Below are 71,505 nucleotides of genomic sequence, written 5' to 3'. Positions count from 1 at the left end.
AGAAATCATTCTTAAATGATATTTTTAAATAAAATGTGAGTGTCCATATTTTTGGAAAAAATAAATACTTTCTAAAAAAGCAAAAAAAAATGAAACAATGAATTTTTACCCAATACTCAATTCTTAATAAAAATTCAAGAAATCACATCGAACAAATTAATTTCTGAAAAATTATTAAATAAATCAAAACTTATTGGGCCCTATCGCGAACGAGATTTCCCGGGAAATATTTCCCACGTTCGAAAAATTCGTATCGTGAATGATGTTCGAAATTCCCCTCGGAATTTATTGCTATCGTGAACAATATTTGCATGGGAAATTTGATGTGATTTCTCTGGAATTTTTCCGCATTTATTTTGGCGGAGAAATTAAGGCGAGACGGAGCAATGTAAGTGCATTTGAAACTTTTTTGATAAATAAAAACAATTTTTTAATTTTATTATAGGACGAACTCAACAAATCAAAACCAATTAGAACTTCTGGTTAGTTTTATCGAAAAGAATACGGATATAGCGACTGGATTTACCACCTACAGAGAAAAAGAAGATTTGGCAAAGTTTTGGAAGAAAACGGAGACTGAGCTCAATAGCCTTGGTCCACCAATCAAATCCGTATCCGATTGGAAAAAAGTAATATTTTTTTTACAAAATTTACAAAAATTTTACTCACAGTTCTTGTGGTAGCTCCAAGGGGTTGGAATTATCCCTTAATTCGCGTCTTATAGACCTGATTTCACTTTTTTTTGTTTCTTCCTCCTCCACCGCCATTAATACAAATCCTATGCTATGCATTTTAAAGATTTAAAATTCGATCTAACCAAAACAAAAATTATTTCAAACAACAAGAAATGTAACTGTCAAAACAGTGTTTTTAGATGGAGGGACTTTTTATTCTTCAAGAGTCAAAGAGGACAATTTTATGCTATTTTATGCCAATTTTGAGGAAACAAAAGTACCATATAATTCTTCCTTGACATGAAAAAAAAGAATGCATTTTAAATATTCCGGAACGAATAAAGAAAAACCGCAAAATGATTTATCCGGAATATTCTGCTGAATAAAGAAACGTAAAATGATGGTTCCAAATATTCTTAATGAATAAAGAAACAAAGTTGATGTTTTAAAAGATTTTACAAATTCATAATAGGGGAAATTTGTTTGGGATATTGTTTTATTGTACAGGGAATTTTAGGGAATTTCAACTAACAATTAAATTTTTTTTAATTAAGATCCTATGATAACACTGCACACAATTCGAAATTGAGTTCCGAAAAAAAAATTGTTTTTTCGATGTTGGTAGTTATTTCCCTGGGAAAAATTTATTCCGAGGGAAATTCACGATAACTCGAAATGTTTCTTGGGAATGAAACTTTCCGTGGGAAATAAAATTCCCCGGGAGATTCCCGATAAGGCCCATTAACTATTTCTCGTCACATAACAGTCTACCAGGGGTGGAATCGTCTAAGGTGATAGTAGACTATCATTTTTTTATAGTCAAATTGACCATAGTTTTCATTGGTCGCATTCACAAAGCTAGTGGCTACGTAGTCAAAATTCAACTAGCTTTGTGAATGCTACACTACAAAACTAGTCAATCTGGAACTGTCATATTATTGACAAATACTATACAAAATAAGAAACATTTTTGATTTGATAACTTTAACTTATCTTTTGTGTTTTTAAATTCAATAAAATCACATTTAAGACACAATTTGAATGATTTATATTTGTATTTAAATATTGAACGATTTATTTCATTTTGAATTCGTGTTACTTTACCGAGCAGCTGATTGTGAAACGTCAAAATCATTCTCCACTAACTTTGTAGACAAATTTTTTACACTACGTCGGAGGGGAAATTTCAACTACTTTTGTAGTTAGGTTTAGCCAATCAGAATCCCTTGACTACGTAGCCACTAGCTTTGTGAATGCGACCATTCTGTCTGTGTAAGATGATTCAACTCAATTCAATTTGATTGAACAATTTAAGATTCAATTTATCAAAATTCATTGTTGCCTTCGCTGTATTCGGAATCAACATATTTGTTTAAAAATGACTATCACATTTTTGGCGTGACAGCTTTTTTGGTATCAATTTTACTATCACCTTACGTAGATCAAATTCGATAATTATGATTAACATTTATCAACATCATCTTAGCCGATTTCACTCAGATACAGATATTTTAAACAATCAAAATTTCATTTTTTGTATAGGACAAAATTAATAAAGTACGCAATCAATAAAAGATTGGAATTGAACTTATTAAGTACTTCGTATGCTCTCCTTTAGCCTCGATAACAGCTTTTAGACGCCTTGGCATGTTTTCCACGAAATTTGTTAAATGTTGGGGATCTATATTTTCCTAGGATGTACGCATGGTGTCAAATAAGTTGTCGCGATTCGTAACTTCCCCCTTTTCGAGGTTGGAGTCCAAAATAGACCACAAATTCTCGATTGGATTCAAATCTGGTGATTGTGCCGGCCAATCGAGCCGTTTGATCTTGGAAGAACGGAAGAAATCCTGTGTTTTCCTAGCCGTACGCTTAGGGTCGTTGTCTTGTTGGTAGACGAATTCATCTTCCAGATCCACCATCAGCAACGACTCCTCCTGCTGTCATTGTTTTCTCCATTCGCACCAATTTTCCCGTTCTTGACCATGCGAAACACCCCCAGGCCACAATTCTCCCTTCTCCATGCTTAACTGTTTTTTGAACATTTTTGTCGTTAAGCTTTTCGCCGGGCTTACACCAAACACGTGAGCTCTGCTTATGTCAAAAAGATCAAATTTGCTCCCGTCACTCAAAATAAACTTCTTCCAAAACAAAATCGGCTTACTGATGTGTTTTTTGTAAACTCTAATCGTTTAACTTTGTTCGCTTTTCGAATTAAAGGGCGTCGTTGAGCAAAACTATTTTTGAGGCCTGCTTATTTTAACCACCTTCGAATTGTTTTTTGTGAAACATTTACTCCAGTCTTTTCTTGAATAAAACGACTCGGAATAATTGGATTTTTTTTCTCCCTTATAATTTTGCGATCATCATAAGATATTCTTTCTCTTTCTACCGCGACCAAGTTTATCATTTATCGAACCGAGTATTTGAACATTTTGTTTGAATCTTTCTTACAGAGGCTTAACTAATTAAATATTTTTTTAGCAGTTTCCCTATTAGAAATTCCTTTTTTGTCTAAAACAAGATTTCCAACTTGAATTGCAATTTTCGGCATTTCGATTTATTTCACCCACGCTCTTTTCACAATGTTGATGACTGTGCCAACATGTTTTTCAACATAACGGCAAATTTATAAGGTACTTTTTGAGGCAATTGAATTGTTGTTATTGTTGGAATTATAACAAAATTGAAGTGCGTAGAGTATTTAAAGCGGTTGAAGAATGTAGAAAAATTCAATAAAAATTTTCCCACACATTTTTTGGCTTCGCACATACATATATGCGAAAATAGCATACCTAATCATGAAAATTCAAAATTTGCGTACTTTATTTTGTCCTGTACTGTATATGAAGTTGATTTCATAAATCTTTCAACCTCGATGTATGAACGGAACATTACATTTTGAATTTACTTTACTCAAATCGAAGTTGTTGTACCTTCAAGAAAAATTTTCCTCTCAGGTAAAGGCCACCAATTTGTGAAAAACAGGGAATCTAAAAAATTGCTCAACAAAGTTCCTTGTCTTGTAAAATCATCAAACAATTGTAAATGTTTTACATGAAAACCATTGAAAATTATTCAATACTATACAAAATGTGTCTTTGTACAATTTGAAATTAATTTTAATCGCTTTATCTGGCACATAGATTAAATTAGCTACAATTATCTGCAAAATAAAAATTCTTAAAAAAAAAAATGTTTCAAAAATGGCTTCTTAAGTCACTTATTAAAAAAATGTACCGTTGTGTCTTTTTTTTTTGTAATTGAAAATCCATTCTTCGTCGCTGAAGTAATTTTTTCACTTCTTCATTTTTTGTGAAAATGGCAGAAAAACGAAAAGAAACCGAAATTGCTACCATTAATTTTAAAACTACATTTAAATAATAAATCTTTATGTGAAATTGGTGAAACCGTCGGCTAAACATACTCAACAGTCTAAGAAATACTTAACAAATATAGGTATGAAGGCGGGATCCTAAACAAACCTGGAAGAGGACGACGAACGAGTAATTTTAAGAAAAGTCAACGTAAACCCCAAAACAAGTGTACCAAACTTGGCGGCCGAAAGGCGACACTTATTGGAATCCCAGTTTTAACCGAAACTGTTTATCGCGTTCTTCGGAAAAATGATTTTAACGTCAGAGTTGCTCGGCAAAAACCTCTAATTTCTAAAATTAATAAGCGAAAATGTATTGAGTTCTGCAGACTGACGCATATTTATTTTAAGAAATTTTCAATTGTGCATGATTGTGTCAATAAATTCAAAGTTCCCAGTCCCATTTGCTCCCATTGGGCAGGTTCAGCCAACATAAGGGACTTCATTTGCAGTCAACTTCATTCTTTGAACGTGCATTTTGACCAAGGCAACTAGTTAGTTTTTCAAACGTCATGAATTTCAAATTCAGAACTTTACTTCGCAAATCTCTACCTTAAGTTCATAGTACAAAAGTACCAACAAAATTTCTGTCTTCAAAACACTCCTCAGGTAAGCTACAAGTCCACTACGATTTGTATTTTGTATTGTAAACAAATATTAGTTATTTCTTTTCCAAATTGACAAGGAACCCTTTTACAAAAAGCATTAAATGAAGTTATGCAGAAAATAAATAAAGTTCAGCTTTCAATTGAATGAAAAAACATAATCAACTGTCATTTTGATAGAAGTAGACTTGACTTGATAGTTAGGGATATTTTTCTTGACTAACTTTCCAGTCAACTTTCCATTAAAGTTGCCTTAATTGGAAGGTAATTTTTGGCAGCTGGCCAATCAGATACTAGAAACTTGCCTAACTTTCAAGGCCCTTATGTTTTCTGAAACTGCCAAATGAAATAAATCGTTCAGTATTTAAATACAAATAACATACATAAACCATTCAAACTGTGTCTTCAATAAGTTAGTTATCAAATCAAAAAAGTTTCTTAGTCTACATGTTTGCATTTGTCACTAATATGATAGTTACGAATTGAGTAACTTGTAGTGCAATTTTGAATTCACAAAGCTAGTTAAATTTTGACTACGTAGCCACTAGATTTGCCTTCGTATGAAACGAGATGTCAACTTATTGGTTTAAAGCCCCTCGATAAAAGGAGATCGTACTATTTAACTATGTTTGCTCATGATGTCATATCTGGTCATATTGACTGTTCAACTGTGCTTTCTTCTTTTGGTTTTTATGCACCTCAACGCTGCCTTAGACCTAGAGAAAATGAATTCTTCAGCATCCCTAGACATTACACCAACTATGGCCAGAATAACCCCATAACCAATTCTTGTTTTTATTTTAATCAAAATTTTCATTTAATCGACTTTAACATTAATAGAGAGTTTTGTAAAGCCACAATATTAAATTCATTATAAGTTTTATATTTTAGCTGTTATTGAACTTAATTTGTTATCTATGTATATATATGTATTATTTTATCAATCTAAGAAAGTTTTGATGTACTTGATAGATTTAAATAAATAAATAAATAAATAAATAAAAGATTTATGAATGCGCCCAATGATTGAAAAACTCTACGCTAACACTTGTCACTAAAAAAAATAATGAAGAAGTCTATCCAACACCTGCTAAAATGAAACGAGATTTGTGTTCACTCCTTTATAAAGTTTCACCAGTTTTTGTTTAACAAAAATTTGGATACTTCGAAAGAGGCGATGTCGATCTTTGGATCGATGATATAAACTTAAAAGTTTAAAAAGTTTATTCGATTTTTACAAGTTTTTCTATATGTTAAATAAAATTATTTATTTAAATAAATAACATTTTGTCTTTCTTGACTTAAGTCTTTAGATAAAACTTCATTTTAACAAGTAACGAAAAATACAGATGGCTCCAAGGAGATAAGTCATCAGACAATGTTATTAAGGACGTCCATATTATTTGGATTTTCAAAAAAACCATATCTGACTTAACCGCTTTTTACCTGTCACCAGATATATCAAAAGGAAATTTTATATTCTTCACATTTGTGGCTTCTTGAAAAAACAAAAAAAGGTAAGCTCTCTGCTACTTTTATTTGAAAAAGCCTCATACTTCCAGTCATTGGACGCAAAGTGCTGAACGAAAGGAAATTCGCAAAAGATTTAACTACGAACTCTTTTCGCAGTACGAAGATTTGAATTTCATCCAATAACATAAATACCTACTCGACTTTGAGCTAGGAGCATCTTCAACAAGGAAGATTGAACATCATAGTTTTAAGACCAAACAAAATGTAGCTATCAAAAGTAAAAAATCGGAATCAGTTCTCAGTTAGAAATCCTTCGTGATTTGGGAGTTTTATTACAAAGAAAACAAATTAAAAAATATAAAAAGATGAAAACGTTTGTTTTTAATAATTTTATTATCGAAAAGATAATGCACAGTTGTATTTTTCCTTAATGAAAACATTTTAAATTTTGTCTTTATCGATAAACTAAACAAAAGGAAAAAATCAAACAAATCATTCAAAATCTAAAAATCTACAAAAAAATCTGTTGTAAAAGAAAAATCAAACAATAAAAATCTTTTCCTCTTTCAACAGACTTCTTGAGACAAAAAGGTAAGCACTGCAGAACTATGACACAGTCAAACTTCATACTTCAATATTCTGCATTCAATCGGATTGTTTTGAACTTTTGTTTCGATCTTTTTTTTCTTGGAACTATTCTTACACTCGTGTAGAAAATAAAAATAAGTAGAAATTAAAATAATGTATGCGAAATGGTGTTAAATGCTAAGCAACTCATTCAGACCGTCCAGATCAGAGTCAGACTTATTGAGCAACAGAAGATGGTAGATTGAGGAGCGTATTCTGACCAGAGGGCAAGTATGCAACTCCTCGGGATCTGGATAGTTGATAAGCGATATCTTCAGCAGCTTCAATTCTACGAAGTTCAACAAGACCATCACCGGCTTCTCCAAATGCCTTGGCTAAAAGACCAGCAGCTGCGGCATCACCCTCGGCCGAGATAATGGAAGCCAATTTTTGTTGTTCTGCCTTTTCGACGACGAAGCGAGCTTTTTCGGCTTCTTGTTGGGCAACTTGTTTCATTTCGACGGCCAATGTGAACTCCCGACCGAATGTCAAATGTGTGATGGAGATGTCGTCCAGGATGAAACCGAATTGTTTGGCACGAGTGGTCAATTCCTCGGACACACGCTGTGATACCATCTAGAAAATAATGTCTTTTAGCTTATAAATCTCAAGATTAGTTGAATGTTTTTTAACCTTAAGAAGCTAAAGGTCATTTCAACAAAAACATACAAATCAATAAACTTACCTCACGCTGTGTAATAAGCTCTCCAGCATCGAATTGAGCGACAACTGATTTGAGTACTTCAGGAGCAATGGAGGGCAGAACTCTCTCATCGTAATCCTGACCGAGAATTGTGTAAATCTTTGGCAACTGGTCGGGAATTGCCCTATACAGAATACGCAGTGTGATGCTGACATTCTGCAAATCCTTACTTCCAGTCACAACAGGTACATTACGGGGTTGCGAACGAATGTCATAGATGATTGGACGTTGAACCCATGGAATAAAGAAATGTGTACCCTCGCCAACAACCTCTTGTTTCACTCCAGTAAACCGATCGAATATCACTGCCCTGTGACCTCCGTCGACGTTATATAATGCAGAATTGACAACTCCGCCGACGACTGCAACTCCCAAGCCCAATTGGCCGATGCGATTGAAGAATTGTGCAGCCATTATTGTGATCTAAAATTAAATTCGAATTGAATTATTTCATCAATTTACATAAAGAATCAAGTTTTTTGCGTGAATTTGATTGCAATTTCATCACTTTGAGGTTAGGTTAAATAATGTTTGCTTATTTTTGATTAAGTTTGGAGATGAATTTTTGTAAAGTAATGTTTATTAGCAAATCGTTTTAGTTTTTAATGAATTTTAAATATTCTTAAAAATTTTAAATAACTTATACTAACTTGTTTTTATGATTTAAAATCGAACGAAGTGGAACAACACCGCAAAATGGAGTGTACTTTGTGAGAAAACGAGGAGAGAAAAATTTCAGATGTCAAAAAGTATGAAATCAGAAATGTCAAAGTTTGGTGCTGTTTGATTTGATATTGAATCGTGTTTTTGTAAAATGTGCATTACACTAGGTTTACATACTAGAGTGCAAACATTTTAGTTTTAGTGCTCTTCTAATTTAATGAAGCTCAAATTTCTTTAAATCACCTGGGTTAAAGGTAGCATAGAATTAACATAAGGAATGAGAATTCGAAGTGATAAAGAATGAATTCAGAAAGATATGTTATTAAGGCTTGGTTTTTAATTTTTAAAGCACTAATACACTCAGATCATCAGGTGATCGACACGCTTGAGTTCTTGTATTAATTGAATTTTATAACTTCTAACTTTTTCCTTGTTTGTCGAATGTTTTATTCAAAAGATCGAAAAACTAAGACTTTTTGGCCAATTCATATACTAAAGCTGCAACAATCCCAACCGTTCTTGAGCGAGGCATACGATTTGAATTCATCTTGTCTTAACAATTTAAATTATTTTCCTTGGTTAACAATTTTGTTTGGTTTTGCAACTGTATCATTTTTTAAATAAATTTTAACATATTTCATATCAGAATCTTGTAAGAAATCAAAACCCTGTTGTTTTCCAACTCAATTAAACGTAGACTTATTTACAAAAAAAACTCTATTTAATGTTTTTTTTTTTTAATTCTTTTAGCATATATTATTATATGTATGTAACTGCCTTTATATTCAATATCATTTTTATCCCTAAAACCTAAAATTCCCCCTTTTAGTAACGACCTCTAATAATCTGTCAAAATTTAGGTCCTAACAAATACTCCGAGCAGTATAACGAATTTTGACAGTTCAATAGTATACACTATGAAACAAAAATAGAAAATTTTATGAAAGCTTAAATTTAGCTCGAACTGCGTACCATTCTTCAAATGCCATACAATTCAATGATTTTATCTCGCTTTTCAACCAAGTTAATTGAAATTTTCCAAACAGATCCATTTCTTAAACAGAATTGTTGAACAGACCTTTTTCCATTAGTAAAATAAATGAACTTATTAGTTATATGTACTTTGGACCTTTGTTTATAAAACAAATAGAACTATTTTGACGAAATTAGACGGGAGCTGTACGAAGTGGCTGCGGTGACATTAGCTCGGGCAGTTTTTTTTACTTCACATTTTGTATTTGTAAATTCCAACGCCGTATATTTGAAGTTTAATTTAATGCTAGACTAAGATAAAGTTTTGAAACGTCAGAATAAGTCGAATATGAACACTAACTTGATTTATGGAAGGAATCCCCTTTTTTTCATTTCCGGATTTAAATTATTCTCTCGAAATTACCTTCTTGGCAAATTTATACCATAGTATCATAACTTTCAGTAAAATTACTGCACCAATTTTGTTTAAACCACCCTATGTGTGCACTATAACGCCATCTTCATTTTCAACATCTCTAACTAATGGTTCATGTAATTACTGACATAATTTTCTAAAAGCTGTAAAGCTGTCTTGTCATTCTTATTGGAAAAGCACACTGCTGAAACGTGACGTTTGTAGCATCGCCTGCCTGCCTGCATAAATCGATGTCATTTTGAAGTTTCTCAATCATCTTTTTTCATTTTGGTTTTTGGAAAAGTATCTCATTCAACTCGTTCTCGGCTTACGTGCTTAAAAGGACGTCGACAAATTCAATTCACGTGCACGTCTCGCGACTCACGATTGCCACCAAACATCGAAGAAGCCAACCAACCAAAGAGTCCAAGACCAACAGAGCGATAGCGACGCAGTTGTTTTCTCATTCTCGTTGTGTTTATTCGATTCACCATCACCATACGCCGAGACTGACTGTGACTCGACTCGGCGCAGTATTTAAAACCAAGTACGAACGTAAACAATTCATCATTTAGTTCGTCGACTCCAAACGAATAGGACACTCTTTAAAACTGATTATACAAAATTAATTTTGTGAAGAAAAATTATTTTTGCGAGAAATTAACTTTAATTCAAAATAAAAATTTAAATTCCCAAGATGAGTTCCCTCGTAGTAAGATGCACCAAAACTCACTGTGAACTTCTAACACAAATTGCTAAACAAGGTAAAATAACAAGAAACAAAAGTTGCAATAATTATTCTTTAGTGAAAATTTGTGATGAAATTGCTTTGATTTTATTTGTTGCTGTGTGTTTTGACAATTTCTTTTTCTAACCTTAAAATTTTCGTTCATCTTTCTCAAAAAAAAAATAGCAACTTGTTATTCAACCAAATCCGTCGGACCACAGAACACAGAAAAACCAAAAGTTAGTGCTCGATTAACCGAATTCCAAAAGAAAATGCGTGAGAAAACTCCAATTGGCAAATTGGATGAAATTGTCGGCAAACATCCACACCAAGAAAAGGAACCACTTAAGCCATGGCCAAACAACACTAATCCCTACACTGGCGAAGTTGGTGGACCTGCTGGACCAGAACCTACCCGCTATGGTGATTGGGAGAGAAAAGGAAGAGTTTCGGATTTCTAGTCTCACATTTTGTTTTAAGTTCCTGTTATTAGTGTCTTTATTATAAGTACCTACCAATTAGCTAGCATAAGAAATTATTAAGAGATGCTTTATCATAGATTTGCGAAAATGTAAAATAACTTATTTTTTGTTTTGTTTGTTTAAGACTGCTTTCGCAATCTAACATAGTTTTGTAAATTCGAGGTAGAATATAATAAAAATTAATTGTAATGTAAAAAAAGTTAATGATTTTGCTTTTCTTTTGCTGTTTGGAAAATGATGACCCATTCCATTGGTTGTCAAGTTTCGTTGTTTGGTGAATAATGTGGTGCCCGCTTCCTCAAGGTTAAATTATTGATAAGTCACTAAGTCAGTAGTTGTTAAAATTATATGACCAGATGTTCTTCAAAGTGAGGACCTACCGTTTATCTTAAATTAGACAAATTCAAAAACAATTTAAATGTCTAAAAAGGTATGTAAACATATGTACTCACTCCTCCACTCATTGCTTTAAAAAATTGACCCAAATCAAAATTAAACTAATTAGGTCGAATCTTTCACAAAAAAATACTCTTTGATATAGAAACTCGTCTACAAAAGGGGAGACGTCGAACATACGGATTTAATTGTCTTCTGTATTGGTTGCCCTAACATCGATTTGGACAAAAATTCTCCCACAATGTAATTTAAAGAATAAACAATTTATACCTGCATCCATTAAAAATGTTTGGCCTTGTTTTTTACATGAGATTTTAATTAGATTGCACTTAACGTAACAATATAAGAAAATGCAAAATAACTGCGCCAAAGACTGTTTTTTTAACGAGACTGCTGGAAATTGTAGGCTCTTTTTACATTTTAAACTACAATTGGCAGTAATGGTATATGTCAAAAAATAGGTACCTTCCTATTTTATTTTGTGCATTTATAGATGTTCACACACATTTTTGAACAGAGGATCCTTTAAAACGAAAACAGATTTTCGAAAAAATATCCTATATCATGATTTCGAAATGTTTGATATTTAAAAAAAAATTGAATTGACAATTTTCTTACAAAAAATACCAAAACTAAATTGATTTAACGTCTTGAATACGAATCTCGTTACAGAACTGTTTAAACTTCCATTATTCTTTAAATGCTTATTGCAAAAAAAATAATATTTTCTAAAAATGTTAAAAAAAACTAGCTACTTATATTTTTTTTTTAAATAAAAAGTTTTTGAGGAAGCAAATTATATTTGGGTAAGTTTGAAAATTTACAGAAATGTCCATGACGGAATTGTCTGTGGAAAAAAAATTTGTTTGTCAATTTAAATTTCATACAAAATATTTTCTTTTCGGGGCCAATGGAACACGATTAAAAATTGATTTTTGTTTATTTAGGCTATATTCAGCCCTATCATGAATTCCATCGTAATCGAATATTTTTACGAATCCCGAAAAACTGTATGAACATAATGAAATCCGTTCGTAATGCAAAATTGTATGAGATTTTCCACTACGAACGGATTTCATGAACATGATACAAGTTTTCGGGATTCGTAAAATTTTCCGATTACGATGGAATTCATGATAGGGCTGATTACATGTCAGTAGAACTAGTGTCAGTGTATTTGCACTTCGGAGGAAGAAAATGAGCGCTGATCCAAAACAGGCGGGATAACAAATAAAAAGCAAAATTGGATCGGAAGAACTAGCTCCTTTATTCAAGGAGTGTGTTAAAAAAACATGGCCTATAATTTGTTTAGGATTTATTTAAATAATATACATAAGTTTGTCTTCCAATTTTGTTTTGAAAATCATAAGAACGTTTTTTTTTATGTTTTTTATAAATATATTTTTGGTATGCTGTTATTTAGAGCTTATTAATATACGTTTTACATTTTATTTTCGTAAAAAAATGTTGACCCGTTTTCAAAATATCAAGTTTTGAAAAAAAAAAATATTTTTTTTAAAACAAACAAAAAAACGATTAAATGTTTGATAATGAGATAATATTAAGACAGCATGAAAATTCGCGAAGAAATAATTGAATTCGGTTCATTAGTTCTTTAGAAAATTTGAAAACAAAATAATGGTTGTTTGGGGTTACCCTTCTGGTGCAATACAAACATATTATTAATTGTTGAAAGAAGTCAAGTTAATAGTCACAATTTTTTGGATGAAATTTTATAAAAGTCTATCGGTTTCTTTTTAAGAAAATTCGAATTTTTTTAACCAACAAGTTTGTTTTGGGACTACTGTTATTTTTAGTCTTAAAGAAGAAGAAGAATTTTCAAGTTTGAACTCAATTAACCTAATGGTTTAGGCTGTAGGGGCGAAGGTAGATAGACAGAAAGACGAATGGAATCGAAGGAGACAGCTTTTTCGAATTCTCTACCATCATAATGTCATCTTTAATTAAAATCTAGAGTTCGAATTTTTTAACGAATGCAATACTTGCTATATAGTTCTTTTACATATATCACAAGTAGAAAATGAGCGCCGCGATTCATGAGTTCCATATTTGAAGAAGAATCATTTCTAAAATTCGGAAATTGTATTCTTGTTGTTACCAGCAGTGCTCAATTTGTAGAATTAAAATCAAAAATTAAATCCTTTTAGTTTTTACAATGAAACACGAAAAAAGATAAAATAAATTGACACATTTCAATAAAAATCAAATTGATTTATTTTTTCAAGGGAAAACCTGACAACTTTAAAGCATTTTATAGGAAAATAAAATAAATGTTAAACAAAATTGAGAAAAAACAAATACATACATTTTTCGATGACAAATCTCAACATAAATATTTTAAATTGTGTTTAAATAATTTCTTTTTTTTTCAACAAATGTTCTTGAGTTTATTGTGTATTTAAGTTTTGCAGTATTTTTAACAAACATACATATTTAATTAAAAAAAAACATTTGACAAAGATAAAGTTTTCTATAAAAAAAACAACAAAAAGCAAAGAAAACATTTCTATCAAATATTTTTTTTTCTTGACTATTGATTAAAAGAAACGAATCTATTGTATACTTTTTTCTATTAAAACTATGTTATTTACTTTATTAATATTATAAAGAGGAAAAATTTCTATTTTTGTATGTGACGAATAAAATCAAACGTACTGAAGCGATTTTAAAAAATCCTTTTTTCATTAGAAAGCTACATTATCACTAAGTAACATAGGCTATATTTAGTACTAGATTACTACAGAAATTTTTAGAAATTCCTATTAAAAGCAACCGAAGGTTTAAAAGAATTAGCCATTAAATGTCTTTCAACACATACTCTGCGCAGAGTATTAATGACAGGACAAAAAAATGTTTTCTAATTTATTTAGTCATGGTCGTTTTAATTATCATGCTTATAACTTAAATATCTGTACCTATTTATATCTACCCGTGCAAAGCCGGGACGGGCCGCTAGTGAGTAATATTTTAATTAGAAAACTAAAAGAGGAGGCTATGATGCGACCCGCACTGATAACTTCACTTGATAAAAACATTTTGTGTAAGAAAAAAGTTTAAAGTTCCCAAAATAAGGTTAAAGCCGCAAAACGAGTTTTTATCAATTACAAAGTCATTACCTCAAATCTATTCTCCATATACAGGGTCCAGCAAAAAAATTTCCCGTATTTTTAGACGTTTATATTTAAAGCTATTTAAAGGTAATGTTTAAAACTAAGTAATTATTTTATTTAATGTAAAATGGTATTTAATTTAAAAAATTCAATAAAAATTGTCTGTTAAATTGTTTATTTATTTGTCTTTGCCTTTTAAAATATGGGATATCGTTTTGCCGGACGCTGTATTTGAGTTGAAAATCAGTTGTTTGCCAATTTTGTGTGATAATTTAACTTTTGTAAAAAAAATGTCACTTCGATTGTTTTTGAACTATACCAGATGTCCAAAACGTTATTTTTTGATTCATACAAATATTTTGGAGGTAATATTGCCATATGCTCTTCAAATATTCAATGTGACAAATATTACAAAAATGTTTTATTTATATATTATTTATTCGAGAGATAATTGGGGTCAACCAAATTTCTTACTTTTTTTATTAATTGCTAGTTCTTGAGATATGACCGAAGAAAAAAGGTGACCCAACCATACGGACTTACGAACACGTCCACACATAGTACATTATAGAGACCTTTAAACATCAATTCAAAAAATTGGATCGTCTACTTCCTATGGGAAATTAAAACACTTATAGAAATTAACTTAAAGTTTTGACTACAAATATTTTATGTGTTATAATTAATTTATAATTTTTTATAAATCTAAAAATACTAATAAAATTCAACACAGTGGGTACTTCATTTTTCTTATATCTCATGTTAAATAATGCAATATGTTTTTCTACCATCAAATTGTATGCAATCTTGACACGTTTCTTCCGCACTTTTTATTTTTAATTCTTTAAACTTCCCTATTGTTATTATAAATTATTTCTAAAGAGAGGCTAGAATTTATCATAGTTTTCAATTCAAAATTGTTTCGAAAATTTTACCTGAGGAAAAATAAATGAAGCCTTTTGTTTGGTTTCCTTTTTCTTCTGAAATTTAAGGTATAAAATACAATAGAAAAACATCATCTTTCTAAGGAGATTTCAATGCATTGCAAATTGGCGAATGTGTAGCATTGCAGCTTGGGTCTAGGGGAAGTGACATTAGGCTAATTTATATCTACCTCAGCTGCTGTCCTCTTTCATTGAAGTCTAGATATTCCCTAAGAATTAGCATACAAATCAATTTAGACTTGGAGTTGGTTTCTGTAAAATTCACTTATTTAATACAATGAAAAAATATATGTATTATTAGTAAAATTTGTGAATAAAATTCTTTATTACTTTAAATAATCACTTAATATAAAGCAAACTTATTTTTTAGACAAAATGTTAATTATTTATATATTGCGTATTGATAAAATATCTTACATACATCTTATCAAACAAAATGAGTTAATCAATTGACTAATTATATTGTAATAGACATCATAATGATGATGATGAAGATGAAGACAAGCAAGTGTATTTAAAGCATAATAATGATTACATCGAACCCATTAAATTGCTTTGAATGTATATGAACTTTCAATCATTGAATGGATGACCTATCAGATATCAAACTATCTTACAATCAGTGTTGCTCGAAGGAGGAGGATGTTATGTTTTTAATCATATTCTCACTTAATTGCCACAATTGCTCTGCCAAACTTTTACTCTGTGCCAATTTACTTGGTTCACAAAAGAAACAATTATTGAAATATAATCCAGTAAGGCCGGTGAGTTCAGTGGCCGTTGCACAGTAGACCGATGTTGCTGCGGCTTGTTGCTACAAAAAGATAAAATTCCATACAAAACAAACACAAGTGTATCTTAAACATACCACTGATTTAGTAAATGGCCGGGCAATTGCAAAGAGCAAACGATAGAACCACCAATTTCGGCTGATTTTGGTTGAAACCATATTCCCTGGATGCAAAGAAAATACAGATATTCCTCGATTTTTCCATTTCTATGTGTGCAGAAACAGAGAATCAGTTCGTATAATCTTGGAAGACAAGACAACATATTGAAAAGATTGAATAAATACATACCTCAGCGAGATGCATGGAAAAGAGCACGTTACACAATTTGGCATTGTTGTATGCCATCATGCTCCAAAACTTTGCCGGAGGCGGTGATAGATGTTGTTCGGTCAAATGATCTGCGGGTAGGGTAGAGAATCTGGAAATGAAACAGAAAAGGGGAAGTTTTAAAAATTGTATGTTTATTTTGTGTGTGGTGCAGGAAATCAGTTATAAAAGGAAGAGAAAAGGTGTACGTGACTAAGCTCAGACAATCAGCTTCACCCGATGTCCAATAACGACGACGGCGACGATGTAGCCGGTTGTTGATGGTGTCAGTCTGGCTGACTGCTAACGCACTGATTCTGGGTGAGGCCTTGTGTTTGACCGTCGATTATTGCAAATTCTTACTTCCTTAGTAAATATTGCAATTTGTGTATTTATTAAAAAAATTACAATAATATTGTTCTAAGACTTTATTAATTATTCAGTATTGATATAAGTTTTAATTTAAATGCAACGGTTTCTCTTTTTATTTTAATAATTCAAGGCATTGCATACAGCTCAGGTTACTATCAATAGTTAGAAAAATAATAATTTTAATTACTGAGGATATGCTTTGTTCTTTGGCTAAATGTACCCATATCAAATAGTTTAATAAATGGTAAAAATTCTGAAATAGGTACCTGAACAATTAAAAAAATGGTTGATTGCTTGGAGAGATGTTTGAATCTGAAGCAAAGAAATCTGAAGAAACCGGAAGATATTATTTAAAATGACTCTTGGTGTCAATATAACACAAAAAACTAAGGAAAATTGTATCATGTTTTCAGCAAAACTTTGGCCCTCAAATAAGTATAATAAAAAATACACCTTAAAATGGATTAATTATGGTTTATTATTATATCATGCAACACAAATCGAACGTTGAAATAAGAAAATATTCATTTGTAATACTTCCCAATTTTTGTGGGGGATTTGATTTTGATTGATTTGATGAATTCTTCGCAAAAAGCAGCCCCAAAACCTGACAGTCCCACGCAATTAACATCACGTTCCAGGTAATAGAGTTATATGATCTAGTTCTAAATAAATAGTAAAGTATACACGCAGATGCTTCAACACGATTTGCTCATCTGGTTAGGACCATTTCTGCAATTTCGATTTTTTTTTTAGCCCAAATAAGTTTAGTCGTCGATTTAATTTCAAATTAGATAGAGTAGCCCAACTGAAAACTTTGCTGATGTTCGAGAGGAAACTGTCGATGTCTGGAACGTTTTAGACGGTTCCATATTAAGAATCTGGGTTATAACATCCCAAAACCATTTTTATAAAAAAAATAACTTAAACTTGAAACAAAAATTTGATTTTTGTATGGAATGATAAAAGATAAGTTTTTGATAAATCAACATTATTTTGACCAAACTGTCAAAACCGCGATTGAAGGGAAAATAAATTAAAATAATCTTAAAACCCTTCCCAATCAATCAAATATTTAGCTAACTTACCACTCACATTTTGTTATTCTATTTTTTTTTAGATAATAAGCAAAACGCATTTCAGTAATTATTTTTAGAATGTGTATCAGATTTATTACAATTTACTTTTTTGTGATGTACAGTGGCTCTCAGTTTAATAATGCTGTGTTTTTAAATAAATATCTTAAATTTTTAAGAGAAAACATGTGAAAAGTTACCAACAAGTTATTATTTTTATGCAACATAAATAGTCACCAAATATTATTTCAAACTTAAATCCTGAAGTAAAAAACTGTAAAACCCAAATCAAATTTGCTCTCAGCTTAAATGTTGCGCTCAACTTAAATAATATATACACTAGGGCGTTTCAAAAAAAAAAAAAAAAATTCTCGGGACCAGGCTCAAAAGTTTCGTTTACATGCCAAAATAGGCATCTGAAAAAATGAGCCCTTAATATTAATATTTAGGTAGTCCGCATCGCACTTTTCGATTTCCCTTATCTTAAGTATTTTGTAGAGAATTGAACGCTCTACAATGTCACTTTTTAATAACTCTGATAACTTTTCTGGCCATGTGAAAAATTTCAACTGTTTTTGAGCGCAATTTATTTAAAACTGTTTGATTAATAAAATTTCAGCAATCTTTGAGGGCAAAATATAAGAGTTTTTTTTTTAACTCTGAAAGCATAGAAATAACCTTTTAGTTTGAAACTAGTAATTTTATAAATTTAAGAGTATTGTAAAGAAAACGCCTTAATTAAGGGAAAATTAAACTTTGATCTTGAATAACTTTTGACTGAGTTGATTTATCAAAAAGTGTTTTTAGACCTTTTTTGTAGAGTGTTCAATTCTCTACAAAATGCATAAGGGGTATTACAATGCAGTTTATCGTTCGTTAGTTATAAAAATTAAAAGAAAAAGAGGCTGGGATGCGACCCACACTGATAACTTCCCATCCCGTCTGTCGATTTGTCTTGCTTAAAAGTTTGTCTATATGTACTAGTATCAATTTTTACCAAATTTGCGTACTATTTTATGTAGATATAATTTTTTATGAAAAAAAATTACTGAATATCGAAAACAATATTTTCTGTGAAATAAAATAAGTTTGAAGAAAATATTTCAAATTTTTGAAAAGATATTTGAGTCGAAAATCAATTTTTACCAACTTTTGTTTAATGTTTTTTTAGGTTTTTAATTTTTTGTACAAAAAACTGTCAATTAGATTTTTTTCAAAATGTTACTGAATGTTGACAACAATATTTTTTAAAGATAAAAGTAAATTAAAGCCAATATCTCAAAGTTTTAAAAATATATTTGAGTCCAAAATCAATTTTTACCAACTTTTATTCATTTTTGTTTAGGTTTTTATTTTTTGTAAAAAAAACTGTCAATTCGATTTTTCTCAAGATTTTTAAAAATGTTAAAAACAATATTTCTTATAAGTTTAAATAAGTTTGAAGCCTAAATTTCAAGTTTTTGAAAAGATATTCAATTTTTACTAACTTTGAGTAATGTTTTTTTAGATTTTTATTTTTTATACCAAAAACTGTCAATTCGATTTTTCTCAAAATTTTATGAGATGCCAAAAACAATATTCTTCATTGCACACAATTGTTTTGGAGATGAAATCATATTTTAGTAGTAAAATTTTGGAGGTGACAAATTTTTTTTTCAGTTTTTTTGATTTATAAAAAAAAAAACGTTAAACGGATTTTTTTTCAAAAAATATACTTCTTTGATATCACGTAACAATATATTATATAAAATTTAATTCAAGTTTTTAGCGTTTTTGGTTCGTAAGATATTTAAGGTTAACCAAAATGTTCACCTTTTTCAAACTGCTATGGTAAAAAAACCACCCACGCAATTTTCTTGAGAGCCCTTTTTGCATCTTTCCGCCTTATTATCAAAATTTATTTGAAGTCGATATCTCTTCTGGTTCTGGAACTATGGAGGACGAAAAAAACGTCGCGAACGTACGGACGTACAAACGTACGTACACACGCACGCACAGACATCTTTCTAAAAATCTTTTATTTCGACTCTAGGGACCTTGAAACGTCGAGAAATGTCAAAATTTTCAATTTGACAAATCGAACCCATTACAATAACTTTCTATGGGAAGTTAAAAAAACATTTTTCCTGTGTTATTCTCATGGGAAATCGAAAAGTGCGATGCGGACTACAAATACATATTAATATTAAGGGCTCATAATTTCAAAGGCATGTAAACGAAACTTTTGCGCCTGGTTCCAAGAAAAAATATTTTTTTTGAAACGCCCTAATATACACATAGTCTTAAAAGTCTCCTTACAGCAGCTTTCTTTTTGTTAATTCTGAGATAAAATATTTATTTTAAAAATATATTAAAAACAAGTTTTTGAAAATCATAATTTTTTAAAATTTGGTAAAAAGGTAAAGGTGGAAACTAACTTTTTTTCAATGTTACCACTTTGGTTTTTACATTTATTTCTAGTCCTTTTTTTTCAAAAAAAAACACTAAAATTAGACTGCTGTACCGGGATTTTTTTTGACTATACGTATGTAGCATATCGTTGTTTTTGTTTTATAAAGCATAAAATTGAATTGATTATTATTACATATATTCAGATGATTTGTAAGAAAAGTAAAAGAATGTCCGACCTTAAGAGCGCCTTAATTAGCTAAAAAGCAGACAAATATTTATATAAAAGAAACAATTCAAGACTATCAGCTGCGGGCTCCTTAATATCAATGGAAGAACATTCCATGGAGATACAGATAGAATATGTACATTATATGTAATATGGATGAATCGGAAAATACCATGTAGTTTATTGGAACCTGCCCAGTATTCAAAATGTACAGGAGAAAATTTGAAATTCAAGATTATCAGCTGCGGGCTCCTTAATATCAATGGAAGAGCATTCCAAGTCGATACAGATGGAATATGTACATTATGAATCGGAAAATACCATGTACTTTATTGGAACCAGTATTCAAAATGTACAGGAGAAAATTTCTTGGCAGTGGTATGATTTCTCATTCTCAACATTCTTAATGGCTACTGCTACTCAAACTTATATTACTTTTTAAAAGCGTCAATTAAATATCGCAATCTTATTATAAATGAGTTTTCATAACATATGTACATAAGTAACTTAATCTACTTACTAAGCTTATATATTTTTTAAATTTCCTTTTTAACCTGACAGGCAACTTAAAGTTATTAATTTTAAACCAGCAATACTCATTTTTGGTACATTTTTTTTTGAAAACAAAATTATGTATCTATCTATCCATCAGCTCTCAAAAGTCTTACGCAATATGCTCGAGACCATATTAACAAGGATGAAAAGTTTTGGGATACGGTAATTTTCACAAAGGAAAGTAAATTTAACCTAAATGGAACACAGATCTCTGGCCTTTTGGGCAATGTATGTGGTATTGTTAAGCATGGCTGTTTTGAGTTCTATGTCTTCGTCAGGTGTTAGTAGCTTTGTTTTTATCATGGAAACAAAAATATGGATTTAAATATTTTATAATGGAATTTAATACAAACTACGGAAAAGTTAAACATAAGGCACAGTTTCCGATTTAACAAGACAACGATCCCAAACACAAATCTGCAACCGTTCAGTCTGATTTAGAACAGTCCTCCATGCCTGAATTTTATTGAAACTGAGTCAAAAATACTTGAGCGTGAAATCAGGAAACATCAAATCAATACCAAAGAAGGTCTAAAAAAGCGATTTTAAAGTGGGAAAAATAAATCCCGTTAAGATAAAGAAGCTGGTTGTATCATTGCCAAAAAGGATATCCAAATCAATATTAATAACTTATTTCAACCAAAGTTAAATGCTTTAAACTGTCTTGTTATTTCTTATTAAAATTTGCATCAAGTAAGCTGAAGCGTTAATTTTAAATCTATAAAATGTCATTATATTTTCAATGGTAAATTTGGAATAATTCTTTTTCATAAGATTATATTCAAAATTACCTGAAAAATGATGAAACAAATAGTTTTCTTTGCCATGGTAACTATTTTTCAATAAAATATAAATTTAAAAAATTGAGTGCATCATTTAAGGTGAGAGCCACTGTATATACTAAGTTTGTTGTTATAACGCTTTCTATCAATGTTCAAGGTCATATAAAAATACATTACTTTAAAATAGGTTTTCAATACATAACTACTTTTTTTTTAAAATAAACAATAATATAGATTCCCAATGTAACATAAATACAAAAATGTTTTACTTGTAATTTTGTTACGGTTACCCATTTTCACCAAGCCACAAACGCAAATCTATAAAATAACCTTCTAATCTATCAGCAAACTCATAGTACGTACATATACTTAATTTAAAGATGCCATAAATGTATATCTACTCTGGGACTGGTTTTTGTTTTTACTTGACCTGTCTCAACCGCAGCGCAGCTCCGCATCACGCAACCGATTGTATTTTATTTGTTCTTAATTCGCAGCAAAATATCACGTATCACTTTAAACATCTTTTCTAAACAAGAAAAAAAAAGAAAATCAAAAACCAAACAAAACATATTGCGTCAAATAACTGAGCTGGACAAAGTCCACAATAATAATCTTTGAACTCCTCCAATCACAACATTGTTTGTGGTAATGTACGACGACCAACTCGAAGCCGTATTGTCAGTACAGTGCAAAGATAAAGTGAGCCTATTTTGTAAACAATGATATTTGATTGCTTGAAGACTTAATGCAACGGATTTGGAATTCTATATTTAGTCATTAAAGATTAGATTTGAATTGAGATTGATTTATGTCAACATTATTAATATGGGAATGAGTGATCGTTGTTTCTTAACATGGGGGCTTGTGCGTACCAATAGAGATTTGAATTGGAATGGGTTTAATTAAGTACATTTAGAACTAACCCTAGAGTATCTAGAATCAAGATAATATTTTCTTTTTTTATATATTTATTATTATTAAAGATAATATGTATACTTAAAACGTGCTCATTTCAGATGTCTTTTATGTGAAAGGCTATGATGGTATTGTTTAATGATGATGACATTTATGCAAGGTACTTTATTTGCAGTAAACTGCATTCTTTGAACGTACATTTTGAACAAGGCATCTAGTTAGTTTATTGAGTGTCATAAATGGCACATAGGGTATTAGGATACCTCGGTTTTCCTCTTGGTAAATTCAGATTTCCGTCAAAAATTGATTTTTTTTATGACACATGGAACACGATTGGAATTGTTTTGTTTGTTATTGTATTAGTGAACCGATGTGTTAAAGAGTGCAGTGCAGCTGTCAAATTTTCGTCTAGAATTTTTTTTATATATAATATATATAATTGTATTATATAATTGTATTATCTAAAGATTTGATCTTAAATAAAGGGTGTCCCAAAATTAACGCATGTTTGAATTTGCCGCCATTTGTGCAGTAAAGTGTTGGCAACCCTGAAAAAAAGCAATTTGACAGCTTACAGTATAGGGTTATTAAAAATGGAGCGTTACACGATAGAACAACGTGTCTTCATTATTAAAGAATATTTTAAAAATAGTGAAAGCTTGGCGGCTGCAGTTCGAAAATTTCATACAAAATATGGTCGGAATAGTGTTTTAACTTCGTCAACTGTGAAGAGATTAATTAAAAAATTCAATGAGACTGGATCCGTTGGAGACGCGAAACACACTGGTCGTCCAAAAACAAGCCGTTCAAAGTGAATGTCGAAGCAGTGCGTGTGAGTGTTGCTGACAATCCAGGAACCTCAATTCGACGTCGTGGACAAGAATTGCAAATTTCAAGAACCTCTCTACAGCGTATACTCACCAAAGATCTGTGTCTTCATGCTTACAAAATTCAATTAACACGACCATGGGCAGAGAAGAGAGTTCGTTGAATGGATTATTGAACATCAACAAATGGACCCTGATTTTTCGAGGTAAATCATCCTAAGCGATGAAGCACATTTTCATCTTGATGGCTTTGTCAATCGCCAAAATTGCCGCATTTGGGGTTCGGAGAACCCACATGTGATTGTCGAAAAACAAATGCATCCACAACGCGTGACTGTATGGTGTATATTTTGGGCTGGAGGCATAATTGGGCTGTTCAAGCAGTGACTGTTACTGGTGCTCGACATAGCGACATGATTACACAGTTCTTTCTGCCAAAATTGGATGATATTGATGTGTCCAATATGTGGTTTCAACAAGACGGTGATACATGTCATACAGCCCGTGAAACAATTCAATTACTGCATGAGAAATTTCCAGGTCGTGTACTCTCTCGTTTCGGTGATCAAAATTGGCCTCCTAGATCGTGTGATTTAACACCTTTTTTTTATGGGGTTATTTGAAATCACAAGTCTATTTCAAGAAGCCCACAACCACCCGTGCATTAAAGGAGGAGATTCAACGCTGCATCAACGAAATTCAGCCACATTTATGCAGAATGGTCATGGAAAATTTCAACAAAAGAGCGCGCATGTGCATGCAAAGCCGTGGAGGCCATTTGTCCGATGTGTTATTCCATACATAACCCTATCCTATGTACTTTACGAGTCAATAAAAATATAACTATCAAAAGACTAAAAACGGCGTTTTCTATTTAATACAAATCTTGCGTTAATTTTGGGACACCCTTTAGGTACTTTTTGCAATGTCTAAGCCTTTTCTTATGTGTCCATGCAATCAAGGGCATAACATGAAAAGTAATGTAATTGAGTACATTAAATATCTTTTTACAGATGCAACTCCTATAAAGACTTTTCCACAAATATTTCAAGCAAATTCCGGCAGTGTTGATTGTCATCTTCATGTCCAAAAGTCACTAAAAAATATATTCTAAAAAAGTAGGTTCCTTAGTTATCGTGGACAAATGCCTGGTATTCTGGAAGCTATTTACCATTCACCATATTAAATATGGCATACTTATTCAAAAACCAAAAAATCCAAAAAGCCGGTATCCCTTTAAAATTAAAAAAAAATGTAATCATAGACGTTGTTTAAAGTACGCCCTAAATAATCATTTCCGATAAGATAATAAAATAGGTATTCAAAGCCAAACCTAGAGAAATACTCCCCGAAGCAATGTAAACTATGGACATATGGTATCAACGAACATAGTGTTTTTTTATTTGACCTATTTTCAAACACATGGTTGATTGTTTACAATTGGAGAAGGTATACATTTTTGTTTACATTCGACGTTGGCCCTTTCAAAAATTTCATAATAATCTATCCCAAATAGAATAAAAAGTACTTCAATCACGTTCACGTGAATATGAACGTCGCGTCGCACGCACAACGCACATGCTTCAAATCATGTACAACATTAGATTACAGACGATCGCATTAGCTGCAGGGAAACGACCGTTTTATTTGTTGTGTAACCTTGGTTTGGAAAAAAAGAAAACAAAAAAGTGAAACTTCATAAGCAAAGGTTTTGTTCGTAGACTGATCTAAAGGGCAATTGTACAAATATGACAATAATTATTGTCTATCCTATATAACTTAACTTACACAACTTAAACATAATTTTGTAAGGGTGGAGTGAACATTTTTTTCTTTGAAATTCTAAAAAATACCCCCCGCAAAAGTTGCTATATGCAGTTATAAAACCAATTTTAAGAATTTTTATTTTTTTTTATTTTCACCACTAGGGGTCGCGCAAAGCAAAGAAAAAAAAATGTATTTAAAAAAAAAAAGTTTTTTTTTTTTTTTTATTTAGTGTATGGGGTTTCCTACAACTTTGAAATGTATAAACGAGTTTAAGAATGCCCTATTTTTATAAAACAGACCTTTGTTATTCTATTTTCTTTTTAGTAATTTTCTATTTATTAGGTACCTATATTTTAATTCATAATAGAATTTGATGGGTTTTGGTATAATGTTCTTCATAATCAATGTTTCTGAAATGTTTCCTTCGTTATTATTATTAATTTTATTTCTGCACTTCAGCAGTATTACAAAATTTAATTTGAAAAAGAATCCTAGTTTCCTTGCACCGTTGCTTGAAATAAAATTTAAAACCAAGAACTTAGTTGCCCGGCATTAGATGTCATTTTAATAATTCAAAATAAACCTAACTGCTTTTCACTCGTGACTCGTGTATTACAAAAGAAAGTTTGATTTACAAATACTTAAGTGTTCCTTTTAATTATTTTCTACAAACATTATTGTTTTAAAAAAAGGAAGTTGTTGAGATGTACGTCGTACGATTGCCTTGAAAATCGAAAAACAATATTTTACTGGAATTTTTTTCTAGAAATTAAAGTCAGAATAGATACTATTACTCGCTCACAGAGAAAAGTTTGCCAAATATTTGGAACAGGGAAAATGTTATCGAGCGTCTGTTGCCAACTAACGAAGATGTTTGTCGTCACATTTTCTTCCTTGAAGAACAAGAAATATCCTTGATGAAGAGAATATCACTCACAGCTTCGAAAATCATGCAAATCTACGTTAAGTCTTCAATTCCAACGGTCGGTAAGTTCAGTGTTGAGAAAAAAATTAAAAAAATAAACGAGAAAAGGACTGCACTTCTTAAAACACCAAAAAAACAGAAGGTCAGGTGCATTTGAGCTGCAGTTAAGCGATTTTAAGAACGATGGTAAAAAACTCTTTGACATATCAGCTTGTAAGTGCATTGACGGAGCAGCACGCTCCTGTTCAAAAGAAAAAAAAGTTCCAGTAAAAGAGCGTTCCTTTCTTGAAGATCAAAGGACTCAAATAAAAATGGCCATTGGCACAGTCGATGTTATTGAAACCAGTAAGCTTCAAAAATCTCTTGCAAGAAAGTTGACGAGTTCTTTAGCTTCAAGCTCTTCCAGCAAGCCGACGCAATTCATCACTGAAACAGAGGATACCGAAATCTACTCTTCAGATGCCGAATCTGTTGTGATTTCAATGCCACTAAAAAAAAAAAACACGGTTATGCAATGACGCTCTTTTCAACACCAACCGAAAATGTCTCTCTAATGTTGCGAAGGTAGAAGACAGATTCAGAATGCCTGATAGAGCAACAGCAACAATGGTAACAGCAGTTTTAAGAGACTACCGTGTTATCCAAGATATGGATCAATCAAATATTGCTGAAAAAAGCAAAGTAAGGAGGGAAAGGTCAAAATCAAGGAAGCAATTGATTAACGCATCTATCCGTGAACCCTTAGGAATCTATTTTGATGGTCGCAAGGACTCAACAAAAACGCCTCGTGGTAATGTTATTGAAGATCATATCGTATTGATTGCAGAACCAGAATCCAAGTACCTTGGTCATATTTCACCAGAAAATGGAAAAGCCGAAACTGTTACAAATGCCATAATCCAGTTTCTTGAACAAACTGGTATCTCAATGCACAATATTAAACTTATTGGGTGCGACGGAACCAATGTAAATACCGGGCTAAGAGGTGGAATTATTCGGCAAATTGAGATAAAAATTGAACTCCCCCTGCAATGGTCTATTTGTATGCTCCACGCAAATGAACTGCCTCTTAGACATCTATTTGAGAAGCTTTATGGAAAAACATCTGGACCAAAAGCTTACTCTGGTGATATTGGAAAAGATCTAAAGAACTGCCAAAATGTATGTGTTGCTCAATATCAGGCAGTTCAGAATAACTTACCTGATCTCCCATTGTCTTGCCTGAACTCGGATCAAAAATATTTTTATGAAATATGTAAAGCTATCAGCAACGGTGTCCGTGAAGGATCAATTTTTGATAAAAATCCTGGAACGATGGTGCATTCAAGATGGCTTAGGACAGCTAACCGCATTCTTCGAACTTATGTGTCAAAAGAATCTCCAGAAGAGCCATTGAAGCAGATAGTCGAATATATTGCAAAAATTTATTCTGTTATGTGGTTTGAGATAAAATCTTAGCCTTTCTTCCTATATGATGCCAAGCACTTTTTTAAGGCAAATAAGTTTGCAAGGTATTTGCCAAATGATTTAAAAAAAGTAGTACATGCTGTCTTCGCTCGGAAAGGATATTTTGGGCACAGTGAAAACATTTTAATAGCTATGTTGTTTGATGATCGCCAAAATATTCGAGAGCTAGCTCTTCGCCGTATACTTAAAGCAAGAGAAGCATCCAATTGCAATAATGATGAAGAAGTTGTCCGACAATTTCAGCTTCCAAAGTTACGTTTTGAAGCAGATGAATACTACGAGTTGATAGATTGGTGGCAAATTGAAAGAAACCGTTTAACTGAACCTCCTTCACTAGTGGGTTTTACTGAAGAAGACCTTTGGGACATTGTGCAACAAAATGAAACCAGTAAGTCAAATCTATTAAAACAGCTTTCATGCCACAGCCAAGCAGTTGAAAGAGCGGTTAAGTTGGTGACTGAGGCTTCCCAGACTGTTTGTGGGTTTAAAAACAGAGATGGACTTATTAAAAACACTTTGATGTCTCGAAAAGAACTGCCATATTTAGAAACAAAAAAAAAATAGAAAAAATAAAAGTTAAAAAAACAAAATATATATAAATACTATCATGTTTTTTTTTATATAATAAGATGAAAACGACTTTTTTTTAAATTAAAACAATAAAAAAAGTACCCAGTAGTACGTGAATATTTAAAGGGATTGCCCGACCCCTTGCGGCAATTTTTAAAACAAAAATAAAAAATAAAACTAAAACTAAAATCTAATAAAACTACCCAACAAAACTTTTGCAAAACTTGCGCGAGGTATGTTTTTGTTAGACTTTATGTTCTTTTTTAGTTTTAAATTGCGATGCGCGACCCCTAGCGTTTGTTTTCAAAACTAAAAATAATTTTTTTTGTTCATAAAATGATCAACCAAATTTTTTGCTGGGGGTATGTTTTTCAAATATTTTGTCAATTTTTGTTCGATTAAAATTGCGATGCGCGACCCCTAGCAGTCATTTTGGAAGCTAAAAACAAAAATTAAAGTTATTAAAATAACCCTATACAACTTTTGCAGAGTGTATTTTTTTCATATTCTTATTTTTTTTATATAAGATCACTCCACCCTGTATGTTTTAAAAAAAAACGATGGTTGATTTTAGAACGTGAAAAGCGCAGTAAGAAATGTTTTAATAAAATATATATGTATACATAAGTACATGAACAAATCATACATTTTCTTTTTCAAAAAGTTTATTCAAATAAAATTAAAAAAAAATTGATATGGTTCCCTTAAGACCTTAAAAATATGACCTAGTATATTATTGCCAAGTTGTCCCTGAGTTGCTACTATTCAAAACATTAAAAACGTTTGCTTCTATAATGCATTTTTTTAGTTGGACGGACTCAATTTAGTATCGATTGACTTATCATTGAATATAATACCTTGACAAATTCATCATCTTTGCGGAAGAAACCTACATCAAGTCATTCAAATTTTGTCAGCATACTACTTCAATCATTGAAGTGCAAAAATCAAAGGTCAGCTATAATCTATTACCGTATTGAGTTTAGACTATCGTTTACGGGACACTCTGTATTTGTAATCAATAAAGAGACTCGGATGCGACCCACACTGATACCTTCCCATCTTGTCTGTCGATTTGTCTTGCTTAAAAGGTTTGTAGGTTTTCGGGTTTTGTTAAAAAAGTTGTTAGTTGAATTGTTCATATACAGAAATAGATTAGTTTGAAAATCTAGTTTTGTTAAATAGATTTTTAGTCGAAAATTTTTTTTACCAATTTCTTAAATTTTTACAAATTGGATGAATAAAATTAATTTGAGATATATCAAGAACCGAACATCAATTTTTACAAAATGTGCGTACTATTTTTTGTAGATTTTATATTTTTTTGAAAAAACGGACTCTTGGATTTAAAAAAAAAAATTGCGAACGTCGAAAACAATATTTTCTGTGAAATAAAACAAGGTTGAAGACAATATTTTTAATTTTTAAAAGCTTTAAATTTTTACCAAGTTTTAGTATTGTTTTTCTGTTAGGTTTTTATTTTTTGTAATTAAATAGATTTACCTAAAAATTTTGCTGAGTGTTGACAACAATATGTTTTAAAAGATAAAAGAAGTTTAAAGTCGATATCTCAAAGTTTTGAAAAGATATTTGAGTCGAAATCAATTTTTACCAACTTTTATTTATTTTATTGTTTTGGTTTTTATTTTTTGTAAAAAAACTGCCAATTCGATTTTTCTAAATTTGTTTGAAAATTTTGAAACAATATTTCTTTTAAGATAAAATTAGTTGAAAGTCATAATCTCAATTTTATGAAAAGATATTTGAGTCGAAATTCTATTTTTACCAACTTTGAGTAATGTTTTTTTTTTAGGTTTTTATTTTTTATAAAAAAACTGTCAATTCGATTTTTCTCAAAATTTTACCAAATGTTAAAAACGTTATTTTTCGTTGCACAAAATTGTTTTGGATATAAAATCATTTTGTATTCTCAAAATGTTCGAGATGACAATTTTTTTTTTAATTTATAAAAAAACCGTTATTTGCATTTTTTCAAAAAAATATATTAGTGTGGTATCACGTTACAATATATTATATAAAATGTAATTGAAGTCTCTAGTGTTTTTGGTTCGTAAGATATTTAGGGTTAACCAAAATTGTCACCTTTTTTTTAAACTGCTATGGTAAAAAAAACCGCCCATGCAATTTTCTTGATAGCCCTTTCTGCATCCTTCTGTCTTATTATCTGTATAACACAATTTATTTGAAGTTGATATCTCTTCTGGTTCTTGAGCTATGGAAGTTGAAAAAAAAACGTCGCGAACGTACAGACGACATCTTTCTAAAAATCTTTTATTTCGACTCTAGGGACCTTGAAACGTCGAGAAATGTCAAAATTTTCAATTTGACAAATCGGACCTATAACAATAACTTCCTATGGGAAGTTGATACAATTTATTAGCTCATATGATAAACAAATTAGATGAGATTTAAATCCGGCCGCTAACCCTTTTCGACCTAGAGCGAAGAACTTAAGATGTCCAAAAATTAGGAAAACCGCGAAGGTTTCACGCTTTTTTAGTTTTTAAGCAAATAAATTAGATACAGGTTTTCAAAATACAGTTGTTCAAAAATAAGCTAGCATACTATTTTTTTTTTACAAAAAATTGACGAAATAAGACTATAATAACAAAAATAGACAATTTTTCATAAGGCGTACCATGACTCTGGAGTGGGAATGTTGGACCAAAAGAAAAAAAAATAGTATAAGCTGGGGATTATATTTCCCAACTTTTAGGCAGAAGTGGGGGAGGGGGATTAAGTTGACATACAACATCAAAGAATGGAAAACAGCGACAGAACCTGAATTATTGTGATATAATTTTCTCAAAGCCAGAAATCCAATAACTTTTGCAGTAAAATTTAAAAATAAATTTAAGTTTATGAGAAAATTGGATACAATTTTATCTATTAAACTTTTTTTAAGCAATTAGTTTCGTAAACATATTTTTATCCTAGATGTTTATAACGTTGGATTTTTAAATAATCCAGGATTTAGACCTTAAATTATAAATGAATGAAACATGGCAAACAAAGTTAGTTTTTCTCAAATGCAAATTAATTTCAGAAAGTTTAAAACATCTATGTGTTTTAATCTGTACCGTACCGTCATTACCAAACGATACACAATTGAATACGTATAGTTACATAAATTAATACTAATAAATGTAGGTCGCACTCATTAGTTCAACCAGTAAAATTTAAGTATTCACATAAATCCCCTCACAAGACGTAGCACTTATTTTGAGTGATTTGAATATGTCTAAAAGTGTTGTTGAAATGAGTGCAAGTGCGCTGCGACCTTACGAAGTATTCTTTGTTCATATTTTACTTGAAAAATACAGTTGAAAATAACCAAATAATTTAAGTACATTCACATTTATTTCCAAGTAATGTACCTACATATTAAAAAGATCATGATCAGGAGTAAATATGTTATAATTTACGTCTATATTTTGTACCTTAGAGATTATATAAAAACTTAAGTACAACAAATTTAAGATTTTTAGTCTTTGTCAATAAATTATAGAAGAAACGAATGCAAAACTGTTTTTTCATGGTCTACACCGTACAATAAAACACGACAATGGAATGTACATATATTATAATGTTATAATGTGACATAGTAAAAAAATAATAACTAAAATTGGTCACAATCAGAAATCAGCAAATTGGCAACTATGATGGCTGTGGGTTATCTACGAGACTATGCACGATTATTTTAAATTAATTTGTATAGGTCAGGACGATAGGTCTATAAGATCAATTGTATATGTATGTACATAGTTATGATAATTTAAAAAATGCATACAAAAATTATAACACTGCCATACTTACAGAAAGTATTTGATAGTTGACAGACAAAAGGGTTGAAGCTTAAATAAACGACAATTGGACATTGGGGTCGTTGGGATGACAAATTAACATTTTTCTTTTGGTCTATGAGAGATCAAAATCAAACTACTTAACTTATGGGATTGAATGGGTTAATGATATAATGACTTTGTTTGTGGGTAATTATTTAAGTATTTATTATTACCTTTTTGATTTTGTTGGTTTATAGAAATATACAGATTTTACTATATTGTACTAAAAAATGCTTTCCACACTAAACCATTTTGAGTTTAAATTAATTTCAATAAAAACTGTAAAATCTTACTCAAATAATAGAAATCCTTATGAAATCATTTTTCAAATATTTTAAATTTAATTGGAATAGAGTGATTTAAAAGAAACTGATTTAAATTAACCAATTTTATCAACATCACTATCATTGGCTTTTTTTTTAGTTGCGCATCAAATGATTTCGGACGTCCATCTTTACAAAGTGAGCATATTCTGATACTTTATCGTATATAATAATATTCACTAAAGAGAATTTCCTGAACCGGTTCTTCTTTATATGCGAGCTTGGTGACTAGCCGATTGAAATCTGCCTGATTGGCGATCAATCTCGTGCAGGATAGGGTATCCTGCTTAGGTGATTTTTAACAAACCACATTGAGAGAGTAGCATACCTTAATTGAAATAGCTTGTACAAAATAAAAAAAATTTTCAGCTGTTCAGTAGACGAACGTTTAGTTTTCGAGATGCAAAATTATTGTAAAAAATATTTTAATAATTCGGAATACTACAACAACTTTATTGCGGCGCTAACACAAGGCTGAAATTACATATGTTTCATGGGTGCTTATTGGGAAAATTTTTGTTTCAACATCTAACAACTATGCGTCACAGAGAGCTAAAAATAGCAAATTCGACATATCGACACATTTTCGAAAATTATACTAAATTATTAAAGCACTTTTTCTTCATCCCTGACAACTTTCCTCGCACACAGGAATAGTTAAGAGTTGAAAGTCACTAGGCCCTAGTTCTTAACGGACTGTTGTGCCACTTAATTTATTTTTTATTTTTTTAGAAGTTTGTTTGTAATACGTGAAGTTATAAACAAACAAAAAAAGTCACTTATCATGATATAACATAAAAACGACTTTAGGATTACGATTTTATTTTACGATTACGATTTTAAACTTTTGATTTGTTGTTAACGATACGTTTTATTTTGGAGCTTACAATAATTTGGGAGAAAGGCCTCGGTTTATGCAGCAGCATTTGATCTTGAACGCAACTATAGGGTTTCGAATCTATACATAATAACCCGCAGAACTATGATCCTGTAAAGCAACAGCAAGTAAGGGCTAGATATAATAAAATCCTTGACAAACTAAAGTGCTCATTTTATTTCATTGTTATTGGCTATTATTATTTATCTCAAATTATTTAAGGAATTAAAATTGCAACAGTCAGAATTTATATTATGATACTTTAATTGTTTTACCAACCTTACTAATTTCAAAGTCTATTTAAAAAGAATAAATAAAACCGCTTGTCTCAGCAGTTACGACACGAGTACGATAACTTTGGCGACAAGATATAATAACGGTTTTTGTTAGAGGGGCTTAATACAAGCATTTTTTACTATGGGCGGGGGGTCTATCTCCCCCCGTTTAGGCGGTAGGGGCAATTTAAAAAATATGTACATTAAATGGAAAAAAAAATTATTGAAAAATAACGGTAATACTTACAATTAAACTTTATACCTTTTTTTAAAGCCAACATTTTTGTCTATTAGCTTGTTTTTAAATCAAGTCAAAACTATGCATAGTTTTTGAAAAAAAAAAACAGTTTTAAAGTCAAAATTTGTGCAAAAAAAAGTAAAAAAAAGTAAAGTGTAATTTTTCAATACTTCAAGATAATTTACCACTGTTTTTATTTCAGAATTTATTGCTCTTATTTGTTTTTGATCAAATTGTAATTTTTCAATACTTCAAGATAATTTACCACTGTTTTTATTTCAGAATTTATTGCTCTTATTTGTTTTTGATCAAAAACTGAAAACCAGATGATCTTATGTCTTTCAGTTTTTGAGAAAATTGAAAATAACCACAACTTCTATTTTAATTTAATTATTTTTTTCTTGACTGGTCTTATTTTGATAGCAAAAATGGTAGGTGCGAGTTTGGTGGTATGCAACAGTGGGATCTGCAACCCCCTGCTTCGATACACTATAGGATTTGGGGTGGGTGCAAGTAGAAGTGCGTGCAAGGTAAGAAGGGAGCAGGGTTCGGTGGGTGCAAGATGATTGATTGATGGAAAAGAAAGTGTGGGTCTGCAACTAAAGCACTTCGACCATCTCGACGTTCGCAGTGAACACCTAAAAGATGTGTTACCGCCAAAACAATCTTGGTTCTTGACCATCAATGACGAACTTAACGAACTCCACAGTGACACTAGTACGGACGATGAACTGACGAGACTTACATACATACCTAACTCCTGGCTTACTGAAAGACTGACTTGGACACGGAATTCAATGCAATTCTACCTCCTCGTGGTGCTTTCTGGGTTATGCTAAATGAATTGCTTTACTTGACTTTACGATGCAAACAGTGAGATGCCTAAGGGGGGCCATGCTGCCCACCTGCAACCCCCCTGCTTGGCTACACTATAGGATTTGGGGTGGGTGCAAGTTGGAGTGCGTTCAAGATGAATATATCTGAATTCTTATTCGATTATTACTATCGAAATAAGACTGCGTTAATACTTAAGCAAGGAAAAAGTAATTTAATTGAAATTTTTTCAAAAACTAAAAGACATAAAATCATCTAGTTTTCAGTTTTTGATCAAAAACAAATAAGAGCAATAAATTTTGAAATAAAAATTGTAGTAATTAATCTTGAAGTATTGAAAAATTACACTTTAACCCTTTTTTTTACTTTTTTTGCACAAATTTTAATTTTAAAACTATTTTTTTCAAAAACTATGCATAGTTTTGACTTGATTTAAAAACAAGCTAATAGACAAAAATGTTGGCTTTAAAAGAAGATATAATACTTAATTGTAAGTATTACCGTTATTTTTTAATTATTTTTTTTCCATTTAATATACAAATTTTTTTAAATTGCCCCTACCGTCTAAACAGGGGTAGATAGACCCCCCCTCCTATAGTAAAAAATGCTTGTTTTTAACTGTTCTATACAAATCCGTCATCAAACTTTGTCGCCAAAGTTATCGTACTCTCCCCGCAGTTACAAAATCATTTTTCCATCAAGTATATTTAAGAATAATAATTTGCATTAAAAAATTCCACTCTCCGGTAGAATTCTTGTTTATAAAGTAATAAAATATAAAATCTAAAACTGTCTTCATAACGAGAGTATTAGTCGACAGACATTTGTTTGTTATTGACTAAAGCTGGAAAATCTCACTCGAATCTCCATGGATCCCCTGTGCTTTCCAAGGTGAAATTAAGGAAAGAAAATGGTAGAATTGTATGTTTAGTGTGTTTTCTTGAAGCAGCATGAGTTCACAGTAAAGTGAGATAATTCTTACTTAGTTCAACTAATTTAGTACTTTTGTTTTTGTTTTCTGGGCACACATTCAAACAAATTCGTTGTCTCACATTAAATTCGAAAATTATCTTTAAAATAAGTTTCTATATTTTTCTGATTCAAGCATTTTGTAAAGAAATAGACAAGCGAAGTCGTAATCCCACACATCTTCCATTTTGTATGTTATAACTTTGCCTTTAATCTACGAGGTCATTCAAAAAACCATTATTTAAGTTTAAAGCTTGTAAGTATATTAAACAAATTTTAAATTTAACTTATAAAACAACTCACCTGTGTGACTCTGATGATAAAACAACAACTCTAGTTTTATGATCAAACAATGACTCTAGTTCCATAGTGAGGTAAAAATGTGATAAATGACTAACTTGAAATGTAGTTTCTATTCCATCTTCGGTAACCGAGTAGGGAAGTGCAAATACACCAGCATTCAAAATCAGATAATCAACATGACTGTAAGTAGTGAGGTAAAAGACAGGCAATAAAACTTAAAATATTAAATTTCTCTTTTTAAACTAACTTACTTTACAGTTTGCTTTAGTTCCTTAGTGAAATTCTTTACAGATTGCAATGAACTCAAATTAAGAAGCATAAATCGACATTTCCGTCCGGCAGCTGATTTTTCGTGGGCAATCTTTTGTATTGCCTCCTCAGTTGATTGTTGATTTCTACACGCGAAGATCACCTCACAACCATGTAATGCCAATGACCTTGCTGTTTCTAGGCCAATGCCAACATTGCATCCAGTTATTACGGCTAATTTGCCTGAAAGATCTTTCCCATGGAGTACTTGAAGTGCAGTTGTACTGGAATCGAAACGTTGACGTACTTCGGCTATGTTCATTGTTGGTACTTCGGCAGCAAACGCTAGACGTGGATCTGTATAAGTCAACTGGTTGGTACTCTTTTGCAGAAATGCTGGACGATTGGTTTTTTCATCGAGTATCTTCTCCCATCCAATTGGCAGTTCGCCAGACACACGCTTTGATTTTCCAGTTCTGGGATGAACCCATTGCGTTGCTTTGTTTTGGTGGCTAAAATAGGAAAAACATATTTTTAACAATAAACAAATTCTAGAGGACATCGTTTGCAAATCGAACTTTGTATAGAAAACATGACCATCGTCAGTGGCTCTTTCTTCCCATCCTGGAGGTAATTCATCCTCACTATCAGAATCGGGTAGATATCCTGGCATGTTTAAAACAAAATAAGACTTTAATATGCTGGGACAAGAAGGATAAAAAGTTGTATGGGTCAAACTAATTGTAATTAAAATTCTTATCAGTTCGGGTTTATCGATGACAACAAATAAATTAGAGTAGTTCTGTTTGAGTAGTTTTTTTTGGAGACTTTAATTTTGTTTTTGTTTTGAAACCTTGCAACATTGCCAACATAAAATTGTTATATTTTTAATTTAAAAACAAAAATAATTATGTTGAACTTGCACTATTTAAATAACTTTTCATTTTTAGTAACTTTGATTTTTTCTACGTTTTTTGGTAGGAGTTTTTGTCAGAGTTTAAATATTAAATTCATATGAACTCTTAATCTTCGATTGAAAAAAATGTTTTCATTTATCGTATGAAAAGAACCGACGAAATAGAGGCTGTTCCATTAATATAAATTATAAGTGACAGTTAAGTAATGGAACACAGCTTGAGCTTAAATTTGGCTTCCACATTTAAAAAAAAAAAAAATAGTCTCAAAAGTTTTCTTTTTCGATTGAGTTGGAGTTCAGCTGTATTTTTACTACTAAAAACGTTCTGTCATGAAATAAATTGTATTTTGTGTGTTTATTTGGAGCCATGCTTAAATTAAATTTAAATTAAGGGCTTATTTTTTGAAAAAGCCTTTCGGAACCAAAAAAAAAGAATTTGGCGATGATCGTGAAGTAAAATCCCTCAGTTTGGAACTTGGAGGATAGTTTTCAGAAGAACAACTGCAATTCTACGCAATGTTCTTCTGTCAAAATTAAGCTTAGGTTTCACCTGATGTTTAGAGAAAAAAACGCAAACTACATACATACATTTTATCTTAGGCTACCCACTGCCCTAACTGCTGAAAAAATATAAGACAAAATTAGTCCGATAAATTTTTTTGTGTACAATATTTTGCTCCAATTTGCGTGCTAAACTTATATTTCGATTACGCACATCGGCATCGGTTTAACTTTTCTAAATCTGCAAATGTAAATTATTAAACCAAGGCTTAAATATTGAACAATGACTCTGTAACGGCAACCACCATTTGTTCATTGGTTAAAAGGACTTAAAATAATCAAATTTCACAAAATTATGAAAGCTCTTACAAAATTGAAAATGTTTATTTTGTAAGAAAGTTACAAATGAATCTCTCAAGCAATTTTTAACATCCGATTTGAAGTAAGGAAACAGATCTAAGAAAGAGAAACAATTGTTTGTTTTAACTTCAGTGGAACATACCTTCCATTAATTTTTTTTGTTCTTTTCATTTTGTCAAAATCAAAACTTCAACTGTCAGTGAAAAATAAACGAAAAGAACAAATTACAAAATATTTTTTTATGTGGTCGTCGGGGAGCAAGTTATGTCAACATTTCTTTTGGATTTAAAATTAAAATCACCATTAAATCAATCACAAATCAATGAAAATCTAATTCCCAGAATCAAACAAACTGATTTAACATACAATGATTTCTATTGGAATTACATGAATGCCAATTGGCCAGTGATTTTAACATCCGTATCAAACGAATGGGAATGTCGCCGCCAATGGACTATACAGACGACCACATCAAACAACGATACCACCGAAATAAATTTTAAATACCTCAAACAAAAAATTGGCAATTGCCTAGTACCAGTGGCAAATTGTTCCAAGGAATATTACAATAGCCATGAGAAATGTGAAATGAAATTCTTTGATTACCTGGACCAATGGCAGATGTCTGTCTTTGATAATAATCATAACCTCTACCTCAAGGATTGGCACCTGAAGGAGCTTATGCCGGACTATGATTTTTATAGAGTTCCTAAGTATTTCGCGTCCGATTGGTTAAATGAATACCTCATCGATAGGAAGCTGGATGATTATAGATTTGTTTATATGGGTCCAAGGGATTCGTGGTGAGTTGTACCTATTTGAAATATATACTTACTATTTCAGCACATTTAAACATAAAGTTGACTGTCGTCTCATTTTTTGATCTAAAATTATAACAAATTCATTGCAATAAAATGCACTCTCTTTTGTTGCTCAAAACTTACCTCCGTTCTATTTTATCTATGGTTTCTCTCTCTAGGACACCCTTTCATGCGGATGTTTTCGGCTCCTACAGCTGGTCAACAAATATTGCCGGCCGCAAAAAGTGGCTCCTTCTGCCACCACAAGAAGAACAAAAACTAACCGACTCTCTGGGCAATCTTCCGTTCCGCATCACAGAAGACCAACTCAACGAGAAGAATGTGAAATTTTTTACAATTATACAAACAGAGAATGAATCTATTTTTGTACCGTCCGGATGGTATCATCAAGTGTGGAATCTAACCGATACCATTTCGATAAATCACAATTGGTTCAATGCATGCAATGCACCAACAATTTGGCGCAATCTCGCCCAATGCATGCAACGAGTTATACACGAAATCGAAGACTGTCGTCAAATGGACAATTTCGAAGAACATTGCCAGACCATGTTGCGTGCCAGCTTCGGCATAAATTATTCGGATTTTTTGAATATTTTAGAGCATATCATCGCGAAGCGTTTGCATCAATCCTACCACAACCACAACAATAATAACATAGAGAAAAATATACTTTTTGATACATTTACACTAAGTGACTTCCATGTGCGATATGATTTAGCTGTAATCGCCGATGTTTTAGAAGCAATAAAAAACGACGATGTTGTGCAAACGCGAGCGGAACTTTGTGATAGATGCAAGGAATTGGCAGAACAAACTAAGGGTTTCAAATGCGAGTGAGAAAATTTAATAAATTAAAAAATTCCTTTTAAGAAAACAAATTGTAAAAAGCAAATATCTGCCTACCGAATAATATATTTTAAATATATTTTTAAACTATAAATTATGCTTTTAATTTTATCTTACGTTCCGAATTTCTTCGACCGTTTTAAGTGGAACTTTCCAGAGTCTGTGGGTTATATCGGGAATCTTTAGAAGAATTTCTTTTCCATCAAAAATAATTTCTAGTATCTTGAATCTTAAGAACAGTAATAACTGGCGTGAAATCACCATTCTGTCCATCCTCGAGAGGATATAATCTAAGATCGAGTCTACGCTCAAGAGGCATCAAGCGGGATTTCGCAGTGGTCGATCATGAGCCGACCACATTAACACCTTGCGAATTATTCGTCAACAGTCGTCGGAGTACCAATTGCCGCTTTACCTCATGTTCGTCGATTTTGAAAATGCTTTCGATCGCGTTAGTCGTGATGTTATCTGGAGATCGCTTGTTGCTAGAGGCATTCCTGAAAAAATTGTTGCTATAGTAAGAGTCTTACAACAACGCAAGTTGTTTCGTTTTGCACAATGGACAGCTTTCCGATGCATTTGAAGTGCGACAGGGAGTGAGACAGGGTGATGTATTGCCACCGATTCTGTTCTTGCTTGCTTTTGATGATGTTATGACTGCTACGGGGGGTCAACACGAGAGACTGGGTATCCAATGGCGCCTGAAGGAAATATTAAGCCATTTGGACTATGCTGACGACATATGCTTAATGGCAAACAGAAATGGAGACCACAGGCAAATGTGCCACACTCTTCAACAAAATGGGGAGGTGGCTGGCTTAAGGATTAATGCCAGTAAGTCTAAGTTAATGCACAACAGCCGAAACCAACAACAACAGGTTATTGTGAGACAAGTGGCAGTAGAAAAGGTCGCCCAGATGAACTATCTGCGAAGCCATACATTGAGGAAGCCGGACGACAAAATAGCAAAGCAGTGCCTTCAATGGAATTCTCAAGGTAAAAGGCGGCCTTGAAGACCAAAAGAGAAACATGGAAATCATTTGTCATGAAGAAAGCTCGGTCCCAAAACTTGGAGACGTGGTCCCAGCTGAGGTATCGTGCTAGGAATAGAGAGAGATGGAAGGAACTGGTTGCGGCCCTATGCTCCAGGAGGAGTTAAAGTGCTGCTACAAGCAGCCGGAAACGAAGAAGAAGATCTTGAATCTCCCTCTAAATAAATTTCCCTCAGGCAAATATTCAATACAATGCCAGTCAAATATTTATGATCTTATTTTCTTTATGACAACTGATTCCGTAGGAAAATTTTTATACAACTAAGTTCCTAATGGTCGAATTAAGTAAATAACCCTTAAAATTAACTCCAACAAAGCTTCAAAACATACTTATCATTCTTAGATATTGTCGACGATTTTAGAAATACGAGTATTTTAAAAATAATTACCAAAATACTTTATTTTTGTTATTAAAGCTCGTCACCTTTCTATTACCTTTGTCCTTAATCTTATAACTTAGCATTTAATGGAATTTGTAAAATTCCATTTGCAATAAGTTTTTTTACATCCTCAGAACTATGTCCGATTTCAGCTAAAATTTCACAAGCTTCGTCAAAGGGACTTCTATCTTTGTCTAGTTTTATTTCACCAGGAGTTCTACTCAGTTTCGGAGCAGGACTGGGAATAATTTGGCCTTCAGAAGTTTGCATAAATGATTTGCGAGTCACATGGTGGTCATGATTCATAACGTTATTCCAATCTAGAACGGGCTGTACACAAGCATCGACATCTGTGAAGATCTCTGTCCATTCTTGTTGAGTTTTTGTTAAAAATGCTCGGGTGACAAGTTGCTTTCCCTCTTCATTGGGCATGGATTGATTGATGTGCGACAGACCAAGTTTATTGACAAAATTCCTAAAGAACTTCTCTTCCAGTGCACCAACGGCCATAAACTTGCCGTCCTTTGTCTCATAGGTGTCATAGAAAAACGCCCCGGTATCAAGGAGACTCGTGCCACGTTCCCCACCCGACCAAATTGGTTTGTTTTGTGACATCGTTATCCAACTAGAAACATAAGCAGCACCTTCAGTCATTGAACTATCAATAATTTGACCTTTTCCCGATCGATGGCGTTCAAGTAAGGCCATACAAATGCCCATTGCACATAGGAAGCCACCTCCAGCAAAATCGGCGACTATATTTATGGGTGGAGTTGGTTTTTCTTTGTTCCTACCCAGCAAAGACAATACTCCAGAGATTGCAACATAATTTATATCATGTCCGGCACTTTTTGATAAAGGTCCATTTTGACCGAATCCAGTAAGTCGAGCATAAATTAACTTGGGATTATCTTTGCATAGGATTTCTGGACCGAGGTTTAATTTTTCCATGACACCTGGTCTAAAGGGTTCTAATAGGACATCATAAGACTTACATAATTTTCGAATAATATTCTGACCATGGGGTTCTTTCAGATTTACCGGGAGTAATCGTTTTCCTTGACTTAAAACATTCAAAGGATTCTCCAAAACCTGAAATAATATACTTTGCGAGATTTATTTGATTCGAAACCATGTTAATGGATTCTTAATTACTTTGTCTATTACAGTCACGGATGCACCAAAGTCCGAAAGAACCTTTCCACAAAACGGTCCCGGAGCGAGACCACAGAACTCGAGAACCTTAATTCCCTTAAGAGGCATGGTGTAATTCTATTTAAGTATGATTCATAAATATGTGTCTGTTAATTTTGAACGTCTATTTATTTATTTAATCCTTTTTGTAAAAAATTCATGGCTTTAGTTTTGTAAATAAGAAAAATCATAAATTTGTCCAAAGTCCAACGAAAAATGAAATGATAACAAGAAAATCGACAATGACAAGAAAAGAAAGAATACGGAAGAAAAACATAGAATAATTTAAAGTGGTGCCAAAAACACAGAATCATGCATGATGTACACACTAGATTGAAATGAAGCTGGACTACACCTTACGGAAGAGGTAACGGATGTCACTTGATTTATACTGAGTTCGGTTTATCATATCATAATAAATAGGCCTGCTCCTGAACAATGTTTTCAAATCGTGTAGAGTGGCCGTTGGACTACTTTGTGTAAGTATTATGTGAATTCGTTTTTCTATGTAGATAAGTCCGAGACGAAGCATTGGAAGAGTATATTGGGCGTGTAATTGCTGCCAAACGGCCCCAATTGCTGCAAAAAGTCGTCGGAAATTATTTTCAGCTGGAAATTATTCGAGAAAACCCCTGTCGCCACTTGCCTTAAATCATTTAAGAAACATTATGACAAACCCTTATCCGCATCCTTATAATAAATCCGAATTCTTGCTCATAATATTAAATTATATATTTTGATAACCACGGGTCTACGAAAACACCCTTTGTTACCATTGAAGTTTTTTTTTTCTAAACTGTCATGAACGAAAGCGTTAAAAATTTCTACAAACGAATTTTGTATGACCGTTAAGTTGATAGAGAAAGCTTAGACTTTAAAAATATCAAAGAAATAGATCGCTTCATGAATTTTTGGGTACTGCAGAAGCTCTGTTTAAGGTGGGGTGCAGCACGAGCTTACAATCAACCAAAAACAACAACAGTGTTATGATTATGAGCAGTGAGCAGTATTAAAATCCATTCTAGCCGAATAAACCCGAGTTTTTGCGTTGAAATGTGATAATAAATGAAACATGGTTCATGGTGAAAAACTCATTCCAAAAACAAATGGGAAATTCATTGATATGGACTGTTAGTAGCCAACTTCACGTTGGTGTCAAGTATACCGATTTAAGGCCTGCAGTTAGAAATTAGTCAAAACTGAGTTTTCTGCAAAAAGTTTTGGAAATTTTTTGTTTTTGTTTGACGAAATTACCAATACAGAGTGTTAAAGAAATTGGCTCAGGAATAAGTTGTGGAGTTCTATCTGACAATTTTATTAAAAAGATGTACATGTATTAACTTCTTCATAATGCACTAAAAAGATGTACATGTATTAACTTCTTCATAATGCACTAAAGTAGAAGGATGAAATATATGTAAAAAAAAAGTTTGAGATGATAAACGAGTCGTAACTATATATTACTTCCCATAAAAAAATTATAACTTGTGGTATATAATTTCTTTATTAAAATATAACTCTTATTTAAAGACTACAAATCTAATTCGACTGGCTTGGGCGCGTCCGTTGAATAGAATAGACGTTAGAATACAAATTTTTATGAGAGCGAGCCAAACAACCTTTTGTCTCGCTTCTATGTCTCAGGTTTCAGAGTTTCGCGCTCAGCGTGCGACATCTAGCTACGAAACTCTGAAACCTAAACATAAGGGGAATTACACATTATTAATGATAGTTGCCTTAATTTTATACTACAACTCGGCCAGTCTGACAATTTGATCGCCCACGATTAAATTAAACAAACAAGTCTTAAGTTATAATCATGCGATGGTAGGTGTCGCCCTTAATCAACCGAACCTTCAGAGTCTCGATTCTTCCAAAGTCGAATATTTCGAGACTCGACAATGCCATCATATGGCAGCTGTGTGATTTGACAACCTTCGATATCGCGTATTACGTATCTATCATTAGGTAGAATTTTGTAAACAACGTATGGGCCTCTGAACTTTGGAACCAATTTCTTATTTACACCGGTTGTTGTATCTACATTTTTTATTACTACATAATCACCCTCATCGTATATACGTGCCGGGTTATTATGCTCATTAAAATATTTAATATTATATTCCTGAATCTTAGTGATTGCTTCTGAAGCCTTTTCTCTTGACAATTCAAGATTTCTTTCCAGTTGACTTAATTGTTTATCATCAAGAAATTCTGTTAATTTGTCGATTACTACTCCCCTTTGGTTAATACCAAATAACAATTGACTTGGTGTATTTTGAATAGCGCGATGTATAGTGTTATTTAGTCCGAATTCTATTTGTGTTAAAGTAACAACCCAATCTGAGTGCTCGATTGGTTCCGAAAGCTTAGCAAGCATGCCAGTTAATACCCTATTGACTCGCTCTACTTGACCATTGGCCTGTGGCGAATGAACTGCCACCTTAACATGATCTATATTCTGGTCTATAACAAATGAACTAAACTCTAGTGATGTAAAGCAGGTTCCCCTATCAGTAATTACTCTTGATGGCCTACTGTAATACTCAAAATATTTTCTTAGTGCTGCACATACTTCTTTTGAGCTTGTAGATACAACTGGGTATAATTTAGTGAACTTTGTAAATGCATCTATTACCACTAATATATGTTTTCTCTTTGACTTTATTGAAGGGAGAGGACCAAGATGATCCAAGTGTATTGTATGGAATGGAATGGGCTCCTTAGGAATATTGAACAAATTGCGTATATTAGATCGAACTGGTGCTGAGTGCATTATGCAACGGATACAATTTTTAATGTATTTTTCAACTTTTTCCTGAACATTCGGAAACCAATAGTGACGGCCAATTTGATCAGAGCTTTTTGTTACACCTAAATGCCCAATTTTCTCATGGATCATTCTTATAACATTAGTTTCCATTTCAGATGGGACATAGAATCGAAGTTTACCATTTTTATTTTTTTTGAAGACAATACCATCCTGAACTAAAAACGAATTATTATCTTTTAAATATAGTTTGTTTTTCATTTCCAAAATCTTTACATCTCGATTTTGGGCTGCTCTGAGTTGGAAATCAACATCCTCAGAGTCAATAACGGATATAACATTACATCTGCTTAAGGCATCAACATGATTCATATTGGCACCACTACGATGTTTGACCTTATAATCATAATCCTCCAGCTCTAAGGCCCATCGAGCAATTCTATGATTAACATTCTTTTTGTTCAGTGTCATTGTTAAAGAACTGCAATCAGTTACGATTGTAAAAGGAATACCTTGCAAATAAACACGGAACCGACGTAAAGCTGAAATTATGGCTAAAGTTTCCAATTCAAAACTATGGTATTTGGCCTCTTGATCAGTGGTGCTTTTAGAGAAGAATGCTACCGGATGTAATTTATCATCTTCTTGTCGTTGGAGTAGAACTGCACCATACCCTAATGAACTTGCATCGCAATGCAGTTCTGTTTCTTTCCTTGGACTATAGATTGCCAATACAGGTGGAGATGTTAACCGTTCCTTTAAAGTCTGAAAAACATCTTCGCATTCGGAAGTAAATCTAAAAGGAGTTTCAGCTTTTAATAAATTATAAAGAGGTCTTGCTATTCTTGAAAAGGATTCGACAAACCTGCGAAAGTATGAACAAAGTCCTAAAAATGAATGCAATTTCTTTCTGTCTTTAGGCACAGGATATTGAGCAATCGCTCGAATATGGGAATCACTAGGTTGGATGCCATGTTCCGTTACTTTAAACCCTAAGTAATCAAGTTTCGAATATGCAAAGCGACATTTTGACAAGTTGAGCTCCAACCCATTCTTCGCTACACAACATAAAATTTTAGTAAGTATCTCAAAATGTTCAGTAATAGTTTTACTAGCAATTAATATATCATCTAGGTAGACAACTATATCTCCTCTGTCTATAAATTCACGAAAAATTTGAATTATGAATCTCTGAAAAACACTGGGCGCATTCTTAAGGCCGAAAGGCATTTTAAGAAATTCCCATTGACCGTTCGGGGTTACGAAAGATGTTAATTGTGTTGAATCTGCTGCTACCTTTACCTGGTAAAACCCACTCTTAAGGTCTAATAAGGTCATAACCTTCTTCCCCTCCAGGTATTCAATGCAATCGTCTATCAACGGTATTGGATGAGGATCTCTTACTGTACGTTTGTTCAATGCTCGATAGTCTATACACATTCTGGTTTCACCAGATTTTTTCTTAACTAAAACTATTGGTGCAGCATACGGAGAACTACTTGGCTGAATAATTCGTTTTTCCAATAGGTCTTTTATTATTTCACTCACAGTACCTTTTTCTGAGACTGATAGCCTTCGCGGAGCAAAACAAACAGGAATATCAGATGTAAGTCTAATGTGCATCTCAAAATCCTTTGGTGAAACCATAGTTTTATCAAAATTCAAATAATTTTGAGATACTATATTTTTAATAGTTTTTGAAATGTCTAAACTAAGATTTGAATCAATATCTATATAATCTTTTCTATCCCATATAATCTCAAAAGCATGGCAGCCAAATAAATCACTATCTACCTCAACATTATTGTATTCTCTCTTCACATCAAGATCGTCTTTAAGCTTAATCCGATCATGATCAAATGTATTCAACTTGTCTTTGAAGCAATCACTAAGTTCTTTAGGTTGTATCTTTAATTCACCGGCTAATACGCTGCTCCCAAAAACATCATTTATGTTGTTCTTATAATGACTACACTCTGAAGGTTCGGTTTTTTCATCAGAATAAGTGCACATATACAATTGGTTAGAAAGAAAAACTTTATTCGAACAAATTTCATTTTGACACTGCTCAGAAGTTATATTAACTTTATTACAGTTCATGTTAAGTTTTATATTAAAGATTTCAAGGAGATCACGACCAATAAGTAAAGGTATAGGAGTTACTTCATCTGGAATAACCATAAGGGAAACAAGATTTAAATTATCTTTTATATTAATATAACAATTAATCGTACCGTACGTAAAGAGTTTAATGTTTCCTAATCCTTTAAATCTTGAATACGTTAATGATTCTTGAACGTTAATTTCTTCAGGCAGAACAGACTTTCGTATGAAACTAATCGGACTACCGGTATCCAAAAGAGAACAACAATCGATAAATTTTGTGCACTTATTCTTATTTGTCATAAAGGCGACACTCACCATCTGAACAGCATCCAAACTCTGAGTCAGCTCCTTGGTGTCATCATGTAGGGCATCCCGGTTCACGGCTCCAACTCTGGTCTTCACAATATAAGGGCAGTTTTTGTAAGTGTGCCCCTCGTCAGCACATTTGAAACAGGATCCAGCTGGTCGTTGCTCCTTTGGACATTTTGCTGCGATGTGCCCATACTTTGAGCAATTAAAACATCTCTTGGACTGCTCGTTGTTTGATGCTGAAGTTGAGGGAACCATATTTCCTCCAGAAGTTGTTGCCCTAGCAACCATAGTCCTCGGAACTCTTCTTTTTTCGTATCGTGGCAAGAGGTTTTTGAGCTCTACTATAGTTTTGGCGGCAAAAAGAATAGAGACATTTGCTGGTGAATCCCTCAAACCATCGATAATGAATTCGATCAACTCTGCCTCATCGATTTCAGCATGTGACCCAAGTTCTTGCATACATATGACATATCGAAGAAGTGGCTCGCCCTGACGACGTACTCTCTCACTCAGTTGACGATAGACCTGCTGTCTGCTCATCTTATGGTCGAATTCTTTGATAAGTATTTGCTTCAAAGAATCCCAGTTGTCAACGTAGACCGTGCGTAACAGCATTTTCGCAGTTCCCTGCATGAGACGGCGTGCAGACAAGTACTTGCATCGGTCATCGCATCCCAGCGAGTCGGTCACATCTTCGTAGTCAACTATCCATTTAGTGATGCTGTATGGATCGTCACCGTTGAATGCAGGAACAGCATTTTCGATGTCTGAGAAGTCCACTGCACGCCATGGTGCAACCGAAGATGTTGTGGGCGCTTCCATCTGGTCCAATTCTTTCCTTAGCTCAAGGATTTTTTTCCGACGCTCAAGTCTGGCCAGCTCTTGTTCTTCTTCCAAGTCTTGGACATCAGAAGCTGTATTACTGTGCCTGTTATCAGAAGCGGCCAGTGTTTCGGAAGTATTCTCTCCATTCGGAGATGCAGAAGGTGGAGTTTCCTCGGTTAGCTCAGCAGAAGGTGGAGTTTTCTCAGTTAACTCACCAGAAGGTTGTTGGGGTGCCACTGTAACTGTACTTTCATACAATGCCCGAAGTTGAGCTAGAGAAGCCGTGTCTGGCACATCTACTCCAGCGCTCTGAAGTGCTTCAACCAATTGTGCTTTGTTGAGTTTTGTCATAGCTGGCTTTAAATCCGCAAAAAGAGGTAATATACACAATAATTTAGTTTTCTTTTGGTGTATTACCCCACATCTGACGTTGTGGTATATAATTTCTTTATTAAAATATAACTCTTATTTAAAGACTACAAATCTAATTCGACTGGCTTGGGCGCGTCCGTTGAATAGAATAGACGTTAGAATACAAATTTTTATGAGAGCGAGCCAAACAACCTTTTGTCTCGCTTCTATGTCTCAGGTTTCAGAGTTTCGCGCTCAGCGTGCGACATCTAGCTACGAAACTCTGAAACCTAAACATAAGGGGAATTACACATTATTAATGATAGTTGCCTTAATTTTATACTACAAACTTTATGATAGCACAGTTTTTCATGAAGCCTCTATGTAATAAAATTAATCAAAACAACTTTCAAAAGCTTTAAAATAGTGAGCAAAATCATAAAATATTGTCGGGCAATAAATATATCTTTAAAAGGAAAAAAAGTTGAATATAATTAGATAGATAGATAGATAGATATTTTATTTTCATAGATAAATGCTTTTTACAAATAATTGTTTTTGTTTTTATAATACGCAGCTTGCTCAGAGATTTGATATTTAATTTATATCTTACAACTGAAAAATTTTATAATATTTTAAAGATATTTTGAATTGGAAATTACATTTGAAGGAAAACTATGATTAAAACCTTCATTTAATATGTTTTATGCAGGGTTTTATATAAAAGGGAAAAAATGACTAAATAAAAATAAAACTTAAGATCTAAAGGAATTGCCAGGCTATGGGGCATAATATTTGCGTTTTTAAATAATAATTGTAACAGGGAATAAATAATAAATATATAGACAATATAAATAAATAAATTAATTAACATATAAGAAAATAAATAAATATATAATGAATAATTTAAACAAAAAAAAAATAATAATACAACAAAAACATATATACATGTATATTTATAAATAAATGAATTATATACATTTATTGGTTTATTAAATTTTGTATTAATACATTTTTAGAATCGCTACATCTTAAATTAAATTTTTGGTTGAGAAATTCAATTTTTCTTGCAACTGGATATACGCCGGTTTGTTTATGTAAGAGTTGAGTGGAAAAAAACCAAGGTAGATTTGCCATCATTTTCAAAGTTTTGCTTTGTGAAATTTGTAGTTTTTGAATGTGCGATTTTGCACAAGTTCCCCACACTGGACATCCATACAAAATTATAGCTTGAAAAACTACTTTACAGAGGATTATCTTATTTGATTTACTCAGGGGTGATTTCCTACATATAAGGGGGTAAAGCATTTTAGTAGTAATACTTATCTTGTTTAGGGTTTTTGTGATATGGTCACGGAAAGTTAATGTCTTGTCTAAGTATACACCTAGATACTTGACAGAATTAACCCACGGGATATCACAATTGTTAATTTTAAGCTGACCAAGTGGTAAGGCACAGGCTTTTCTTTTTCTAGTGAAAAATATGGCCTGTGTTTTTTCAGCATTAAGCTTAATTTTCCATGATTTAAAATAATCGTAGATTTTGTTTAAACCATGTTGCAAGTCATTCTCAATTTCATGGCCAAAATTATTTGAGCTATAAATAGCGGTGTCATCGGCAAACATTGCTATTTCGCAATTCCAAATTTCTGGAAAATCAGCAACGTAGGTAATGTACAATAATGGAGCCAATACTGATCCTTGGGGTACACCCGACGATATATTTTTTAATGATGAATGTATGTTATTCATATTTACTTTAAATTGTCTGTTTCTGAGAAAACTTTGTATTATTTTTACGAGATATAAAGGACAACCAAATAACTTTAATTTATGAAGTATCCCGTCATGCCATATGCTATCAAAAGCCTTTTCAACATCCAAAAGGACAAGACCTGTAGACTGTTTTGCACTCATTTTTTCTTTAATGTGTCTGCAAATTCTAAGGACTTGGTGTGAGGTGCTATGACCCTGTCTAAAACCAAATTGTTGGTCTGGTATGACATTCGAGGTGTCAAGAAAATACAGAAATTTAATTTTTATGACCTTTTCATATATTTTGCTTAAGTTACTGAGCAGACTTATTGGACGATAACTATTTGGGTTATTTGGTGGTTTTCCTGGTTTGAGAATCGGTGTGATCTTCGCGGTTTTCCATTTACTTGGAAAGTATTGCAACTTGATACAAGCGTTAATAATAAAGCATACAAATGTTATTCCAATGATTGGTAGCTCTTTAAGGTAAATATTTTTAAGAGAATCTATTCCTGGTGCTTTATTATTACGCATATTACGTATTATATCTTTTATGTCTTCGTTGGAAACGAAGAAATCTGTGGGTAAGGATTCATTAGTATGGTTTAAGCCATTTATTGTGTCATATACTTCGTTATCAATTGAACTGGGTTCATTAATCAACGGATTATTAAAATTGTTTTCAAAAGAATCTGCGAAAACTTCTGCCTTTTCTTCACTAGTAATTAGCAATGTATTATTGTGTTCTAAGTGAGGAACAAATTTATTTTTATTTTTAAGTACTTTTGCAATTTTCCAAAATGGTTTTGAATTTGGATCGAGATTGCAAAGTTTTTCATTCCATGTTTTGTTTCTGAACTTAGAAATTTCGAAGGCTATTTGTTTTGTGTATATATTCATTTCATTAAAATCACTAACTTGTCTATATATTTTCCACTGACTTCTAAATCTATTTCTTAGCTTAATTAAATTTAAAATGTACTGTGGAAGAACAGATGTTCTCGTAGTTTTTGATTTTTTAGGAATTGACTGTTCAACACATTCCAGTAAGGAATTTGTAAAAAAATCTATTTTTTCATCAATTTGGTGGGAACTACTTATACTATCTATATCACAGGGTGTATTTCTAAGGTGTTGTTTGATTTTTGTTCTATATCTATTCCAATTTGCGTTTTTAAAATCTAGGTATTGCACATCTTTTATTTTACTATTAAGGAGAATATCACAGTTTATTGGAATATGATCTGAACTCAGAGCGTTAATTTCCACAGGCTGAGTAACGATTTCAGGAGAGTTCGTAATGATCATGTCCAATGTTGATGGCAAAGACTTTTTGTTGGTTGGGAAGTATGTTGGCCCATTTGGATAGAGCAAGCTTACTGGATACCTCATAATGATATCCAGTAGCAAATTTCCCCACTTGTTTGCTCTTTTGCAACCCCAATTTCGATGCCGGCAGTTGAAATCACCCCCGAGTAAAAATTTGTCATTAATGGTGATAAGCTTTCTAAGATCACTCTTAAAAAAGCTTATCATTTGAGCATTAGAAGCACCCCCGGGAAAATAAATAGAAATGATTTTAAACTTAGTATTATCATTCAATATTAATTCAATACCTATTGTTTCAAAAATATTAGTTTTTACGTTTGGTACTAAATTATAATTAGGAACAGAGTGTTTTTCCATTGTATTAAAATTGTAGTTAAAAGTTTATAATAATTCTTCATATAGTAAAAACTCGTTAAAATTCGGAAATGTTTCAAGCTTTCTAATTGCAGAAATCAAATCCAGATACATGTAAAATAACTAATATGCAAACTGCAAAAAGTAAAGATTCGCATCCACTAAAATAAAACACATGAACAAATCCATTTAAACATATTGAATTATTTTAATCTGGCATTGCTGCATCATACGAATAAAAAGAAAAAACATCGAAAAACATTTTGCATTGCACAAGAATGTCAACCAAAGAGGAAACCTACAATAAAAAAAAAAAGATTTCAAGCAAAACACGAATCTGTTGTGTTGTTTGTGTTTCTTCTTCTGTTTCTGTTCTGCGTGTTGGTTTGGTGGTTTCAAAATCAAACTTAGTGCATAAAACAAAATATAAAATAAGCCCACACAAAATTATTTAACAATTTCAAAAACAAAGTTCAAGTGCGGGTGTTACGTGTAGTGACTCATTCGTGATCGATTTAAGTATCCACATAGTTCAAAAATTCGCATTCGAATCCCCAAAAAAACATGACCAATCGCTTGCAATTTTCAACAGCAGCAAAATAATAGAAAAAAGGTCTCTGATGAACACACGACCGAAAGACCTTCGATAAGCACCAATAGCAAGAACAATAAAAAATAAAAATAAGTTAATAAAACAAACAACCGTGAAAAGAAAAAGAATTTCAAACGAAAACAACAAAACAAACTCATATAAGTCTCTCTGTTTAATTTGAAAATCCACACACGGAACAAAAAGAGAGAAAGTTTAAATTAATAATAATTAATTCGAAAACGGAAAATTCAACTTGGTTGATTTTCCTCCATCTGTAAGTTTTGAGAAAAATAGAAAAACAACAACTTGCATGCTTTTGCGATTCTCCCACAGAAAATAAAACAAAAAGTTGATTGAAACAAATTAAAAAACAAAACAGGAATTTCCAGACGATTGTTTTTTTGATTTTAATTTTTTCTTGTTAGTTTATTATCGATTTAAGTTTTCAAGTGGAAATTTCTTCTTTCCCTTCGCTTCAATATGAGAAAAACCATGAAAGTTTATTTTTTTTAAAGCCGTCTACGGGTTTATGGTTGCCTTGTTGTTGTTGTTTGTCGATCGATTGTTATTTATAATACACTTCTCACAAAATATTAAGGGACAAGGTTTGTTTTTTTTTGAAAATGATAAATGGTTGTGTATATGGTAATAAGTACCGGGTTATTTATTGTATAGCAGCTTTTCAGGTTTTCCGTAAAATGAAACACTAGGCACATTTTCGTAATCTAGAGGTAGTGATGGTTAGTGCGTAGGACTGTCATGCTTGAGGTCTTGCCTGTGCCACCTAAAGTTATAACTCTTGTCATTCAAAAGTGTTTTCTCAAATTAGCCGTTCGTATTCGGCATAAAACTATAAGTCTCCTTCATCACAGACATGACTCGCACACAGGAATCGTTTAGAGTTGTGAGTTACTAGGCTCAACTTCTCAACGCACTGTTGCACCACCTAAATTATTATTTTAAGAGGTTTGTCTACACTAAAGAATAATTTTAGGAAACATTGTTTAAAAAAACATTTATGATATATTTGCGATTTAATTAAAAAAACATTAAATATTTTAGTCAAGCGTATCGCACAAGACTTTTTTTGTTTCATACATTTTTATCAATAACATTCTCGTTGGCCCACACTTTTAGCGACATTTTGGAATTTATATTAATAACAAATGACACACTTTCTACCTTTTTCTGTTAATACTTGGGAAACAGAAAAACATTTTAAAAATGTTAGACTATCGTCCAGACCTGTCTCTGTATCTGAAATGTCTTTTTTTCTTAATGTTTCAAAAATGTTTCTTTGTTCTGGAGGACACCCACCTGTAATTTGCTTGGAATTTTTGGAATACCTTCCTTTTCTACAGCACTTTTGGTAGTACAAAATCTCCAAAAAGTCATTTTTTCAAAGTTTTTTAGGGCCATCTGATGGATGGAAAGCTGAAAGTTAAGACGTCTGCCACTTATATTTTTGGAGGTTTTTTCTGATATTTTTGAGTATCATACTTTTGGTTATACCAATCTTCCATAGTTGTGAAAAATATCATCAACAGTTCCGACCCTCCAAATGTTGGGACAAAAACATGTCAGACTTTGATATTCCATATCAGGGTGCAAATCTTCAAAACCTTACGTTTACCAATTTTTGTTACAAAAAAAAAACTCAACATTTGCTGTCGGCAATATTTAATCCTTTCTCTTTTTTCTTTCAGATTAAATTAACAAACAATTTAATTTGTTGAATTCAAAATGAAAAATCCCTGAAAGTATTATTTTCCATGATGTTTTTTTTTGTATTCTTACGCGTAGTATTTTAAGATAAAAAACAAGTAAAATAAATACAAACTATACTAATTAATTTCTAATTAAAATTAAATCAACTAAAAAAGTCCTAATAAAACCCAAATTAAAATTGAATTAAATTGAAATTGATTTCTAAATGAGAATGTTTCGGGATCGATTGTAAATGAATTAAAAACTTAATTAAGTAAAATAGGAAGCAACGTTTCATTTTTAATTATGCTTTTCCCCGACGTTAAAAACTACCTGCATCTTTCTCAACCTTTAAATCTCATCATTTGACTGGTAATATGAACAGGTTAGTTTTAACTAAAAATAGGGGTGTGTGTTAACTAATTTAACCATTTCAGAGTTCTTATACATTAAAATACAAAATAAACAAATCTGCATGCATGGAAACTTGTTGTTTTTAAGTATTTTTTTGTTGCTTTTATCGCTTAAAGTAAAAGGTTCTGTTACTTCTTATTAGACCAATTACGATAAGAATCTTCAAACGCTATTATTGTGTCGACATACCTTTCGTCTTAACACTTTCTTAGTTCTTATAGAGAGGAAACAAGTTTTTCCATTTACTTATTTTCCCCATTTTAATCGAACAAAATTTAAAAAAAAATACTCTTCTTGTTCGAAAAAAAAACAACAGGTTTCAATAAGTAAGTAATTAAAAATGAATATAAGAATGTTGTTTGAAACTGGAATTACTTCTAGATTAGAAGACCTATTCTAAGTTTGTCATTAACGGATCATTTTTAATCCATGGTTATTTCAGTTGATTTTAATTTGATAATCAGCATTGAACCAGAAACTGTGAAAGTGCTGTTAAAAACTTAGCCAACAGATAAATTTTAGAATGAATGTATAGAATTTTCCAAAGTCGCCACAGAAGCCAACAATGAGTTCCCGAGTTCAAAAAAGTTTCGGTGTATTTTAGTTTTGTTACAAAATGAAAATAAAAACTCAAAAACAAATACACTGAATTCGGTTACGAAGAAAATTAAGAGATGAATGGGATCTTCTATGTATTCAAACCCATATGTAAAAATTTTTTTATACAAAGCATTAGTAATCTCGCTTGATTGTTGTTAAATAAATAAAACAATTGTGGTTTTGGAATTGCAAAAGAGGACTTTATACTGATATTATAAACAATAAATTTGCCAGACGGATGTCGTTCTGCAAACATAATGTACAATCAATATTAAAATTTGCTGTAACTATTGAAACTTTGGGGCGGAGGAAAATTGGTATCTTCGACAGGCAACGATTTTAGTATCGCTCCTGCACAAAGCATTAATCTAAAGTAGTTTTGGAAACAAACAATATTTTTAAAGCCAAGTCACTCGTATGTTTTGGATAAAATAGAATGGAATGGACAAAATTTTGTTTATTACTGTAGCTGATTTACAAAAATATCAGACATTGAACAAACATTTTGATATTATAGTTTTATCTTCGGCGGCAACAAATGAAATCACAAAAAGTGACAATAACAATAAACATCACAAAATAGTTGGCATGTTTATTAACAATACATTTTTTGCAAATTTTCAAAATTTCCCATTGAGAAAAGCAAAGTTTAATATAATTTTCATTATCTTTCTATTGAAAATTTAGAATGAAACAACAACAACTTGTGTGTGCTACCACCAAGTTCATAGGCTGAAGTTATAGCTATTTCACGGGGACCAGCCGATCATCAGACTCCTTTAGTGGTGCTTAATCGCTTTTTATATTCAATTTAATTTTTGAAGACCTTTTGCCCGAGCTGGGCTTGAACAAGCGATCTAGCGTGTGAGGAGCTAGTTCACTACGCACTACGCCACCGCACCCACATGAAAGTTGTAAGCCAATTACAGGTTTTTTTTCCGTTCTATCGAACTATACTGAACCGATTAGCATTTTTCTAAGCACACACAAGTAATTGTTGTTGTTTTATTCAGGTTCCTTCTATTATCTCCTCTCTTTTTCATAAGCCAACGATTTCGATTGGATTCGTATGAGGAGGGAGATGAGGCGAAAGAGTTGACACGGGTCAAGATTTTAATTTTTTACAATTCTAAGGAGGTTTTTGTATGAAATTTTATACTCGCAGTTTAAGGCAGCTGCTTGCCGAATTTACAATTGGAAATTTAGAATGAAACAACAACAACTTGTGTGTGCTACCACCAAGTTCATAGGCTGGAGTTATAGCTTATCTTTCGTTGAGTTAATTTTGACATTTCAGTCAAAGTATAAGTGTATTCTCAACGAACGTATACTTAAAACGATCGAACGAGATGATAGTGATAAAGTTACGTGAAGCAAATTATTGACGATATCGTTAATGATAATCGTTTTGACGATCGTTTCGGAAATTACGGAATGACTGCCCTGATCTTTAAGTGTAACTGGCAATTGACGCTAGAATTGGATGGATGTTTTAAAAACTTGCCAAATATTGGACTTTCTTGCCAAGAAGTTTTTTTTCTAAAATTCTATAATAAACCGGTATTTACATAAGTACATATCTTAGCTCTTTAAAATCAAATTCCTGCTGTGTATTTAAATTGTATAAGCCCAATTTTTTTCAGCCATCAGAGCTATATGTGATAATAGCTTAAGTTGTCAAAGACGTAGAGTAGAAGTGTTTATTTATTTTGAACAGTTCTTATACAAACGCAAACGATTTGAGATATGTTGAGTATTTAATTTTGTATTTGAAGCATAATCAAAGCAAATATATTTGTAAAACTCAACATCGTTTATATGCCCTCCACTAGCACGTTAGCGATAATGAATTCCTTGAAACTAATTCGGTTGATTCTGGCATACAAGACTATGCGAAAACCTTCGACGTCTCTTTATTATAGTTAGCTCTAAGTATCTGATTCTGGGCTTAAATAAATGATTTAATACGTCCCTTAAAAAACACCATAGCGTGTAAATCATACGATTCTAGAAGCTCGATTAACAGGAACATTTTTCATGATGAAACAAATACATCAAATTAAATTTACAATACTGTGTTGCCCTGAATTTGAATCTGACCTTCTCATAACTCTTTTAAAATATACAAAAGAAAACATAGGACATAATTTCTCAGACTAAGGTAATAATCTTAAAAATCTGAAAAGTTGTTCATTATTTCATTTTTACGCTACCCAATGACAGCACAAGCATTTAAAAACCTCACCATAAAGTTAACAAAAACGTTAGTCCAAGTTTCAGTTTTTTCTCCGGCTTAGCCATGGATTGAAAACGAGAATTTTTCAGAGTATTTTGTTTGCAAGATTAAAGCATTTAAAAATAAATGTAAAAGAATGCACTTCGATGTCCCAGATGCCCTAAAATTTAAGAAACATTCCTTCGGAAGTGTATTTTGCGTTTAGCTAAAAATGATAAGCCAAAATATTTATTCAAGCAGCCAGGTTCCGCATTTCACTTTTATTATAAATGAAATAATAAACGAAAATAGAGGACAAAATTCAACTCAATGAGATTGATTTGTTTTTTTAAGACTCATAAAAGGTCCTATTGACTTATGATTGGAAATATTTTTTAAATTATTTAAAAATGTGGAACACTGAAAATAATTGTACTCGTTTTTCACATTCGACTTTACTCGATATCATCTGTATTTTCGTCATAAATTATTTATTTTTTCTAAAGCTCTTCAACTGGTTCAGCTTGTTTAACATTATGTTATAAAGGTTGGTAATAGTTTTATTTTTTCAACTCAATAAAATCTATTTTTTAACTTGTTTCCAGTGTACCCAGTGTCGTTATAAACAATATTTCAATTCACTTCGATTCGTCCTTTTTTATGTATTTTAAAATCTGAACAAAAATTAAATAAGATCTTTTTATCGAATGCAAAATTAATTAAAATTTCATTTTCATTTCTTCATCTATACATAAAATACAAAATAAATACAGTACATAGTTTTTAAAAGTCGGCAGCCTCTCTTAATTTAGAGGAAAAAAAATGAATGCCAAATTATTCGAGTCGAGGCGCAAAACCAATAAAAGCAATTAAAAATAGAAAATATGAATTCAAATGAGAAGTGTATTATAAACAAAAACAAAACAAAAAATATAAACATAATTTTATTTTTCTATTTCTTTGGTTTTTATTGTTCTTCTATTTCTTTGTTTCATTTTCCTATCATTTTTCTATATAAATACAAATAAAAAAAAATTATAAAAACACACAAAAGCTAGAAAAAGAAATGGAAGTGTTTAACACAAAATATGCAGTCCTAACCAAACGAACGGATGTACGCCTTGATCTCTGCGCTCTTCAAGATGAAAAAGAAAGTGAGAAAATCCCTATCGAACCAGGAACACTGGTCAAAGTCTACGACACAACAACAGGTGCTGGAGGCAGCAGCCACAACAACAACACTCTAAATAACAATAATAGCAATAGCAACAGTAACAGTAACAGCAAAACAACATCTATACAGATTCTTGATTATTTCAATCATAATCCGATCAGTGAGAATCTATACGAGTGTCCGACATCACATTTGAAACGTATCCATCAGGACATCTGGCCATTTGGTATTGCTATATCCGATCCAGCACGCCGCCTGCAATTCTTCTTGAGTACAGAACAATGCAAGCATATTCTGTATCTGCGAGAAGGTGAATTGGTGGCTGTGAACGGTGCCCTTTTTGGAAATGCGATGCGCTACGAATGTATTGTTCGTTATATTGGCCTTGTGCAGGAGATGGGCCCAGGCTACTATTTCGGACTGCAAATTAGGGTAAAAGAAAAACCGCATTGAAAATAGCGCTATTTTTGTTTAGTTTGTCTTATGTCTTATTATTATTATTCAATTTTTTTATCATTTAATAATTATTTTTCACTATTTTGTTGCACTTTGTGGTGTTTTGGTTCTAAATGTTTTTATTTCTTTAATTTTCATTTCTTTTCGGCATCATTTCTGACAATACATACATAAATCTATGTTTAGTGAATGCTTCAAAAACATAAAAAGAAGCGATATACATATTTGTTTGCTATCCAGATCTTGATGTTCAAAAAAAAAAAAAAACTCATTGGCACCATACTCACAGCTAATACACTATCTCATTATGTCGTCTGCAATATTAGGGTTCTCATTACATACCTAAAGATAAATGTACATCAAATACAAAAATCAGTCTCAAGGTTCTAGCGAAATTGGCTAAACAAGTTTAAACTCTCTTACTTAAAAAACCATAACTTTTAGAGACTGATTCACACGCTTAAACTCAATATATACTTAAGTTATTTTTGTTATACATTATGAAACTAATAACTTTTGTTTGATAATCCCCACAGAGTTCAGAGAATGTCAATTCCCCACAGGAATATGAAATTCCGTATGTCATCAACTATATGCAATGCGATCCGCGATTAGCATTGATTGTCTCAGCCGACTGGATCGAGCCTATTGATTTTAAGAAAAAATCCTTCCCTCGAGAACTTCTGTGTGGGACAATTGACAAAGCACGTTCGGCAATTGGCCTAACAGCACGTCAATCCACGTCTCGAAAGAGCTATAAGAAGTCACCCACCAAAAAGGATTCACTACTCTTCCCCCAATCAGAGACACAGTTCTACGTGCCTAGTCCGAGTGGAGCTGATGATTACGCCAGTAGCAGTGGTTGCGAAGAAGTTGACACTGCAATGGACCGAGGCGGACGTAGTCTAGCAACAGCACAAAATCCAAAACACCCACGAAAAGATAAACCTACAATAGCACATAATTTTACCAAAGACGAAGCCACGATCTCACTTCCCGTACCACAAACCCAGCAGCAGCAGCACGATCAAAAAGAAAAGCCTAATCAAGAAGATTTGGTTCCATTGGATAATGAGGATTATAATAAATATGTTGAGAATTACGAGAGAAATCTAGAACAGCGCCAGCTGTATGAGCAAAACATTCCACCGGGTATTTTAAAATCCAGTAAAACAACTCAGCCTGTCAATAATCCAGGTGGGGCAGCAACAACAACGGTAAAAAAGAAAATCATACCAACAAGTACTGAAGTGGCTGTTAAGCCAGTTACCATTATGAGTCTAGAAGATCGTGATATCATTGTAATTGATAAGGCCGATATCAAGGAATCTACGAAAAACGAGGCAAACGTTATCGTTGTAGATAACCCAAGACAAACAAAAGAAGTTGACTTGGCCGATCTTCTGGGTGGCAATTGGCCAAATAATGCCGGTGACGCTGCAATGGTTCTGAATACCAACACATCAGAACATAACAAATCGCCAAACATGAGTAATGGTGGCAGTAATACTACAGCTACGACTACAGCTGGTAGCAATGTCATTTACGTCAGCAGTAGCAGCAACAGTAGTGTGAGTAGTATGAATCAGAAAATAGATAGTAGGAGTAAATCAGCGAATCCAGTGTCACATTTGATTGGCACTAAGAGTTTGGATCGCAAGAATCGCGGCGATACAAATTGGACGCATTCAGATATGGTAGCGATTCCGGCAAGTCAGTCAGCATCAGTATCAGGAACAGCTTCATCACTGGCCACCGGAAGCGAAGGAATTAAAAAGGAAAAAAGTGAGTAAGAGTTTGTTTTCATTTATAATCTAAAATAGATTTTGTAATAAAAATTCTGTTCTATCAAAAACACTTCAAATGAATACGCAATTCATATTAATGTCAATTAATTGAGTCATTGGTTGTCATAGTTGTAGAATCTTTAATGAAGAAAAGTGAACTAATATCTAATGAAACCTATTTACAAACAGTGTACTTGAGAAATTAAGACTAATCTTATCTAATCTAATATAAAATGAGTCAGTTTGTAATGAAACGTGCTGCAATGAAGGGTGTCTTATTAGTTACGCATTTTTTATATTTGTTTATATGAGCGAGTTTTTATCTTCTTACACTCAGAAGAACTTTCAACGGAAAGCGTGTCCAATAATTTTAAAGTGGGAGCAAGTATATAAAAACAAATGTGTTTTTTTTTACTATTTCGTAAATATGTTTAATGTCTTTTTAAAGGATACATTTATTGTGAAATGCTTAATTAAAAAAAGCTGAAATACAGCTAGATAGGTTTTACATTTTACTTTTACTCAAAATGAAATTGAAATAGATTCAAAATATATGAATGTTAATTATTGGAGTTCTGAAATTCCCCTTTTTTGATGTCTATTTATTTTTTTTAACTTAAAACGAAGTGAATTTACGAGTTCAAAATTTTATTTTAACTTTTGCGAATTCCAAGTTAATGTAATTTGCCTAAATTAAGTTATGTTGCAATTTGAATACGACAAAAGAGAATCGCTCAAAAACAGCAGTAGTTTCACTTAAAATAAATAAACCTTTACTTTTGTATGTGAAGCATTTGATTTTTAAGAACTTGCAGCTTCAATTATTTTTCCATACTCATATTATGGAATCTGCTTTCCGCAAAGAACCGCAAATCTGCAGTTAGCTGTCATGTGCATCAACACTACTATTTTATAATTACTTTTAAAATCACAGACAAAATAAAAACATAATGAATAATGCAAATATTGATAATCGACAAAATTGTATCACTTAAAGTGGTTTCGAAAAGAATTGGAATTTATGAAATCGATCGAATGGTGGACCGCTGAGAAAAAATTCACTTCATTTTAAATTTAGATTTCCTTTCACTCGATCTTGAAATCCTTGCGTTTCCTATAGTTGAATCGCAAACATTTTTAAAATATAAATTTGAAAAATTAGTGTAAACCGAAGAGGGTTAAGCTTCTATTGACATCCCCGCAATTATGCAAACAAATATCATCATCGATTAATGAATTAAAGATATCCACTACACTTTAAACCAATGTCATCTTCATATGCTATCTCTCCAGTTTTACTGTGGGCTAGTATATAATGTACTACAAATTGTTTTCCTAACCGATTCTTCCGCAACATTGGTTCCAATTGTTTTTTTTTTGTGTTTTTATCGGCGGCTTCAAATAAATTTTCTGATACCCTGATTCTTTTGCCGCTAACTAAACAAATTTCAATTTTGTATCGACCGGGAACTAACTACAATACATATTTCGTAGTTAAATTTTTTTGAAATGTACGTAAATAGAGTAACTTTAGGAATTTAAAGAGTATTACTAAAAGAAAATATTTCCGTAATTTACACAAATTCTTGACATGGCCTCGGTAACATATCTATATCATCGACATTGAGCAGGGCCGGCCTCAGGCAATCTTGCGCCCTGTTCAAGATTAGTAGAAAGCCCCCATTTTTTATATTTTCACACATAAACTAATACACTAGCATAAGCCTTTCTCACATTACCCAAGAGGTAGACTTTCAGTGCGTTTTTTGTTATAGAGGTATCCCAAGTAGCCCTAAATCATAAACAAAAACGCAGCGATGAAATGAGCAGAGGGGAAACGTTTAAACTTGGAAGAGAGAATTTAATAATTCCTTTTCAATGGACATTATAGATAAGCCTACTAATCTCTCTTGAGTCATGATAATTTTTAATAATTTTAAGTTTAGAAAAACTACGTTTTCCTGAAGCTACCGTTACCGGCATTGTATTAGGGATTTGGAGAGCAATTACTAAATTCGGAGCAAAATCTTCAATGTTTGAACTAAAAATAAAATTTAACACATCTTAACTTGAGATTTGTGGTGTAACAAGCGGGGATATTACGGTTAACTCTTGAAACAATTCTTTTCCATCTAAATCCTTAAAACTACCTAATGTTATAACATTCTGCAAATTAAGGCATAAAGCACTTACATTTTTATTTTTTAAACGATCGTTATATCAAAATGAAAAATTGATGTTATACATATGTATCAAGCTGTTCAAACCTTTCTGTAATTGATTGAATGGCTTCATTAAGAATTTTGAAAAAAAATCTTTGTTTCGGGTCTAATATAGATTCAGGATATTCATCAGCATAAAGTCTTTTTCTCCGTTAAGTTGGAATGATAAAGCTTTAGGAAACATATTTAGTATTTCTAGGGAACTAGCAATACGCTCAGTTAAATGAACATTTTTCATCGGAACGCATTCAAATTAAAATGTTTTTTGTATAACGGACGGAATTAGCAAATATTTACTATATTTTCTAAAACATCAAACTAAATTTGCAGGCAGCAAATAAATGGTAAATCAAAAATTTTATTTCCTAACGATTCTGCACCGAGCAGCATCATGGAACTAAAAATGTTCTTGGCTCCAGGGTTCGAATCCGATTTTGAACACCCGACTTTCTTCCTTTCATATTCAAATCATTATCATAACTTTGGCTTTGACAGTTACTTATTAAAAATCCATGTAATTCAAGCTTGCCTAAAATCAACTAAGTCAGTCACATTCCGGTCTTGTCTTGTCACAAAATACGTCACTTCTATTAAAAACTGAACCCAATAAAACTACTTTCGGAAATACAGAGAGGAGTGTTACTAAAAAAATCTTAGTGTTTAATCTTAAAAGCATTAAAAACATTCAAAAATTTAAGTTAGTTAAAATTAAAAAAATCACTTTACGTTACGTTAAATGTTTTAAAAAATAAAGAATTTTTATTTATCGAGTTGTTTTCGGGGTAAGTAAGAGTCCACCGACTCCTTACTTCTATGGCTCTTCTGCCGGGAATTCCTCACGTATCAAAAACTCGAACACAATTACAGGCTAGGTAAACGACCGAAGAGAAGTTTTTGCTGTGGTAAAATGTATTGTAACAATTACTCTACCAGGAGATTCTGCCAGGGACACTATTGTCTTTTTATCCTCTAAGATCCCGATTTAGTCTAATCCATACAAGAACTAGCGGTTTCGGTTCAAATATTCTCTTAGCTTAACCATTCGAACGATGTGGCCGATCTCTTTAAGTCGACGTTTAATCTAATAGAATTTCTTCTCCCTAATTCGAAATCCAAACACACATGATCTATGCGAAAAAAGGCGTCTCTCAAAACAAACAGCGCTATATTTCAGCTTATCGTGCAACAGCACCTTATAGTAGGTCTGACAGTAAAACGGTTGTGTGTCTTATACTACCCAGTACATATAATGTGTTGGTTGTGGTTAAAACTTTACCCAAATTGGCTTGCACTCAAAAACAAACTTAAAGTAAAGATTGGTCAAGGCAAAATGTGGATATGTGGTCTTTTGAATAGTTTTAAAGCTGCGTTATTGTTTTTGAAGGCTATAGTATTCTAAATTAATTAGCTTTTGATTCGACTCAGATATATTTTTTGAAACATAAAAGTGCTTGATCTACAGTGAATCTACTGATCAAACGATTTTTATACAGTCTTTAAATTATGTCTATTATTTCGCCACTTAGCCTATTTTTGAGCTATTAAATGCAACTTCAACATTCTTCGTTTATCTGCTTAAAAACAATACCCCAATTCTCTTTTACAAAATTAAGAAAGTAAATATAAAAAGTCACTCTGTTAAAACAAATCACCGAGTATTTAAAATTTTTCAGTCGTTTTTTGAGTAAACATTTAATAAACAATTTCAAATTTTCCTCATTCTAAACAAAAAAAAAAGGAAAAACCATCAAGCAAAAATGCTGGAAAATATTTATCTCTCAACACTTATTATCCCCAAAGCATAGGTATGCCTGTGCCGAATATTGATGTTACTCCAAGTCTTGCTAAACAATTTGAAATAAAATATCGTAGGTAGGTGAGAATCCAGATTAGAGGTGTTGTACTGACCCATGGCATTTTATTCTGTCTTTTTTGAAAAAAAAAAATTACTTAGGCTGTCTCTTTGGCCCACCTACCTAACCTAACCTATTCTCTAGCCGCTAGCGTATACATATGTTTATCATTTCTCTCGCTTTTTGCATGAGGAAAAAATGTTAGCAAACATGCCAACGTTTTCCGATACAACAAGTAGTGAGAGTCTTTACTTGCGCGTCGTCGATCTATTTTTGGGTTCTCTCCCCATAACATAAACTCTGAAAATAGCTAAGTTCTACATGTGCAGTTGACACATTATGGGTGGGAAAAAGGGAAAAGACGTTTCGGCGTTTACTATTTAGCTAGTAGTTGGTCGTTATTGATTCTTCAAGTAAGCCGTTTTGAACAATCGCGGAAGCTTTAAATACAAAAAAAAGAACAAAATCATCCAGTCGCGCATTAAATCACTTATTGGCAATTGTGTCTGGCTTTTGGCCTTTATGACATCAGTTTTGAATTAGTCTATAAAAATATTAACGCATCAATTATAGCAATGGAAACAACAACGGAATGGTTTCACCAATACACAAATGATATTCCTCTCACGGTTCTCGAGTTATTTTCATATGACAACGATGATGTATCTTCCAATGGTGGATACGGAGGTTGCTTCTTTTTTTCGTTTTACTCATTTCTTCAGCAATTTTATTTTTCTCTAAAAGATTTACAAATTGAATTTGTTTTTATTCACAGAATTGAGAAACACAATTGAACCATTGTACGATAATGTCAACACACTTCCAGCAGCTCTGCAACAGCAAAACATTGCTCTTGCCTCACCTGAAGAGGAGTTTATACAAGCTTCGCCTATGCACGATGTCCCTGGGACCAATTTGGGAGTTGGATCAATGGTTGAGGTGTCAACTGAAACAAGTGAGGATCTATACGGAGTTATACGATGGATTGGATGTCCACCGAGTACAAAGACTGTTATGGTAGGAGTTGAGCTCGAGGATGAGCAGGAAGACAAACGTTTGCCACTAACCGATGGGGTTTACAATGGAGCCAGGTAAATAATAAAATTCACTTCTCAAAGTATTTAATCTAAACCAAATCCTCTATTAGACTGTTTAAATGCCAAGAAGGGCGAGCACTGTTTCTACTGCCAAATCAAGTGGCAAAAGATAGGCGATTTGTTGAGATCGACACTCCACAGGGAGCTGCCAAATCGGCTGCAAAGACATTAGACTCGAAAATGTTTGGTCAAGTGGAATGTCCATCGGTCCCTGGAGCCGTTTCACCTCTAAGTAAGTTTAAACTTTGAACTTGTCGCTTTAAAATAAAATAATATCATCAATTTAATTTTTAGAAATATACAATTTGGATGAATTGGAAGAGATGTGCGGTAAATTTAAAGGAATTCAAGGTCATCACAATTCTTGTTACTTGGATGCAACACTATTTTCAATGTTTACATTTACAAGTGTATTTGATTCGTTACTCTTTAGACCACCGGAACCAGAAGTATGATGATTATAAATTAATGTTCTTAAAAGGGTTAATAATTTAATCGGGATTGTTTATTTTATTTTTGTCTAGGACATATCACACTATGAAGAAGTACAAAAAGTTCTTCGAGAAGAGATTGTGAATCCTTTAAGAAAGAATATGTTCGTTCGAGCAGATCGTGTTATGAAACTAAGGCAATTACTTGACAAGCTTAGTTCTGTTAGTGGATTAACAAGCGAAGAAAAAGATCCTGAAGAGTTTTTAAATAGTTTGCTGGCGCAAATCATGCGGGCTGAACCTTTTCTCAAGGTAAGATTTAGTTTTTTTTTTAGTTGTTTAAAAATTCTCGAATATAGGATTTGGTTCTAATTTAATGCTGTTCATATAAAAACTTTATTACAATTTAAACAAATCCAACTAACATTCGTAAGAGAAATAATATAATTTAACAACGCATAAAAAAAAAAACATAAAGCTATACGAGGAGTGAAGAAATTTGATTTGAAAAAAAACAGCAATCGTTAAGGTGCCTTTCTTACTTAAGGTGGCGCTACAATCCGGGATGGATCTAGGTCTCAACCAACATGTGTATCCAGCCAAATCAGTCCCTAGCTATATGTCTCCAGTTTCGACCTCCAAGTTAGTTGCGGTACTCTCCCACCTACGTACACCACCTGAGTCGCGGTCTTCCTCTGTTGCGCCGCCGTCCCTGGAGATCGAATTCGGAGATCTTCCGGGCTAAAGCGTTTATTTCCATTCGCTCTACATGACCCTGCCATCTAAATCGCTGGACTTTTATTCTTTCGACAAGATCAGTATCGTTGTATCTTCTCTTCCACTATTCATCTATGGGACGGGACCAATAATCACCCGAAGAATTTTTCTCTAGAAGTATCCTAAGATGTTCTCTTCTTGCCTTGACAAGGTCCAAGCCTCACCGGGATGATGAGTGACCCTTTATGCTTGAAAAAGGACTTTACTACTCAATTGCCTTCTAAGTTTAAAGAAGAAGCAATTTGCAAGGTTAATTCTCCGTTTGACTTCAACACTGTTGTCGCTGCCTGAATTTATAGCGGTACCTAGTTAGAAAAAGTTCTTAACTACATGTATCTCAAAGTTTTAGCTGACAATGGTGGCGTTTTGTCCGAGACATCGTCGTTCAATGTCCTTATTTGATGACAGCATATACTTGGTCTTGCCCTCATTGCTGGTCTTTTCCGTTCCCGACTCAATGCAATTTCGATGAAGCACGATTTGTACGATCTTCTTTGCTTACCAGGGTTCACTAAGGAATACTTTAAAGTGGAAACTCAGTGAAGATTTGAGTTGGAGATGTCTTCTTAAAATTTTTAATTTATGGGGAAAATTTAAGGATGCCTTCATGCCTTCTTCCGAAGGCTTAAAAATTCCTAGTTTGATATTTAGGTCCGATACCGAAGGCGACGCAAGCTTTAATTACTCTTCTCTTTCGTTTTTTTGTTATAGAATTTAGATACATTTTTGTTATACACTTTTAAAATTGATACACAACTTACTTTTATTTATTTTTTAGTTAAGCTCAGGTCAAGACGCTTTCTATTATCAACTTTTTGTTGAAAAAGATGAACGTCTTTCGTTTCCTTCAGTTCAACAATTATTCGAACAGAGCTTCCTTTCATCTGATATTAAATTGAAAGAAGTACCATCATGCCTTATCATTCAAATGCCACGTTTCGGAAAGAACTTCAAAATGTATCCAAGAATACTTCCATCACAAGTACTTGATGTTACGGATATTATTGAAGACTGTAAGTTTCAAGATCATTTCTATGCTTACAAAATATATTATACATTTTTCTGATTAACAGCACCTCGTCAATGTTCTGTTTGTGGAAAATTAGCCGAGTACGAGTGTAAAGAATGTTTTGGTATTTTACAATGTGGCGTTGGATTAGAGAGTACCGCATTTTGCCGTAAATGCCTTGAGACTGTTCATTCCCATGCAAAGAGGTAAGAAAAAATAAAATAATATAACAAACATTTTGTTTAACTAATTGAACTGATGTGTTTTTCTCTTTAGAGCAAATCATACACCCAAGGAGATCTCAGTTCCCCATGATTTCAAAATAATGGTTGAACATTTAAATGTGCCACGATTATTTATGGAACTTTTTGCAGTTGTTTGCATTGAAACTTCCCATTATGTAGCTTTTGTTAAGGCTGGCTCAGGATTAGATGCACCATGGTGTTTCTTTGATTCTATGGCAGATCGAAAAGGTAAATTTTCTTTTCTCCTTGTAGAGTTAATTTTATTTCAATTGATTGATTTTATACAAATAAAAAAACAGGTGAACAAAATGGATATAATATCCCCGAAATGATATCCGTTCCCGATTTGCCACAATGGCTATCAGAAGATGGAGCTCGAGCTGTTAATGAGACATCATCAAATGATAAAATGTTACCAGAACATGCCAAACGATTATTTTGTGATGCATACATGTGTATGTATCAAAGTACAGACGTTATGATGTATCGTTAGAATTATTTAAGAATATAAAACAAACAAAAAATATTAACTAACAATGCAAACACAAATAAACAAACATAATAATATTATTATTAAACATTTTAGAGTACATACAATACAAAATAATAATAATAATAATACATAGTATCCAATTGTGAACACATAGTTGAACTAAGCTGTAGAAACTTATTTATTGCGAATAACGAAAAAAAGAAACAAACAAAAAACAAAAAAAAGAAACAAAAATTGAATGCAAAGCATTATTAATTTATTAATAACATTACATACAATATTTTGTCGTATTGTTACCTACTTTTAAAATATTTTACATTTAAGTAAATATACACCACTAACGGAAAACGTTCTATAATTATTTATTTTATTATTTTATTGAAAAAAATGTTGACTTATTTATAATTAAGATCTTCTAAATTTTTGATCCCAATATCAGGGCTAGACTGATTTCTCAAACCGCGCAATGTATAGAATTGAAATGAATTTTTTGTCTTTTAGTTGTCCAATAACGTCCTTTGTACTGATCACTTTAAAAATTAATTGACAACTTCTTACGATTAGAAGGCTAGGCCTTTTATTCGTCACAAAAATGGTTCTAGTCATAGACGGAGCTTTTAACACTTTTTGAGGCTGTTTTCGAAGCTCTTGTGAGGACATCCTATCCTTTCTCTAACTATACTCCAACAATGTACAAATGTCAGAAAAAAAAAATTGTTAAAATATTTGATAAAAAATCATATCAATGCTTCTCACACTTTCCCGATCTTCGCAAAATCCGAAAAAAAAATGTAATACTTGTACAGATCGTTTTCTGAAAGTTTCAGTTCTTTCGCGCAACAAATCTTTCGTAAGAGATCGGAAAAATAAAATTCCATTCTCTTACGAACAATTGTGGAAATATCAGAAATAATAACACATTATTCTTATGATGTGTTTGGCTGAGTTTGTTGATTTTTATGCTATTGTTTCAATTATTATTATCATCAGAAAACTGAAATCTTTCTATGGTTGGCACGCTTTCTACATAAAGAGAGTAATGGTACCTTGAAAATATAAGCTATCTCTATGGTAAGAGTTCCGCATGCACCCAATATTTTAGAGTACTGGAGAACTTTCGGATACGTCTTGCAGTTCCATTAACTCAAGTATCTGTGGAATGTCATTTAAGTGAACTTCCGGTCATTATTACAAAAATCTGGAGGGAACTTTCAAAAAATATCAATAAATAATTTGTTACTACTTAAGTTGAACATTTTTTTATTTTTATCAAAAATAACATACAAATTGCAATTTATCTTTTATTTTAATTTATGATCGGTTCGTAAATTCTTTAATAAGTTGAGTTGAGTTTCCAAAAAAGGTAAGCTCTCATTATGAGTATCGAAGCGAACGTTTGCCTAAGTTCGAATGTTAAAGCCATTCACTTCAAAAATCAATGGTGCCAACATTATTTTATATTTGACGTTTTTAGCCGTTAAATTAGCGAATTAACGTTTCAACATTTGAAGCGAATTTGATTTAAGCTAATCGATACTTATAATAGTTATGATACAAAGCTATCGAATTCGCAAGTTTTTAAGCTTGCCTACCTTCCTAAAACGGTCTAATTTTACGAAATTTATCTAAATCCTGTTCGCGAACTAAAAAAATTTCGTAGTTTTTCGTAAAAGAGAGCGCTCACGAGAGAGTAAAATATTTCCCCAACCTACGAATTTTAGCCCAAGAAATTTCTTTGGTCTGATTTGTGAAAAGGGTCAAATTTGATAGAACTTCAAATAAATTGCTCGCTTTTGCTGTCACTTATAAAATTAAAAATTCTTTTTCCAAAGAACAGCAACAAGATTGCAATTTTCAAGTATTAATTTAATCAAGTTTTTCCTGTAAAAAGAAAAACAATAGAACAGCATAATGTTGCTTGAAGTTCATATTGTCCTTATTTATCCATTTACAAAACAATAAATAAATTCTAAACACGAAATGAAACGATGATGTTTCAAATTTTATTTTTTTTTTGTGGGAAAAATTTGTTGCTTCCCGTTCGCTTACTTTTTTGTAGTTTTGTCTTTTTGTGAGAGAATTTTACCCCCACTCTTTAAAATATCTCTTTTTACGCATTTTAGAAGTAAGCGAGAGTAAGCGAACGGATCTAACGAGGGTCTTAATTTGTTAGTGAAATGAAATTTTATTTTCAAAGAACCAAAAAATAAAATTTGTCAACGTATTAAAAATTAAATTTTCTGTTGAGTTTTTTGATTGCAAACGAGTTAAATTGTAACGTTTTTCTAACCCTGAAATGCCCTCACTCTTCATTTGCTTGGTCATGTTAATGAATTAATAGAGACACAAATAATACAAATCTGGAAAGAATTCTATGTCCTTAATGCATTATATGGCTTCGAAAAAATATCCAAAAACATTTAACCTAAGTATCTTCGCCATTAGAAACAATTTCAGTTTTAT

General features: G+C 32.3%; 6 protein-coding genes and 1 long non-coding RNA gene across 8 annotated transcripts; 4 read left to right on the top strand and 3 right to left on the bottom strand.

The window, feature by feature from the left end:
* Window positions 1–6,502: 6,502 nt before the first annotated feature.
* On the bottom strand, window positions 6,503–8,240 carry LOC129951811 (protein l(2)37Cc). Its single transcript, XM_056064158.1, has 3 exons — window positions 8,109–8,240; window positions 7,441–7,881; window positions 6,503–7,331 (listed from the first exon to the last, which is right to left on the bottom strand). The coding sequence occupies exons 2-3, from the start codon at window positions 7,870–7,872 to the stop codon at window positions 6,933–6,935; spliced, it is 831 nt and encodes a 276-aa protein (XP_055920133.1). The 5' UTR covers window positions 7,873–7,881; window positions 8,109–8,240; the 3' UTR covers window positions 6,503–6,932.
* A 1,569-nt stretch (window positions 8,241–9,809) lies between these two features.
* LOC129949973 (succinate dehydrogenase assembly factor 4, mitochondrial) lies at window positions 9,810–10,921 on the top strand. Its single transcript, XM_056061726.1, has 2 exons — window positions 9,810–10,272; window positions 10,422–10,921. The coding sequence occupies exons 1-2, from the start codon at window positions 10,206–10,208 to the stop codon at window positions 10,694–10,696; spliced, it is 342 nt and encodes a 113-aa protein (XP_055917701.1). The 5' UTR covers window positions 9,810–10,205; the 3' UTR covers window positions 10,697–10,921.
* A 4,561-nt stretch (window positions 10,922–15,482) lies between these two features.
* LOC129949359 (WW domain-containing oxidoreductase) lies at window positions 15,483–38,951 on the bottom strand. 2 transcript variants are annotated; one of them, XM_056060762.1, is made up of 7 exons: window positions 38,817–38,951; window positions 38,708–38,756; window positions 36,098–36,607; window positions 35,847–36,026; window positions 16,268–16,397; window positions 16,057–16,185; window positions 15,483–16,002 (listed from the first exon to the last, which is right to left on the bottom strand). In XM_056060762.1, the coding sequence occupies exons 2-7, from the start codon at window positions 38,746–38,748 to the stop codon at window positions 15,808–15,810; spliced, it is 1,185 nt and encodes a 394-aa protein (XP_055916737.1). In that variant the 5' UTR covers window positions 38,749–38,756; window positions 38,817–38,951; the 3' UTR covers window positions 15,483–15,807. The 2 variants fall into 2 exon arrangements, with proteins under 2 accessions (XP_055916737.1, XP_055916736.1); XM_056060761.1 differs by lacking the exons at window positions 38,708–38,756; window positions 38,817–38,951 and adding an exon at window positions 36,674–36,893.
* Window positions 38,063–39,636, top strand: LOC129949360 (2-oxoglutarate and iron-dependent oxygenase JMJD4 homolog). Its single transcript, XM_056060763.1, has 2 exons — window positions 38,063–38,675; window positions 38,852–39,636. Exons 1-2 carry the CDS (start codon window positions 38,137–38,139, stop codon window positions 39,531–39,533), a joined length of 1,221 nt encoding a protein of 406 aa, XP_055916738.1. The 5' UTR covers window positions 38,063–38,136; the 3' UTR covers window positions 39,534–39,636.
* A 1,331-nt stretch (window positions 39,637–40,967) lies between these two features.
* Window positions 40,968–42,384, bottom strand: LOC129949361 (alpha-methylacyl-CoA racemase). Its single transcript, XM_056060764.1, has 2 exons — window positions 42,130–42,384; window positions 40,968–42,066 (listed from the first exon to the last, which is right to left on the bottom strand). The coding sequence occupies exons 1-2, from the start codon at window positions 42,235–42,237 to the stop codon at window positions 41,044–41,046; spliced, it is 1,131 nt and encodes a 376-aa protein (XP_055916739.1). The 5' UTR covers window positions 42,238–42,384; the 3' UTR covers window positions 40,968–41,043.
* A 1,274-nt stretch (window positions 42,385–43,658) lies between these two features.
* Window positions 43,659–45,182, top strand: LOC129951131 (uncharacterized). Its single transcript, XR_008782136.1, has 2 exons — window positions 43,659–44,770; window positions 44,842–45,182. It is a non-coding gene; the product is annotated as an uncharacterized LOC129951131 (long non-coding RNA).
* A 7,111-nt stretch (window positions 45,183–52,293) lies between these two features.
* On the top strand, window positions 52,294–69,400 carry LOC129949515 (ubiquitin carboxyl-terminal hydrolase CYLD). The gene is made up of 10 exons (XM_056061030.1): window positions 52,294–52,836; window positions 59,665–60,913; window positions 65,766–66,081; window positions 66,138–66,319; window positions 66,382–66,536; window positions 66,612–66,830; window positions 68,074–68,308; window positions 68,369–68,510; window positions 68,581–68,777; window positions 68,849–69,400. The coding sequence occupies exons 2-10, from the start codon at window positions 59,722–59,724 to the stop codon at window positions 69,040–69,042; spliced, it is 2,832 nt and encodes a 943-aa protein (XP_055917005.1). The 5' UTR covers window positions 52,294–52,836; window positions 59,665–59,721; the 3' UTR covers window positions 69,043–69,400.
* The last annotated feature ends 2,105 nt before the right edge of the window (window positions 69,401–71,505 follow it).

The sequence above is a fragment of the Eupeodes corollae genome, chromosome 3 (assembly GCF_945859685.1).
Source record: "Eupeodes corollae chromosome 3, idEupCoro1.1, whole genome shotgun sequence".
Taxonomy (NCBI): Eukaryota; Metazoa; Arthropoda; class Insecta; order Diptera; family Syrphidae; genus Eupeodes; species Eupeodes corollae.
The sequence above is the reverse complement of the archived record's forward strand: the minus strand, read 5'-3'. Positions and strand labels throughout refer to the sequence as shown.

Bases quoted from the DNA above. Each gene is read 5' to 3' on its own strand.
- LOC129949973 (XM_056061726.1), top strand. From the start codon at position 10,206: ATGAGTTCCCTCGTAGTAAGATGCACCAAAACTCACTGTGAACTTCTA. The intron at 10,273-10,421 runs GTAAAATAACAA...AAAAAAAAATAG, and splicing joins AACACAAATTGCTAAACAAG to CAACTTGTTATTCAACCAAA.
- LOC129949515 (XM_056061030.1), top strand. From the start codon at position 59,722: ATGCAATGCGATCCGCGATTAGCATTGATTGTCTCAGCCGACTGGATC. The intron at 66,082-66,137 runs GTAAATAATAAA...ATCCTCTATTAG, and splicing joins GGGGTTTACAATGGAGCCAG to ACTGTTTAAATGCCAAGAAG. The intron at 66,537-66,611 runs GTATGATGATTA...ATTTTTGTCTAG, and splicing joins TTAGACCACCGGAACCAGAA to GACATATCACACTATGAAGA.
- LOC129949360 (XM_056060763.1), top strand. From the start codon at position 38,137: ATGTCAACATTTCTTTTGGATTTAAAATTAAAATCACCATTAAATCAA. The intron at 38,676-38,851 runs GTGAGTTGTACC...TTCTCTCTCTAG, and splicing joins ATGGGTCCAAGGGATTCGTG to GACACCCTTTCATGCGGATG.
- LOC129949359 (XM_056060761.1), bottom strand. From the start codon at position 36,768: ATGCCAGGATATCTACCCGATTCTGATAGTGAGGATGAATTACCTCCA. The intron at 36,608-36,673 runs GTTCGATTTGCA...TTCCTATTTTAG, and splicing joins GGTCATGTTTTCTATACAAA to CCACCAAAACAAAGCAACGC. The intron at 16,003-16,056 runs GTATGTTTAAGA...ATCTTTTTGTAG, and splicing joins GGCCATTTACTAAATCAGTG to CAACAAGCCGCAGCAACATC.
- LOC129951811 (XM_056064158.1), bottom strand. From the start codon at position 7,872: ATGGCTGCACAATTCTTCAATCGCATCGGCCAATTGGGCTTGGGAGTT. The intron at 7,332-7,440 runs GTAAGTTTATTG...ATTATTTTCTAG, and splicing joins AGCTTATTACACAGCGTGAG to ATGGTATCACAGCGTGTGTC.
- LOC129949361 (XM_056060764.1), bottom strand. From the start codon at position 42,237: ATGCCTCTTAAGGGAATTAAGGTTCTCGAGTTCTGTGGTCTCGCTCCG. The intron at 42,067-42,129 runs GTAATTAAGAAT...ATATTATTTCAG, and splicing joins CCGTGACTGTAATAGACAAA to GTTTTGGAGAATCCTTTGAA.